Genomic DNA, 72,089 nt, shown 5'->3' with positions numbered 1-72,089 from the left:
CTCTACACAAATCCTCACCTTACCAAACCTTAAACAACCATTTGAGGTTGAGACAGATGCCTCTGATTATGCCATTGGTGTAGTCCTCACTCAATAATAGAATCTAGTGGCATATCATGGTGAGATACGCTTTTATACTATTTGAAGGTACCCCACCTATGATAAGGAAATCTATTCCATCATGTAGGCCAAACGGTAATGGAAACATAATATTTTGTGGAAGGATATTTTCATCCATGCGGATCACCAACCCCTTCAATTTATGCAGACACAGGGGAAGTTGCAGAATGATCACCACCAGAAATCGTCCACATACTTGCAATAATTCCATTTGAAAATTAAATATAAGAAGGGTAGCACTAATCACATCGTAGACTACCTCAGGAATGAGACCTCTGGATGGTCATAGCTATATGAAAATGACTGAAAATTTGATGCCACCTATTGAAAATGAAACAAGAAAATCCTAATTTAATTTTGTTCTTGAATTAAATTAGGAATAAAATTGTAATTCCACATCACAAGATTGTACGAGTTAAATAAGTCAAATTGACTTATTTGGGTCAGTTAATTTGAATTGAGGGTCTAACTTGAATCATGTAGAGTGTATCCTACTTTATAGGACACCTGGTTGAGTTTATTTTGAGTTTTAATTAATTAATTCAGTTTAACTGAGTTAAAATCAGTTGAAATAGTGCCAATTGATTTAGGAACTAGTAGGAGGTCAGACAAATGGGTAATAAGGAATGGGGAAAATTTTGAGGAAAATAAATGATATTAGAAGAAGGAGAAAATTTGTGATATTTGTGACCATGCTGATTTAGACAACATCCCTTTGATTGTAAACACATGTTCAGGTGAACTCTCTAACAAACCCTCAATTTGACACAAACCTTGACTCAAAAAATTATGATGACGTCTCTCAAAAACACGAACACCTCATCCCATTATCGATCAAAACTTTGATGGCCAAGTGATAACCAAGTTCACGATGACTTTCCAGGCAATGATTGGTCAAACTCATGATAGAGAAAAAGTTTGTGAGTTTGACCTATTCCATGAAAACAAAATTATGGATTCGAAGACATTCGACTACTAATAAACTAACTCACTCTAACATGGGCAACCGAAGTTCGCAATGATTGTAGATTATTGGGACGAGGATACAGTTGATAAAGTTACAGAGTTGCTACATGAATACCAGGAGTTATTCCCTAAAAAAATTTCAGAAATGAAGGTCATATTAGGGGATCTAGGAGTCATGAGGATTCCCCTTAAACCTTATGCAAAACATGTCAAGCAAAGACCTTGCAGATTGAACCGAAAACAACATAACAACATAAATGATAACATCATGGATCATTGAACCTGTGGAGGAATCAGAGTGGGTAACTCCTATGGTGGTCCAGGAAAAGAAGACTAAAGGAGAAATCAAGATTTGTGTGGATCTAAGGAAATTAAACAATGCATACGTGCATGATCCCTTCCCTACACCCTTTACAGATGAGGTGTTGGATAATGTAGGAGGACAAGAGGCCTACTCATTCACAAATGGATTTTTTGGCTATCATCATATCAGGATTGCAATAAAGGATAGGCATAAGACCACATTTGCAACAGAGTGGGGCTCATATCAGTATACAGTGATGCCTTTTGGGTTGAAGAATGACCCTGCTATATTTTCAAGAATTGTGGTTGCAACATTCAAGGAGTACATACAGAAATTCATGGAGGTATACTTCGATCATTGGACAGTCTTTGGACTGTTGAAAAAATATGTTGCGAGCTTAAGGCTTATGTTGGACATGTAGGCAGTACCAAATCTTATTGAACCTAAATAAATGTATATTTTGTGTGCCTTTTGGAATAATATTGGGACATGTTGTGTGAAAGAAGGGTTTGATGGTGGATCCCGCGAAGATAGTTGCCATTGTGAACTTACCTCCACCAAAAACAGTGATACAATTGCACTCTACTGTTGGCATTATGATACAGTTGTTGTCCTTGATGGCAACTCACTCAGATGATAGAACATAGTATAGCTAGAATGATCAAAGAGGCATAGGCAGGTTCGCTGTGACAAGAATGCATATACACACAGGTTCACCATATACCAAGTCACATATACGTACACGCGCATGTTTACAGAAGGAAAGGTGCGTACATGTTGGGAATCTAAGTTTTGGTCTGTGGTATTTGGTCTATGGTATTTGGTCCATGGTATTTGGGTATTGGTCCATGGTATTTGGTCTGAAGTGTTGACCTCAGGTATTGGGTCCAAGGTATTGGTTCTACGTGGTTTTGGACCATGGTATTGAGAGAGGCCTAATCCTATATAAGGAGAAGATCATTAGGCCAAGAGGAGAAGTGCAAGTGATGAATAATCTAATGAAGTGTGAGATCTATTATGTTGGTTATGGGTTTGTGATGCTTTGCTTGATCTGAACCTAGGAGGCACCTATGTGGTTGATAAAGGTTGATGGACCGGGATCATGAAGAATAGAATGCATTATCATTATGTGGTATGATCATGAATATATATGAATACTGACACATTTTTTATCCTTTATATCTTATTTTCTGGGTATATCTGAAGTTGAAAATTGCAGCGAAGGTATAAGTAATTATTTTCAGATCTGTACGTGGGTTCTCTCTGGTGAAAGGGCATATACACGCTAGTTCGACACAGTCAAGTAGCGTATACATTATGAGATTTGATGTTTGAGGTTGTTGTTGGTTCTAGTGGTTGTTGCAGAGTTCTGGGCTCTGCTCCGTGTTTTGGTGACTGTGTTTTGATGATAGGGTTTCAGTGATTTAGTTGTTGGGTGATTCAGAGTTAATGATTGTATTGCAGTGTTGATTGTTTTGTATTTATGGATCCAGTATGAAAATTTATGAAATGTGGTCCCTGGAAGAAAAGAGAAGGTTGCAACCTTTTGTAGGTTAGCACCTACGTACTAGTACATATGCTAGTACAAGAGCTGGGGGGTTGTAGCTCCTTTCCAGGAGAAGCTGGAGAACGAGAAAAGGTTGTAGCCTTCTGCAGGTATAAGCCTGTGTACTGGTATAAGACTGCACCAGTATAGAAATAGTGTAAAAAGAAGTTTCTTATTAAAAGAAGAAAGAGATGAATTGCAACAGGTGGTTTTCACCCACATTAAGTTTCCACCTTATGTCATGGTGTTCATGTGTGATGATCTGTTCTATTTTATTGCACCTGTTTACTGTTCATATGGTTAATAATGTTTTAATGCACTCATTGAAGATCGACTAACTGAATCATAAGTTTACTAGATATACGCTAGTTGCATTAAACACAGTTGCGTATACATGCGGGTATCCTTAACTGAAGTAGTGTATATGAATCTGATAATGGAAATGAAAAGATTATTAATTTTCTAATACTGATTCACCCCCCCCCCCCCCCCCCCCCCCCTTCTCAGTATTATTTCCAACAACTACATTGGGACACACTAGATATAACATAAATTTCATTAAGGGGTATGCACAAATAACTGCACCAATGGAGAAACTATTGAAGAAAGATGTGACTTTTCAATGGAATGAAGAATGCTAGAAAAGTATCGATATATTGAAAGAAAAGATGGTAACTACACCTATCTTGGTTTTCCCGTACTGGAATAAGGAGTTTCATGTTCATGTAGATGCATCTTGCATAGCTTTGGGAGTAGTATTGGCACAACCTAGTGTAGGAGAAATCAATCACCCTATAGCTTTTGCAAGCATGAAGTTGTCTAAAGAAGAGAAGAACTACACTACCACAGAAAGAGAAGGCTTGGCTATGGTATATGCATTGTAGAAATTCAGACATTATTTGCTGGGATCACATTTTAATATGTTCACAGATCATTCTGCATTGAAATATTTGTTGAATAAGCTTGTCCTAGGAGGGAAGATTTGTAGATGGTTGTTGTTATTTTAGGAGTATGATTTTGAATTTGTTGTTAAACCAGGAAGGTTGAATGTTGAGCTTGATCGTCTATCAAGTTTGGAAACAAGGGAGAACCAACGAACATTGAAAATAATATTCCCGACGCACAATTGTTTGCAATCAGGATTACAAATGATCACTTCGTAGACATTATTTACTTTTTGGCTATAGGAATGATCCCTGCAGAATACACTACGCATCAGAAGAAAGAGTTGGTGGTAAAAGCAGCTAATTTTTCGTTGATAGCAGGACATTTTTATAAGATTGAACTACATAAAATCTACGCATGTATGTCCCCAAACATGAAAGACAGACTATTTTGGTAAAATCTCATGGAGGCGTAGCTGGTGGACATTGTGCAGGGAAGGCTATTGTGGAGAAGGTTTTAAGAGTAGGATTATGGTGGCCCACACTACACAAGGATGCAAAGGAGTATTTTCAATCATGTGATGTATGTTAGAGAACTGGGAAGCCATCAAGGAGGGATGAAATGCCATTGGTGCCACAAGTGACATTGCAGGCCTTCGACAAATGGGCCATTGATTTCATTGGACCTATCAACCCACCTAGGAAGAAGACTGGTGTGAGGTATATAATCACAACAACTGATTATTTGACAAGGTGGGATGAGGCTCAAGTAGTAAGGGATTGTAGCACATAAATTACTGCAAAGTTAATTTTTGAGTATATTTTGTTGAGATTTGGGTGTCTAAAGGTCTTGATGAGTGATCAAAGATCACATTTCCTAAATAAGACCATTGAGGCATTTACTAAATAATTCCATGTGTATCATCAAAACAACACCCCATATAACCCTCAGGCAAATGGAAAAAGAAAGGATTTTAACAAGATTTTGGAAAATGCACTGACCAAAGTGTGCAATGTGAATAAAGATGACTGGGATATGAGAATTCTAGTGATGCTATGGGCTTATAGAAATACATGCAAGAAGCTGAAAAAACAGCCACCTTTTAGGTTGGTTCATGGGAAAGAAGTTGTGATGCCCATGGAGCATATTGTGCCAAGCTTAAGGATTGCAGCCTTTACAAACATGGTCAACCCTGACACAATGGAGGAAATAATGGCACAGTTGCTTGCATTAGAGGAAGACATATTTGTAGTAGGATTTCATCAACAGGTGTAGAAAGCAAGAGAAAAATCTTGGCACAATCGGCATATCAAGCATAATACATTCTAGGAATGATATCGTGTCCTTCTATATGACAATAAATCCACGAAGTTCCCAGGAAATTTTAATATGCATTAGTTGTACCCCTATATCATCAAGTATATCATGAATGGAAGTGTAGTTCAGTTGGAAAAGTTGAATGGAGAATTGATACCAGGGAGGGTGAATGGCAGCAGGTTGAAACTATATAGGGACAACCCTACCATGGTAGCTTCGCTCTAAAAAGAAAGAAGGAAAGTCTTAGTGCCACCTGCAGTTGAAAGTGGGCATTGGACTATAAAATACGTTGTAGAAAAGAGCTTCGACATAGGAAGGTTACTTCGCGACAGTCAGGAGTATGTCACAATTCGTAAGAACCGTGACACAAGAAGGATTGTTCACTACATTAAAGGTGCATTGAAGTTCGCTGAAAATATGACCATTAAAAAGAATTTGGCCGTTCGAGGAGCGAAAAATTGCATTTATGGAGACAAAATGGCAAGGATATACGGATAAATATGTAGTTAATAAACAAAATCCGAGAAATATATAAGATAAAGAGGGGGTTAGAATATCAGAAGCACTATAAAAGGCTACATCCTACCAAGATTTTGGCACATTCTATCTGAGAGCTCAAAAATTGCTAATTATTCAGAAATCATAGAAGTCGCACTACTGCATGAACACTGAAGAATTCATCTGCATATTCGAAGAAAGAGGTATAGAGGGAATTATGGAAGATACAACACCATCTGGTATACCCACAAGATTTCCCCTCACACAGTAAAGATTGCGAAGGAATAAAGTGACTTTGGAGCAGAGAACAAAGAAGAAGCAAGATAAGAAGCCTACAAAGCTTGTTGAACCATAGCTAGAAGCCCAACCTATAAAAGACAACAAGGAAGAAGCATAACAACAGTAGATGGAGAGAGAGAGTGCGACAATTATTTCCCTGATGCCACAATATTTACCACCTAGGAAACCCAACTCCAAACTAGTCCAAGACTCCAAGGATGCAGAGTATGGCACATTTACACCATTACTACCAGAGAAAATACCATTTGAAGGAGAATTTCTTGGAACAATACCATAGTTGAAGTTTGATGATAATGACTTCAATGACCATAACAAATACCATCATTTTTCACCAAGTAGGTATCTGAAGCAGGTCAATTACCCAGAGAGCGGAGGAACAAGATTGGAACCACATCAGTGGGCGCAAGGGTTGGAGTGATCAGGCTTACTGAACATGTTGAACGTGCCACACTTCATTAGAACTACACCTAACACAGCTTGCGTAAGACAATTCCTCGTGCTAGTGCACAATAGATGCCTATGGATGGGAAAGAAGATCCCCGTTGACGAGATGATAATACAGTGGATTACCAGGTTGCCATACCAAGGAAGGGACCCCGTCGAAGAGTCCATGGGTAATGATCAGGATAGAGCGATAGTGCAGAACATGAAGAAGAAGTTTGTCTTGGTAAAGGAAATGTGATGTTACAACATAAATTTCACCAGTGACCAAGGAGTATGCTTCGCCACACATATCTTAGCCAAGAAGATTATGCGAACATGTCTAGCCAATTAATTCCCCCCAACAGTTGTTTCCTTAGATGCGCAGTGCAACAACAGGGTCCAATACAACACGACCAACTATCTATGTAGAGAATTCCTCGAAGATTTCTAGGAAGTTTAGGAGGAATTTAAGAACTTTCATTACACATGGTTGCTTTTGATCATAGCATTGTTCAAATAGAAGGAGCCATAGGATTCACAATTTCCTCCAGTAGAAGAAGATGTGTGTGAAGTCACACGGTATGCCTCATTCTGGTATACCAAGGAGCCATGGCGAGCACAGGAGAACAAAATATTCTTTGTCTTGTATCACATGTATTTACACATGGTGGTAAATCAGCACCCTAGACTATCAAAAATCTTATACCGGCAATATAAGTTTGTTTCAAAGTTCAAAACAAACTTCCATAGGATCTATATACAAGCTCGAAAGGATACAATGAATACATGGCATCCTCTACCATACTTAGTCACCAAAGATGATCTAGTGACATTAATACAGTAGTGGCCCATAGAATGGATGACTGTGACGGAGAAAGATGTAGAAGATAGTGAAACAGAGGAAGAAACTTCATAGCAAGGGAACCAAGTGGAAAGGATAAAGACAAGGATGAATCAGAGCAAGAACGGGAACATGAGCACAACGAAGAGTGGACTGGGGAGCAAACAGAAACTAAAGGGTGAAAATAGACAAAATCAACCATTTGGGAATGGGAGAGGATGAATATATAGGCAGGGAAAGGGAGTCAGGATCTTTCCAAAGATAGGATAAGGCCCTCATCTCAAGGAGGTATCTCAAAAGGATAAAACCAAAAGGCCAAGTTGGGATAAATCGACCTCATTTACACTGAACAACCTCCAGGTCGTCACTACAGAAGGTTCTAGATCACGAAGATTCTCATCTTCTTTTGGAAAATTTCCTTTTAGGGATAATCGTGGGGATACAAGAAAATAGAGCGATGGAATCACAGGTCTATTATAGTGCAACAAGTGACCATCGCATTTTTCAGTATCATAAGAGTGATTATTCTCAAATTAGAGTTTTAGAGTTATTTCCTTTAGGGGAAGCTCAAGGAATTTTCCAATCAGTGTTTTAGGGAGGATCTGAGATGCACATCTAAACGAGTACACTGCATGATGGTGATTTTTCGGGAACTTCGGGTTATATCATAGGGAAGTGTGGGAGGTGTGACAAAATACTATGTAACAGATGCCCCCTAAATAATGAAGGCATAATGGGGAGCGATGGCTAAGATGTTTTACGAGATTTTGCAAGGACGAGAACAAATATTGTCAAGAGACCTGCAAATCAAGGACACATATACATATACATATCTGATATCAAAAAATGAATCCATGGTATGGACGCAACCATCTGGATAATAAGGACTATGTGAAAAGATCCATAGTATGGGCGCAACCATCTAGATGATAAGGATCATATGTAAAACTAATATCCAAGGTATGTATGTAGCCACCTAATATAGAAGGATCATCATAAATGTAAAGTCCCATGGTATGGTCACAACCATCCATATAGTAGAAACATGTGTACAATCATGAATAATACATAACTCCTACGTAGCCTAAGTCATATCAGACAATACTCAGGGTCTTGCGCTCCATCCCAACCTGATCAAAGTACGAATTCTAACATGCGATTTCGAAGTCAAACATGCTAGAAAACCACTTGATTACTGGCCAATGTTGTGGACCATTAACAGGCATGAGAGAAACCACTAATAATGATAATGGCTCTTAAGGTACTACAGTACAATCCTTGAATGTGAAAAAGAAGCTGAAGTCAAACACTCGTGGAATCACCTGATCGAAGGCCAGTGGTGAAAGCATGTCATCGGATGCAAAGAACTTTCCATTAAGGCATGCAAGCTCTAAGGTAATGAAGGGATTTTCTAAATCATATTCCTAGATAATGAGTTGAATTCGACAGGAAGTGACACATTGAAGGAGGGCCATGATGAGTCCCTATTAGGTCCCTATACTACTAGTGTAACACCTTATTGTTATTAGTACAACCCCATTATTATCTTTTTTGTGCCCATGTAGTCCCCATATTGTTATTATTGTACCCCATAGAAGCCCACTATTGTTATTATTGTGCCCTTACATTATTATTGTTATGTCGGCTCTGAATATATTATGACCCTTTAGACTCCTATATATAGAAAATAGGTCTTGTCATTTGTATCATCCAAGAATTTTTCATTTGTGTAATGTAAAGGAGGTTTCCCCCTCGAAGAGGCTTAATTATAAGGCGTTGATCTATCTTTTCTATCTTTTTGTGAACTGGTTTCATAACATTTGGTATCAGAGGTTTGGATTCTAGGGTTTCGCTGCTCCAAACAGGTCATCGTGGCATTTTTGCTATAAATTTTTTTCTATGACGTTTCAGACACTAAAACAAAAACCCATTTGGGTTGAAATCGTTCTGTACCTTGGGTCTGAATTTTAGACTTTTAGTGCTATGTTTGTGGAGATATGATCTGAGGAAGTTGGCCTTTTTGCAGACTCCTGAATTATATTCCAAACAGGTGACCTAGGGACAATAGTCATAACGTTTTTTTTTAGCATCAGATTGAAATTTCATAAGAAGTTACACATGGCACTTCATACAAGTTCGCTCTTCTGAAAAGGTATATAATCAGGTCATCTTGGGAGATTGTGCATAACACTTTCTTGGAGAATCTAAAGTCGATCAGACTGGTGGCATTGGAAAGAGGACGTAGAGGGCTACTGCAGATCGCAATTTCAGAACTTAAAGATCTGAAAGTACAGAGTTACAGTTGTTTCAAAATTGAGCTCCTAAAATCAAGAAAAAGCGATATGAGGAAGTTTGATGGCGAGGATCTGGTAAATTGGATACTACAGATGGAGAAATATTTTGATCTACATGGTATACCACTATTACAAAAGGTATGTATTGCATCTTCATATTTAGAACCTGACAATTTTTATGGTATAAAGGGCTTTGTTCTTGTAAACAACTTGTTACGTGGTCAATTTTCACAAAGGAAATGATAGCACATTATGAGGAAACAAAGAGAAACACCTTCTTTAGAGCAACACCACAACAATTGGAAGAAAAAATAGAAAAAGGGCTTTGTTACAAAGTGGAAAGAAAAATTATGGAAACAAGTAGGTCTACCCTTCACAACTATAAAGATGGAAGTGTTGTTTCTCCTAGCCTTCCACAACGTATAAGTGTTACACCACAACAATTGGAAGAAAAAAGAGAAAAAGGGCTTTGTTACTATTGTGATAAAAAATACATTAAAGGTCATAAGTGTGCTGAGAAGAAATTATTTTACATTGATTGTGGAGAGGAGGAAAAAAAGGATCAAGAAAAGTCAAAAGAAGAGTGTATACACTAGGAATCAACCCTAGAGAAAGAAGAAATGAATCCGACCATATATTGTAAACCATTGGAAAGAATTACCACTCCTAAAACTCTCAAGATAGAAGGACATATCAAGAAGAAAAAGGTTCAAGTGAAAGATCACATCGAGAAAGAAGAAATGAATCTGACAATATCTTGTAATGCATTGGACAGAATTACCACTCCTCAAACTATCAATATAGAAGGACATATCAAGAAGAAAAATGTTCAAGAATTGAAAGATCACATTGAGTCTCAAGAAGTCAATCCGACCATATATTGTAATGCATTGGAAGAAATTACCACACCTCAAACTATCAAGATATAAGGACATATCAAGAAGAAAAAGGTAAGAGTGTTGATTGATTCAGGTAGTACCCATAATTTTATTGATTGTAAGATAGCCAAGGAATTGAATTGCTTCCTATATCCAGCACCGGAGTGTCAAGTGATGGTTACAAGTGGAGGAACCATAAATTGCTCTAGAAAGTGCCATAATATCAAGCTATCCATGGGAGAATATGTATTGAATAGCCCAATGATTTCCATTCCAATGGGTGGTGTTGATGTTTTACTAGGAGTCCAATGGCTACAATCTTTGGGTACGATAACTTTTAATTTTCAAGAACTTTTCTTGAAATTTTTTTGGGAAGGGAAGGAAGTTGAATGGAGGGGTATCGAAGGAAAACCTGGAAAGATAATCAACTCTAATAGCATGACAAAGCTTATAAATAAAGAACAATGGGCTGTAATTGCATAATTATGTTCACTAGAGGATCCTAGATCGAAATCATGTATTTCTCCAGATCTCCAAAACGTTTTGGACAATCATTCCAAGGTATTTGAGACTCCCAAAGGCCCACTTATTCATGATCATGATCATGATATTCATTTGATTCCACTAAGTGTTCCTCCAAACATCAGGCCTTACATATATCCATATGCCCAAAGGAGTGGGAAGTCATTCAAAAGTTGCAGAAGATCCCAATTCAAACAGTATTGCGAGAAATTGACAAGGAAGGAAAAATCATATTGGAACCTGAAGCAGTCACAGAACCGAGAAATCAAAAGCTACGAAATATATCAATTTCAGATTATCTCATCAAGTGGAAGAACTTACCTGCTGAAGATTCCACATGGGAGGACAAGAATTTATACAGAAGCATCAAGAACTACTCAAGCATTGAGGACAACACCTTTTGAAGGAGAGGGGCATGTTAAGTCCCTATACTACTAGTGTAACCCCTTATTGTTATTAGCACAACCCCCTTATTATATTGTTGTGCCCATCTAGTCCCCATATTATTTTTATTGTTCCCCATAGAAGCCCACTATTGTTATTATTGTGCCCTTACATTATTATTGTTATGTCGACTCTGATTATATTATGACCCCTTATACTCCTATATATAGAAAGGAGGTCTTTTCATTTGTATCATCCAAGAATTGTTAATTTGTGTAATTTAAAGGAGGTTGCCCCCTCGAAGAGGCTAAATTATAAGGTGTTGATCTATCTTTTCTATCTTTTGTGAGCTGGTTTCATAACAGTCCCCCATCATCGACACAAAACAAGGAATAAAGTGGAATGAAATGAATAAGATCCAAGACTGTAACAATGGGTCAAACAATGCATAGGTAATAGACTGAAGATAGGACTTCTCTTGAACACTGGTGACACAACTCTGGAGTGTGGTAGCATGTGACTCAACATAGGACTAAAGTTCATGATGACGAAACGAAATAGTCAAATGAGAGGTAAAAATGGATCACCCAAACCCAGGAGGATAAGTGACTGAGTAAGGATATCCCAAACCCGACATGAGAAGCAAAAGAGTGTCATGTTCAAGACCGACATGCTACCTATACAAAGGATGTTTCATTTTCTTTTTTTCCCTGCTATTTCTAGTGAGTACCCCAATTATTTGTATCACAATCTTGAAGGGAATAACATATGATTTTGATGTAAGTTCATTCTTCGAATGAATCCACCCTAGTAAGTTTTACGAGCCCTAGGAAAGAGAAACTCAGTCTCATCATGGTTACGAGTCTTTCATTGTAAAATTTTTAACGAGTCCGACGTAATAATAACTCGGTATCTTTTTCATATTTAGAGAGTTTGAAAAAGAGACGAAAAATAAAACTCCAACATGTCCCTTTTCGTAATTTGTCCCTCGAACCCAAAAAGGTAGAATACAATACTTGAGAGAACCTCTTGACCATGTCAACCAAGGTGTACCTTTTTTGTAAATAGTCAATCTCAGCCCGAAAAAGGGGTAAACTTATACTGAGACGACGTCAACTTATTTAATTTAACGAGTTCAAAAATACAAGTACTCGGCGACCTTTTCATGTTTCGAGAGTCAGAAAGGAGCTTAAAGATGACTCCAAGGGGTTCCTTTTTCGTTTGTTTTTAACGAGTCTGGAAAAGAAATAAAACAAAAACTCGTTGAATCAATCAATAATAATCACTTTATCCACCAAAAAGTACTTGTAACTACACAAAGATAACCACTAATCACTGATATCAAGAAAAATAATAAAATATTAATAAAATAATGGCAAAAAATGAATTTAAAACTTATAAATAGACTACAAGTCAAAATATTTTTACCGTTTCACTAGAGTAAGTTTGAGAGTGCATTTTTACCCCTTTTTCTTTGATTTCCAATAAAACATGCGAGAGATCCAGGGCATCATTTCTCGAACCGTCAACAATAGGTAGGAGCACTTCCTTTGCTCTTGCATTTTATTGCATTTTGATGCATTTTCATTGGATTTTTGCTTGCCAGAAGGAGGAATTTAATTTTTTAACCACGTGGGCGATCATCACGAGTTTTCTCATCAAACCCATGATGGTCATCCCTAAGCCAAAAGGCCCTCATGATGGCATCATGTGTTTAATAAAAATAGACACGATGGTTCTGGGGTGGAATTTCTTAAGGAAAACTTCCTTTTAAAGAAAAATGTTTGAAGTTAACTCCATGGAAAAGCATCTAACTGTTGTGTAATGATGTTTTGCAAGAGATTTTAGCCAATTGTGGTCCTAGAATGGAAGGAAAGAGGCCATGAGGTAGAATACCACCAGGCAGCCCAAGACCCAAAATGTATCAATGCTTTGAGGAACTGTGGGTTGTTGAAGTTCTTCAAGACTACAAGGCTAAGAGCTCAAAATGAATTGTTACACGACTTGATCAGTCTATGGGATATTAATCAAGAAATCTTCATCATTGGGGACCAAGAGTTAGAGTTAGATAAAATAGATATTTATTTCATCATTGCATTGTTGAGAAGAGGAGAAAGGGTTAAACTCTTCGGTTCTCGTCCTGGAGGTGAGAGCACCAGTACTCTAGTCGCAAGGCATTTCCCGGGTGCCGAGATGACAATGGGAGGAAAGGTGAAGATAGCAACATTTAGAAATCTTCCCATGAGGATGATCCTATTCACCATAGCTCGCGTAGCTGGGATGCAAGATTTACACAAGACTTCAAAATCCCAATTTCAATATGCAGTAGAATCCCTCACTCCAACAGTATTCAACTAGGTGTTCGGGGTTACTAGCTAATATGAAGAGGCAACTGACAAAGGGTAAGCGTGGAAACTTGAAATAGTTTGGATTTGGTTTGATTTTGGCTACTTTCTTTCTAGAGTGTCTACCCCTGTTTTGGTATCATTGGACAGAGGTATCATATCCTAATCCACAAGATCTGAGACTATTCAGATGGACTAAACTCATGTCTCGAGGAGGAGGGGGTCAAAAGATGCATTTCTCGCCGCAGTTTTTCATTTGGTTGCATCACCAATTGATCGTTGTGGATGACTATGCCTATGTAAGAACAGATTTTAGATGGGACCTGGGTCTACCCCCGCCATTGGGTGAACAATGGACTGATGCATGTAAAACTTTTTTTAGGTTTTTTCAAGTTTTTATGATTTTTTTGCGAAAGTGTAACTGAGATTGAACTTGTGATAAATGTGCAGATGTTGGATCGGAAATGCCACCTGGCATGTTTCCAACAACACAACGAGTAGCCCAGTAGGTAGCATATGATCCCTATGAGGAAGGAACGGACCCCATAAGAGATATGGAATATTTGGATTTGATCACTCGATGGATTCCAGAGTATGCAACTATAGATGATGTTCCATTTGCGATACTAAAGGCACACAGTAGGGGTATCTGCGAGACTTCGTCAGCTGTTAGGCTGAGTGATTAGGGAAATCTTGTGTTATCGCGAGCACCATGCAGGTGCTTATCTTTTCTAGTTGTTTTTGCACATGTTGTAGGCTTTGAAAGCCAAAAGTCTTGGAACACTCTATTTTTTGAGATTTTGAAGTTTAAACACTCTTACGGACGTGATATATATACATATGCATGTTTTATTTTCTACTTTTGTGTCTGTGTATCATGATGATGTGACTAATTTTATAAATTACGCAAATGTCTATCAAGAACATAATTTTATAATGCATCTATTAATGTATTCAAATTGCGTGGAATATGTTGATATGTGATAAAATCAAAATTTCTTTCCAGTAATCGAACACGTAGATACATACGAAAAATCAATGGATTTATTACTGAGTAATGATTATTCAATTGTAACACAATGAGTTGTGAATATAACTTAACAACTAAATCTCTAATGCCAAGAACAACTGCTTCTGAAAACAATTCAATAATTGCACTGTATTCAGCAATATAGTTACTTATTTGTCCTAGGAAAATACCTTGCAAATCAACCAACTCGCCATCAGGGGCGAAGAATGCCCAAGTTGCAGAAGACAAATTTCGTGTGCTACAAAAATCACCATCAGCAAAACCAACATAATTATTTGACGACATCTGCAAACCGAATGGAACACAAGGTAATAAGAAAACACATGTCTGCAAAGCAAAAAAGCACACCAAAAATCAAAAAACACACACCAATGAAATCGCACACTAATGTACAAAAATTAATTACATGAATTTCATGCATAATACTTTTTCAAATACAACCCATTATGGGGCTGTGACAATGCATTTCCTTTGTAATCAAATAGCTCATAGGCGCCTTTTTGAAAGACACGTTTTACGATATATGGCCCATGCCACATATGTTCGAACTTTCCAGCTCCCAACTTATCGTTAGCCTGATCATAAAGGAGGACCAGGTCACCTTCAGAAAAAGTGCGTGGAGAAATGGTTTGATCAAAATGAGCTTTGACACGTTTCTTTTGAGCTTCGATTACCATCCTAGCAATGTGACGGGTCTCATCAAGCCTCTCAAGGTAGAGTAACCGCTCCTCTTCAGGCGAGGTATTAGGAAGAAGTTCGATACCTACTTTCAATGAGGGGATTTTGAATTCAATTGGGAGTGTTGCCTCTAAACCATAAACCGCTAGAATGGAGTAAATCTAGTGGTTGTCTTGGACAAAGTCTGGTAAACCCAAAGAGCTGAGAATAGCATCAAATTCCAAATCTTTTTGTGCTTCCCAATGGTTCGTTGAAGCATAGTAATTAGAAGTTTATTAATTGCTTCGAATTGGCCATTGGCCTATGGATAGTAAGGAGTTGAGCTATCATGACGAAGACCCAACTGATCAGTCAGCTTGGCCATCATGTATTGATGAAAGTGTTATCCATGGTTAGTTATAATGGCTTGAGGGACACCAAAACGGGCTATAACATGGTTGAAAAGGAACTGAGCAGCAATGATACCATCAGCATTATATGTGGGCATCGCCTCGACCCATTTAGTTAAGTAGTCAATGATGACGATAATATAGCCATGCCCCCTGTGGAGTAGGAGTATCCTCTCTGCAGACAGAGATGATCCCTCTAGCCCAAGAGAGTGGGTCTATCCGCAAACAAGACAATCTAATGTAAATTTCCTTATATTAGAATCAAATAAGAGGGCCTACCTCTTATAACGGTAATCCACTTGATGGTGATCTTACTTCCTTGCTCCAGCTTCCTTTTGTCCCTTTCATTCAAATACCTGAAAAAAACATGCAAGAAACAACAACAAACATGATAGCATAAAATTGAATTCAATCTACTTAAAAGGTCAAGGAGTTTTAAGCTACCAAATGCAATATTACACACAATATAGGAAATAAACCATTAGTTGTATTAATTTAAACTTCAAAAAGAAATACAACCGGAGCCTTGACGTTGTAGGATCCCTGTGGCATGTCCATGTTCCAGCATCACTATAAGCATCTCATGATTCACCCTAAAAACAATGGAAGTTCAAGGCCTCTTTCCATTTGCTCCAAACCAAACACTATAAGCTTATTCTCCCTTCACACACAAGCTAGAAGGCTAAGGTTGATCCAGGTGGATATTGGTGGCCACCTTCCAAGTCCACCTGGACCCCCACCATTGTCTTTCTCAGCATTTTCAGTTTCCTTAATTGTAGCACAACTTACTATTTTTAGCAGTTTTTCAGGTCCTGAACTTCCGGAGCCATTTTGAGGCCCTAAACGACGTTTTTTTGGGGAATCCGGGGGCAAAATAATGGACCAATGTTGCCCATTCCAACAATGATAGTGCTCGGATAGATCTTTCTAATGAGCTATTGTACGCGTCAAACGGAGATCATATGCCAAAGTTACAACCCCGGGAAGTTGATGTACCAACTTACCCCCAAACGGGGCCCACAGTTTGGTGTTTCATCTCCTAGGGTTAGGTTTTGGAATGTTAAGGGTTTTCCATTGTTTCTCAACAATAAATAGGCCTTCGAGCCTCATTGTAACACAGTTCAGAGGCATGTAGCCATCACATCTCTTCTCATAGATAAGCTACCATCGCCCTAGCTGGTTTATTTCCTTTTCTGGTTGTAAGCATATTTCAGTATTTTCCATTAATGAAATGAAGTATTATTTCCGCTGCATCTTTGTGTATATGTTTATCTCTGTAATTTTTTGCGTTCCTGTTTAAGTCCGGATCAGTGGTATCAGAGCGGTCTGCTTTTTCTCTGTTTTCTTTGCATGTCCCCAACAAGACCAGCCTCGCAAATCCCGACGGCCTCCCATGGCGGACGAGAAGAAAGACGAGGGGGCAGGAGATCCCATCAAAATCTTGCTCGAAGAAGCCCTCGAGCGACAATGGAACGCAATGATGGACAGCTTTGCCCAGATCCTTCAGCGGCTACCCAGAAGCAACACATCGGCTTCCAGCAGCTACTCTGGAAACGCCACACCCTTTAAGGTACAAGTTATTTTGAAATCCCCATATTCAAGGGTCAGATAGACGCAGATGCCGTAGATAAATGGTTAAATCTGCTAGAGGGTTATTTTTCTGCTCATGAATTTTCGAGTCGGGAAAAGATTGTTTTTGCTCTCCTCAAAGCAGCCCCCCACGTCAAGGACTGGTGGGAAACCTACTGCGAGCAGAAGGACGAAAGTACTGGCTCACTATTTTCAGCCGCACCCACCTGGGATTTGTTCCGGGATGCCATCAAGGAGCAGTACTACCCTGTCGGGAGCTATGAGGATGAATACATAAAGTGGACCACGCTGCGGCAGGGAAGGGACCAAGACGTGCCGAAGTTCACCAATCTTTTCCATACCCTTCGCACAAAGTTGGGTATCAAGGATTCGGAGCAACATTTGATACTCAAAAACCGTGGCTACCTGCACAAGTACATCCAGGAAGAAATACAATTCCTAAACATCCCCTCGCTCGGTGCAGCATACCGGTATGCCGTCAAGGTCAAGCAGAAGTTTAAACAAAAGAAGCGAGACTTTGGATCTGCGAATCCAAAGCAGGGGAAAGGTGCCCCTAAACCACAGAACAAAGGACAAAGCCAAGGCGAGACAGCCCAAGACAACCAGCCGAAGCTGCAAGCAAAGAACAGTGTCGCGAAGCCAAGAAAGGACACTGGAAAATGGTGCGAGTTCCATAAGAGCTCCACTCACAACACAAGTGAGTGTCGGGCCAAGCAGTCACTGGTGGCTGAGCTAAAGGTTTCAGAATCAGATGCATGTTCCGACTCTGAGTCAGAACCCGATAATGGGTATGAAAAAGGGAAGCAGATCATTGATGCGGACCCCAGCACCACTGTTGCTACCGCAAAGATCCAGAAAAATGAACCCGAAGATCCAGAGGAGGAGGAGCGTCTCTTCCACTCCCAGATGTGGGTAAAGGGCTCCCTGATACAGTTCATTGTTGATAGCGGGAGTCAAAAGAACCTCATTTCGGCAGAGGTCATGAAGCGGTTGGGCTTACCGACCACAGCACATCCACAACCATACACCATTGGTGGCTTCACCAAGGACGAGATCTTCGCGTGAGCCAGCAGTGTCGCCTTCCATACAACATCAAGCCCTTCACGGATGAGGTATTGTGTGACATTGCTCCCCTTGAAGTTTTTGATGTATTACTAGGACAACCATACTTGTGGAAGCGACATGCTGTGTATGAATCAAGGCCCCGTGCTGTTATTATTACATTGGGAAATAAGTTGTTCAGGATACCAGAGGTAGCACCACCTGCCACCCTCTCTTTGATTACTGCAAAACAATGCAGTAAGATCATTTCCAAAACCAGGAAATTTTTTTTCCTGATGATACGCCCTCAAGGAAAGAAGAAGACAGTGGCCGCGGCCTCCAAACGGGGCCCCTCTGCACAACAACTACAGATGGACAAGATTGTGGAGGAGTACGAGGACATCTTCACCTCCCCGGCAGGGGTTCCTCTGCACTGTCAAGTCAAGCACTCCATCGATCTGACCCCAGGTGCGCCGCTACCCAATGGACCAATTTATCGGCGCTCCGTTCTGGAGAATGATGAAATCAAGAGGCAGGTTTAGGAGCTCCTGCAGAAAGGTCACATCCGTCCGAGTTCATCGCCCTGTGGGAGCCCGATCGTGTTGGTACAGAAGAAGGATGGGACGTGGAGACTCTGTATTGACTATCAGGCGCTGAACAAGATCACTGTCCGTAATAGGTACCCGATCCCGCGAATTGATGACCTCCTAGACCAACTAAAGGGGGCGAAATATTTCAGCAAGATCGACCTGAAGTCGGGATATCACTAGGTACCAATCGAACCCTCCGATGTGTGGAAGACTGCCTTCAAATCCAAGGAGGGCCTCTTCGAATGGTTGGTCATGCCTTTCGGATTGACGAATGCTCCTGCAACCTTTATGAGGCTAATGGATGACATCTTGCGGCCATTCACCAACTCCTTTGTAGTAGTATACTTGGATGACATTCTGATCTTCAGCCAGAGTTAGGAAGAGCACCTCCACCACATCCGACAGGTTCTCCAAGCACTGCGGCAACACAAGCTATGTGCCAATTTGGAGAAATGCACTTTTGGCATGACCCAGGTTCAGTATCTGGGGTACATCATTGATGAACAGGGGGTGCATGTCGATCCAGCCAAGATCCAAGTCATTTGGGATTAGCCCTCTCCAACCACTCTAATAGAGCTCCGCAGCTTTCTAGGTCTTGCCAACTTCTACCGCAGGTTTGTGTTGGGGTTTTCTCATATTTCTTGGCCCTTGAGTCAAGTCACCAAGGGTGGGGCGAAAGCAAAATTCTTTTGGTCTGAATCCCAACAGAAGGCATTCAGGGAGTTGAAGGATCGCCTCTGCATGGCACTAGTGCTCGTGTTACCAGATTTACAACAACCATTTGAGGTCGAGACAGATGCCTCTGACTATGCTATTGGGGCAGTCCTTACTCAACATGGACATCCAGTGGCATATCACAGTGAAACATTTTCAGACACAGTCCGGAAGTACCCCACTTATGATAAAGAGATGTATTCCATTGTACAGGCCTGCCGACAATGGAAGCATTACATATTGGGGAAGGAAACGGTCATCCACACAGACCACCGACCTCTGCAGTTCATACAGACCCAAGGGAAATTGCAGAATGATCGCCATCAGAAGTGGTCTACATACCTGCAACAGTTTCACTTGAATATCAAGTATAAAAAGGGCAGCACCAATAATGTTGCAGATTGCCTCAGTCGACCACCGATCATGGCGCTAACCACCGTGCTCAACTCTTGTGGGCACGAGACTTCTGATTGGCCACTTCTCTACAAAAGCGACCCAGAATTCGGCCACACATACCAGACACTCTTGGAGGGTCGGCAGGTTGCAGATTTTCACCTCCAGGATGCCCTATTATGCCACCTCGGTCACCTTTGTGTTCCTTCAAGCAAGCGTGCCAAGATGATTTGGGAAGCACACTACAGTCGGGCTGCTGGGCATTTCAGGGTCGAGAAAACAGTGGCAGTACTGCAAAATTATTTCTATTGGCTGAATCTTCGACATGATGTTGGGAAGTACATCCGATCATGTACTGCCTGTGCCATTGCCAAACCGGCCATTAAGAAGCACGGCCTCTATACCCCGTTGCCTACCCCTAGTCGACCTTGGGAATCCATCTCCATGGATTACATGTCAGGCCTTCCTTCCACTAAGCATGGAAATGACTGTGTTTTTGTGGTCGTCGACAGGTTCTCGAAGATGGCCATTATGGTGGCCTGCAAGAAGAATATCACAGCAGAAGCCACTACTAAACTCTTCTTTGAACGAGTGTGGGTGCACTTTGGGATCCCACAGTCTATCATCTCAGATCGGGACAGTCGGTTTCTCAGCACATTTTGGTCCAGTCTCTGGTCAATGCTGGACACCAAACTCACAAAGTCCACAGCCTTCCATCCTCAAACTGATGGCCAGACAAAGGTTGTCAATAGGATGATTGTGCACATTCTGCGCATGTATAACTCAAAGCATCCACGCACATGGGACGAGAGCCTCCCCTATGTTCAGCACAGCTACAACCGAGCTCTTCACAGCTCCACTGGCCATAGCCCTTTTCAGGTGGGTTTGGGATTCCAGCCACTATGCCCCATTGATGTGGCCATGCCACTTGCAGCTACTCACATGAATTCAGCTCATGTCCAGTCCGAAACAGATAAGGCCACCAGCTTCATTGAGCGCATCCAACATATTCGCCAGCAGGTCCATGACATTCTTGAGAAATCAAATGCCAAGTACAAGCAGCGACATGATCAACATCGGGTGCCACACAAGTTTCAGGTGGGCGACAAAGTCTGGTTGCATTTGCAAAAGGAACGCCTTACTGGAGCCTATCGGAAATTGAGACCACTCCGATATGGTCCTTACACCATTACTAAGGCTATGGGAGACAATGCATTTGAGCTCAGCATTCCCCCATTCCTTGGCCTGCACCCAGTGTTCAATGTGGACCGCCTTCGGCCATACTTTCCACCATTGCTAGACACATCCGACATTGCAGAACAGCTCAAACCCATAGAATTAAATCCAGATTGCATGGAACAAGCTGCAACTGATCGGATAATGGACACACAAATCAAGAACACTCGCCAACAGAATATCCAACTGTATCGAGTTGTCAAAGCAGGCCAACTCCTTCAGCAGGGCAAGTGGCTCACCAGGGAACAAGTTCAGCAGAAGTTTCCTCATCTCATGCAGGAGCTCAACGCAATGGGGACCATTGCTTCCTAAGGGGGGAGGAATGATCCAGGTGGATATTGGTGGCCACCTGCCAAGTCCACGTGGACCCCCACCATTGTCTTTCTCAGCATTTTCAGTTTCCTTAATTGTAGCACAACTTACTATTTTTAGCAGTTTTTCAGGTCCTGAACTTCCGGAGCCGTTTTGAGGCCCTAAACGACGTTTTTTGGGGAATCCGGGGGCAACATGGGTCCATGGAATGGACCGATGTTGCCCGTTCCAACAATGATAGTGCTCGGATAGATCTTTCTAATGAGCTATTGTACGCGTCAAACGGAGATCATATGCCAAAGTTACGACCCCGGGAAGTTGATGTACCAACTTACCCCCAAACGGGGCCCACAGTTTGGCGTTTCATCTCCTAGGGTTAGGTTTTGGAATGTTAAGGGTTTTCCATTGTTTCTCAACAATAAATAGGCCTTTGAGCCTCATTGTAACACAGTTCAGAGGCATGTAGCCATCACATCTCTTCTCAGAGATAAGCTACCATCGCCCTAGCTGGTTTATTTCCATTTCTGGTTGTAAGCATATTTCAGTATTTTCCATTAATTAAATGAAGTATTATTTCCGTTGCATCTTTGTGTATATGTTTATCTCTGTAATTTGTTGCGTTCCTATTTAAGTCTGGATCAAAGGTTCTCAATATGGCTCTCAAGATTTGTAGATTATTTCAGCCCTTTCATTATTTAGATGAGGTTGTAAAATGAGGATTTTATATAGATTTGATAGAGGGGAAATGGATCCTCTTATGGTGGGAGAGGCCTTATCCCTTTTGGTTTGTTCCATTTTAATAGGGGAAAGGAGCCCAAACAGTCTCTCTCAGCTCTATCTTGCTCAACCATTTACCAAATTTATGCTGATAAAGCTTCTAGGCCTAGAAGCTTCACCTCCATTTTTAAAAGCTTGCCAAAAGAAGGTCGATTCGATGTAGGTAATCAATGGCTTAACGACATAGTTCGGTGTTAGGCCCAGTGTTAGACTCTACAAATCGGCCCAGGGAAGAAACTGAGTCCTAGCATTAGTCTTGAAAACTGATTTTGAAGGAATATTCTTGGGAAATGGTGTAAGAGGGAAATGTCCTGCAAATGAAGAGGGATGTAGGGACATGTTCTTCATGGAAGGGAAACATATGAGGGTCACTATAGAGGTCCTCCAGAATCGAGGAACTGGGAGTATAGGGATAGTTACAAAATGTTGTGTAACACCCCTCAATTGAGCGAGGGATACATGTCATGAAGTCTATGCCCCATTTAGAAAATGGGCCAACAGTAACAATTGGGTGTAAGGGTGTTTGCTAGGCGCATTGCTTGCGGTTAAAAATATGACATTCATGGCATTTCTGAAGAACCAGAATAGAGTCCTTGAAAATGAAAGGCCAGAAATAATCGGCACAAAGGATTTTCTGAGTAGTTACGTACCCTGACATGTGACCACCACATGCCCCAGAGTGGAAGTCATTCAAGACTCGTTCAGCCTCTTCAAGCATTAGACATCTGCGAAGAATAGAGTCAACACCGACTCGGCATAATGTATCACCAAGAATCCAATATGGTTGGGACTGATGCCAGATGCAGCATCCGTTGGATCAAGACAACTCAGATCGGAAGGTTTGGGTCTAAAGATAAAAAATAATATCTCCATACCACGGGTCAAGAGTGTTAATGAGAAACAAAGTTTAATCATGAATATGCTCAGTAAATCGATAGAAGTGCTTTCAAAAGGAAGGACGCAAATTAATTCAGAAAAAACAAATGATTTCTTTGATTTGGTGGCAGTAAACTCCAAATCAAACTCCTACAGGATGACAATACATTTAGATTATTTTCCCCCAAGTGATTGACGACTCAAAATATAGGTCAAGGGGATACAATCAGAAATCATTGTGGTCTTCCATAGAAGAATATAATGAAGAAATATTTGAACAACATGGACTGCTGCCAAGGCAAGTTTCTCGACATGAGCATATCGAGTTTCAGTGTCAAGGAGATTTCAGCTTAAATAATAAACCACATGTTCATTACCATCATCATCATCCTGAACCAACACAATAGAAATGGTACTATCAGTTGCGGCCAAGTAGAGGAAATAATCTCGTCAATAATCAAGGGGATGCAATAAAGGAGCACTGATGAGCGTGTTCTTCAAGGCATCAAAGGATTGTTGGGAAATTTCATCCCAAATGAATGGGATCCCCTTTTTAAGCAAGCGAGTAAAACCCTTGCCAAGTTCAGTGTAGTTCGGAACGACACGACGAAGAAAATTAGCCTTTCCTTGCAAACTTTGCGATTGAAGCAGCGAAGTAGGAGGGGTAAGTTTACAATAGCCTCAACTTTTAGAGGATCTATTAAGATACCTTCACGGAACAGAACAAAACCCAAGAGCTGACCATATTCTACTAAAAAAACACACTTGTGTGGATTAAGACGGATTTTATAGTGTCGAAATCGCAGAAAGATGGATCTTAAGTGCTCAGGATGGTCATGACACTTAGCAGAATGGGTTGGTAAGTCGTTGAGATAAGGTTGAATAATGTGTCAAATATCATGAAACACATAGGAAATTTCTCTCTGAAAGGTAGCACCAGCTTTTTTCAAATGGAAAGGAAGCTTTTTTATAGGAAAATTTTCCCCATTGATAGATAAAGGTTGTCTTGTGTTGATCAGCGGGTGATATGTTAATCTGCTTGTAACCAGAATAACCATCCTTAAAAGAGAAAATATCACCCCCAGCACACTCATTGATGATCTGATCGATAAATGGAGTGGGATAATTATCTTTCGGCATTGCACGATTGTTGTCGTGGTAATCAACACAAACTCGGATCGTGCCTTGCTTAGTAGCAAGGACAATGTTAGACACCCAATTTGTCAATGGGATTGGATAGATGAAACCAACTTTTAAAATCTTTTCAACTTCTGCCTTAATAGCAGCAGCCTTCCTGGGATGTACTGGACAAAGTCGTTGATGAACAGGCTTCGCGCCAGGATATGTGGGTATTTACTAAGTTACAATTGAAATGAGAGAAGAAGAAGATGGCCTACCTCATTCTGATGCTATCATGTTCTCCTTTGTTGAAGACCTTGAATCACTTGCATGACGGGCTTGTTCCTGCTGCTCACAGCGTTTAAACACCTGCACAAGGGATCAAGACACAACAAGGCATGCAAATACAAATAGCATATTCAAAAATAACCTACTTAACAAATCAAGGAGCATTAAGATAAATGATACATAAACATATATACTTATGGAAAATGAACCAGTAGTTGTATATTAATAGAATAAAGGAGGAATCATACAACCAAGCCTTGATGTCAATAGGCTCTCCTTCAATGAATGTCCAATTCTAAGCTAGGTTGTTTAAGCACTCCTCCTCCAAGCCAAATGAATAGCATATAGGCACAATCATAGCATAAGGGTGAAAATAGACAAAGACTAACCATTTGGAATGGGAGAGGATGAATAGATAGGAAGGGAAAGGGAGTTAGGATCTCTCCAAAGATAGGAGAAGGCCCTCAGCTCAAAGAGGTAGCTCATGGTGTTGAAAATATCAATAAGAAATGATAAAAATATAATCTAGAAATTCTATTTTTAATTTGTCCTTGAATTAAAATTGTGAATTAAAATCGAATTTAGTCTCACCAGCTGCTTGGAAATAATTGATTAATTTAGTTTGAATTAATTAGTTGAAGAAATTCAAGTTAGAAGTCTTTCTGAAGTCATGCAAGAGTTATCCCTTAAATTAAGGATATTATCCCTTAATTAAGGAGATAAGATTGAGTTATATTTGAGTTGTAATTAGTTAACTCAGTTTACTGAGTTAAGTCCAGTTAAATTAGTTCTAAACTGTTTGAGGAACTAATTATGAGTTATCAGTCAGTTGATGCATGCATGCACTCAACTAGTGTACTCCAGATAATTGAAGATTCCCTCATCAGTAACTCATGCATGTCTATTCTGAGAACGACCCAGTTGAGCAAAATGTCAAGGACAGTGTACTATTAGTTGCATGTGTTTTCCTATAAAGGAAACTCATGCATGCAATCAAGGAAATGTTCCTTGAGGATTGCGCAATTTTGACAGTGTGTTAGAGTAGTGTTCCACTTGGTGAGGTGAGAATTATCCACTAGGAACAGTGCAAGGAAATAGGAGCTTGGAGGGAAGAGGAGAAGGCTTGTGAGAAGCCAGGATTGCCTGTGAGCATCTGTGAGGATTATACTGAGAGATGGCTAGCTATAAGAGCTAAGGCTTTGTATAATCTCTATGTATTTCCACCTTGTATGATAATACAAATAGTGGGGTTTTTAGCTAAGGCTTTCCCCAAAGTATTTTCATGTGTTTTGTGCATGGATTCTTCTTCTTCTGGTTATATGTTTTCAGCTCTGATTCAACTCGATCTTTAAGCTTTTGCAAATTGATAGTAGAAGTAGATTATAGTATTTTGATTTGGTTATATTGCATTATCGGGTTAATCTACAGTCAGATTTTCTACATGGTCTTAGAGATAGATTTGTAGAGAATTTGCAAAATTTCTACATGGTATCGGAGCCAAGTTTATTGGAGCTGTGAATAGTATACGGAGAAGAGAATTTGATGTTTGAAATTTGGGGTTGCAGGTGCAAATCGAATTCATATCATACTTCAATTGAGATGGGACATTATGTGACTAATTTCCCATCGAAGAAGGTGAGGCATTAGCCTCTCAGTTAGAAATGGACTTTACAATCATCGCATGCATGGTGTCATCGATGATGGGTTTTGTTTGGTATCTTGACAGTGGAGCCTCATTCCACATGATCAACAATAAAAGTTTATTCAGTGCCTTGGAGGAGAAAGACCTCAAGTTTCGCATAGAGATGGGTGACGATGAAAGATATAGTGTTTCAGGAGTGGGCATAGTTGCTTTTCAAAGGGAGCATGGAGCTCCTATCACCTTGACAGATGTGAAGTATGTGCCTGGACTGAAGCGGAACTTGGTATTGGTCATGATGTTGGAGGACAAAGGCTATGATGTGTTTTTAGTAAGGGAAAGGTTTTCCTTAAACACATCACCACGAGACAGGTGAAACAAATCGATTCACGAGTTAAGAACCTGTATGCTCTTGAGGTTCAAGATGCATGCAAAGCCTTGAGGAGCAAGTAAAATGTTAGAGAGTTGGTGGTTGAGAGGGGGAGTAAATTACCTCTCAACATGCAGCCCCAGAAGAATTCTCATACAATTGTCGAGGAGCCACAATTGGAGAAGTAGAGAGGAGACTAAGAGAAGAGATCCACTCATGGAGATACCTCCATTAAGGGGGAATTTCAATCCAAGTGGGCAGAGGGATCACATGCAGCCATACCTCCAAGTGTGAGGTGGGACGATGTGAAGTGATAGTTTCAAGAAGGTTGAAATTGGGCAGGGTCCCTTGAGAGGTTTTATCTCATGGATCGTACCTTGCTACAGGAGCCCAAAGTACATAGTAGCAGGAGGAATCAGTGGGATTGATGCAGTCAGAGATCAAAGTGATAGAGGCTAGAGAAGTTAAATATTGAAGAGCACTGAGAAGGATTGACAACAGTGCAGAAATGCTGAGTTAGCAGAAGCGCAAATTTTTCTGTTGACAGAGGCAATAGTAGTCAGAGACTTTGATGACAGATGCATCATACTGATTCAGGTTGGATGTTTTTTTGTTTTTGGAGTTGCTAGAGAAACAACACTAGAGAGAAGTGTTGCATGCATAACATTCCAAAGGTTCATGATTAGGATCGAGTTGAATTCCTTTCTTGTTGAGAGGGAGTGTTGAAAATAACAACAAGAAATTATAAAAATAGAATCCAGAAATTCCAATTTTAATTTGTCCTTGAATTAAAATTGTGAATTAAAATCGAATTTAGTCTCACCAGCTGCTTGGAAATAATTGATTAATTCAATTTGAATTAATTAGATGGAGAAATTTTATCGGGAAATCTAGTGTCTATGCAGAGCTGCTAGTCCCACTAAGATTGGTAGCTATCTTAGAAACAAACAAACTAAAACTACTTTCGTTTTCCTTTATGAGAAGTAGATAAGAGGGGAACAAAGGAGACCAACCTCTATCTTGCGCTTGGTTCCTTGTTTGATTCCTCTCCCTTCTGATAGATCTTTGCCACTCGCTTCCTCATCTACCCAGCTTCCAAGAGCACCTGTGGAATCAAAGAAGCATAACACTATCCAAGAACAGAGATCTACTATCATAAACAATATAGGACCAGATATATATTGACCACACAAATGCATATATCATCAATCATACAAGAATGTGGAGGAAAACTTGAATAGCTTTATTAATATCAAGAATAGAAAAGAGGTTACAATCAATTGTTCTGACCTAGCATCATCCTCTCAGCAAGAAAGCCCTTCTTCACCTCATGAAAAGCTTAGATCACCCAACACTATGATGTTACACCAAGAAACTAGTAGCACTTCCTTACAAGATACAAAATTCCAGCCCCTGGATCTCTGGGATGAGGGATCCATATATAGATTTTTGCAAGGGGGTTGAGTCAGCTTTTGAGGTTTGATTAGTGTCCTCTCTCTGATAGTTCTTGATTCCACTTGGAGATTTATGATCTCTTACTCAACCCTGGGCGAATGTAGAGAGGCAAGTGTCACAGGAGAAGTTTCTGGAAGATTCCATGATCCTCCACCTCGCAAATTGACTCTGCCATTTATCCACTCTCGCCCATCGCACCCCATAGAAGGGATTTTCAGTATGTATTGCACCTCCCGTGTGCATTTAGATGGGATGCAGCGCACTTTGACCATGGAACAGGTGAGATGGTCTAGTTTTGACCAGTTCTGAGTATTTTTTCATGGAGAACTTCTGGGAGATGATGTAATCAGTTGACCTTGTTCTTTTAGGGGTTGAAACAATACTTTTAGGGACTTAGGAGCCCTTGGTTTATGGACATTTATGATTGGGTTTGCAGTGCCCAAAAATGTCTATAACAGTTGCCCCCTAAAGCATGAGGTCGTTAATATTTTTGATGTCAGGTGAAATGCTTTATCATGAGGATCCGAAGTTTTTTCGAGCTGGAAGGCGACCTGTAATAAGATACAATACAATACATTATCTTCATAATATTTTCATGATCTAGCTGAGGCGGGCATTCCCATGCTCAGTTTTATAAATTCATTTTCATGTACATAAGACAGGCAATCGTCTGTGTGCAGACCGATGATTCTGGTAGAGCCATCATCCCTTAGATTGGATGATTATCTATGCAGCAATGATGTACATTCGATGCCTTTATTTTCCTGAATATATATCACAGCCCGGATGGATGAAACTAGATCTGGGGTCTTCAATCTCGTTCGCTTCACTCAAAGTACAAGTCGATCCATGTGAGAGATGTTCTGGAGTCGAACATGGAAAGACATCGCCTGATTACCAACCAATGATGTAAGTTGTTAACAGGCGCGAGAGGAATCACCGATAATGATGATGACCCTCAAGGTACTACAGTACAATTCACGTGGTGTGAATAAGGGACCTGGCGTCGAACACCACACAAAATCTTTCGGTCGAAGGCCATTGATGTAAACCTGTCGCCGGAAGTGAGAAACTTGCCAATGAGGCATGCAAGCTTCAAAGTACTGAAAGGGTTGTTCCTAGATTGACTTCCTGGATAATGAGCTGATGTCGACAAGAATCGATCCGTCATAGGAGGGCCTTAGGGAATCCCACATCTATGACACGGAACGGAGCAAATGATTTTGGAGGTGAAAACGGTCTGATGATATAGGGTTCAGGGTGGCGGTCATGAAAGAATGGAGCATGAATGTATTGCAGTGGATGAGACACAGGTGAATTCTCTGAGCGACTTCTCTTGAACATATCAGCGACACTGACATGATGGATTGGTAGCGTTAACCCCAAATGTGGATGGTGTGATGGACCAATGGTGATATGACTGGTGAACAGAACAACCCAATCCGACTCGGATGCGGAGCGAAAGTGTCATGTTCAAGAGCGACTTGCTACCAATAAAGTGTCTTCAAGTTTTCTTCCCAATTTTTCCCCAGCCATTGCTGACCAGTACCTCTTTATTTTTTTCAAGCTTGAGGAGGATAACATATGCTTGTTCTATAATTTTCCCTTCGGGCAAACCCATCGCTATGTTTTAATGAGCCTAGCGATAGTGAAACTCGTTCTTGTCTGTATGGACAAGTTTGTCGCTATTCAGTTTTAACGAGTTTAACGACAAAGATAACTCGATCCTTTTCAATTTTAGAGAGTTTGAAAGGGACGTAAAGAAAACTCCAACAATCATTTTTCGTCATATAATCCCTTAAGTCTGAAAAAGTATAAAATAATACAAAAGGGATGAATTTTCGGTAATTTAACGAGCCGAGCAAAACAAGCGCTCGATCTTTTTGTGTAATAATCCCTCAGGTCCAAAAAGATTAAAATCTAGAGGATGGATAGCACTTCCGGTCACTTTAATGAGCTGGAGAGGCCAATTACTCAGCAGTCTTTTCATATTTTACGAGTCAGATGAAAAGAGCTTAAAGGAGACTCGTTTTTCGAGGAACGAGTGATAAATTCGGGTAGCAACTAATTCCAGGTAAGGTTTGGAATTTTCCAATCACGGCAATGTCACAAGGATGGCTAACAGGATCACTCTTCGCAGATGTTCCTCAAAAAGGGTAAACAATCAAATGGAGGTGAATGATTGGCCAATACAGAGTGGAGGTGATGATGAGAACACGACCAAGGCTTCAAAGGCTGATGATAATGCATTCGCGATGGTTATTTACTAGAAATTGGTTCATTTTTTAATGAATGAGCTTAAACTCTGGGGGAAACATTTGCTCACTGCTTATGTTTAATTTTTAACGAGCTTGAACTCCACATAAAAACTCCTCGATCCAGTCGTATAATAAGGATGTCTCATCTAAGACGGCATTTTTCAAAGCTTTGCCCCGCATCCTTTCTTTATGCAAGTTAGGAAACGACCAATCCTACGAGTTTAAAGGGTTAGAGGACCTACAAATTTAAAAAATAAATGGTCGCTCTTTGCTTGCACACCAAAAGGTTTGCATGCCCCTAGGTATAACGAAAAATTTCCAGGTTACCAAAGATTGTTCTATCCGCATTGCAGACAAAACACTTCCTCGGTGATGTCTACCGAAATAAACAAAGGTGAGCGGCACAACTGGCTCAACTCACATAACTTTAACGAAGGAATCTTATTCCAGTCTAATCTCATAAACTAGTCATATATCCTTCGCGGAAACCTACCCTATACCTAAGGTTTTCCTGTCGAAACAGGCCAGGGTGCATGCCCCCTGGGTTTCAGTCATGTCCTCCGAATCACTCGTGCTCATCAGGTGGACGGACTAGGGATTGATGAGACATTCCTTGCATGAAAAGACCATTCAGGGATGGTATTTGACTATTTGTTATGTGTGAACCAGGGAATGAAAGCTGGTCTACGAGCTTGACCACTCTTCCTTCATGCGGAAAACACATTACTCTAAAGAGTGAGGAGATAATGGCTCCCATGCAATAAATATAGTCGCGTCCAAGGAGTAGATTATAATCCAAGGGTCCTTGGATGACCATTACGTTCATGTGAATGGTTTTCCTTCTCTATTTTATCGACACATTGGGAAGGATCCCTAACGGTCGACTGGTTCCTTTGTCAAAGCCTGTTAGATTTCTCATTTCAGGCAAAAGCGATGGTGAACCAAGTGCTTTCCAAGCAGTTGAAGAAAGGATACTCACAGAAGCCCCTTCATCTATGATGGTACCGGCCATGACCATTCTATATATTTGAGCAATGATTCGAAATGGTACACTAGCCGGTAAACGGGGTCTGCCTAGTAGATTCCAATCGAAGGAAACAACTAGGTTACTTAGAGGTGGACCGAATAGGCGGCCGGATACGACTTTGACGAACTTCCTTCCTGAGGTAAAGGAATGGGTAGACTGCCCCCATGTTCATCGGAGTCTGTGTTTACGAAGAGAATTTGAACGGTGTCGTTCTTGTCCTCTCCGAAGACTGTATCATCTGAAGATGGACCTTCTGAAGGCAAGACCGGGTCAACTGCCGCCTAGACCTTTTGACTTTCTTCTGGCGTGGATTCAGATGGTTTATCTTCAATGATAGACGCTTCGACCGACCACAATGGCGTGTCAGTCGGATTTTCAACTAGTGATGGACTTGGCAAGAGTTTCTTATATCGAGGAGGAAGCCATAACGGTGAAACCGGATGGTCGTCCAAAACTCTTTTAGCTTCGTCTAGGAAGGGACAATGGTGGATGGCGTGATCGCCTTCACACAGTTTACAAGGGAATTTACTTTTCCTTTTCTGTCCCGACGTTTCGCTTTCACTAGTTGATGGTGTACTTTCAACATGATTGTCAGAGGTTGTTGACACCGAATTGTGCAAACGAGGAGACCAATCCCTTAAGATCTGAGGGATGCAAGGACAATCTCGGTGATAGTGATCTCCTTTGCAAATGACACATGGAGATTTAGGCTTTGACAGTGCAGTGTGTGGATTTTCACTAGATGATGCCTGGTTTCCCCCTGCCATCTTTGACTCCTTCTTCTCCTTCTTCTTCTTAGTTACTTGACTTTTGGCTTTACCAGCCCCATCCAACGAAGAGGAAGGAGGAGAGAGAGAATAGGACGAAATGGAAGGTTGGGGGGTAGCTTTGGTATCATCTAGTTGCTTACTTGATTGCTCAGGAATCACGGTGTTCTGAACGACAGAGGTCGAGAAGAGCCATATGGGCAGGCTGATTGTCAATCCTAGAAGCGACAATGTGGCCATATGGGGTGCACCAACATCTCCCCAAGAGGAGAAAGGACTAGGATTTCCTCCAAGGGGAAATCCTTGGTTGGTGGACTCCATTTTTCTTAACCTAAGATCAACGTAGGAAAGGTGATGTTTATTCCGATTAAAATAAATTTTAGACGCTTTTACAAAACTTGTTTTTTCAATTTTTAAGAGTTGAGAAAAAACAAAAGATGACTCTAGTCGCCTTCGATTTTTAATGAGCTTGAAGTGACAAGTGCTCAGATGGACCTTTTCCTTTAAGGAGTCTAAAAAGGAATGAAAGAGACTACTCTGGAAATCTAGACAGAGGGATTACCAAACCAATCGAAAAATTGCAGAATACTTTTTACGGTACGGCAGTCAATCTTCCCGAATGCTGTGTTCAGTGCATTACGATCAATAGGGTGGCAGACACAGCTTCCTATGGATAAAGGCTATAGCCTATTGTGGTCTCCCAATATATACTCGATAGTACGTGGGAGCACAAGTCTGTATTGGCACTTATCGTCTCAAAGTGGAGGAATCACCCAACCAGCAATGAAAACAACAGTTACCAAGATTTACGACGCCGGAATACGTCTCTAGCCTAGACTTCTAAATGTTGTGCGTTAGGTTCCAAAGCATTTTTAGATTCATTAAATTTATTTTACAGTTGATCTTGTTTAAGAAATTTTCCTTTCAGGTTCACCGCGTGATGTAGATATACAATTCCTAAAATGCAATCTAAGATGATAAACAATCGTTTAATCTTCTTTTTGCAATGAAAATCCTAGCTACTAAAGAAAGAGAGATGATATTCTTTCAACATAGAGTAGAGAGCACACACTATATGCACTGTCCTAAATCAAACCAACAAACAGTCTAAATGCAAATGCACATGCATATATTTTTTTTCAGCCTTCTTAATGTGTGAATGATAAAAAGAAAGCTAAGCGCAAATCTGAATTATTTTTCAAAGTGACATTACTAACAAGCTTCTTCTCAAGACAATGATGACACTTTGTGATTTGGAATTGAAAACTTGCTTTCGACACTTGAAAAACTACTAATTCAAATTAAATACAAGAGTAACAGTGTAATCGACTATCAAGAACAATCAGATTCTCTTCTATGACTGAAAACGACACTTGCGACACTTCCAAATCAAGAAACAACAGTTCAATTACGCTACTTCTTTGTAAAAAAGAATTGAAAATGGCTCACAATACATAAAAACATTTACAGTTCTTTGCACAATGGAGGTGGAATAATGGCAAGGAAGGGGGTTTCCAATAGAGGTATACTGACTACAGACAACAAAACTCCTGAATAGAGCTGAAAAAAGTGAAGAAAAACAGAAGTCTGGAGGCAAAATTAGCCTTTTCTGATCAGCGCACCCGTTACACAGGGATTCCAGTATGCATCCCACCTACAGCACACGGGAAGTGTGATGCATACTGATATCCTTGAAGAGAGGGTGCGATGGTACAGTGCAAGACTTTTGATCCAGTTCTTGATCATAGTTTGCAGCACAGTTCAGGGATTTAGGCCGAGCAAGTGGTAATCGTAAATAAATCACAGGGATAGATCTAAGGAGGTTACTAGATCCACCACAAGGGAAATTAGAGAGTTTGTAAATCGATTGTTCACTTCATAAACAAAACCTGGAGATAGACTGAAGCAGCATTGATCTACTTTGCACTTGCATAGCAAATGCAATTCGAAGGCTAGCTGGCTTGACTTCAGGCTCCGTCTGTAAGTTTATAAAGCAAACAAATATAGACAAACAAACAATCTATTCATTCCCCAGTGGAGTCGCCATTTTTTTATCGGGAAATCTAGTGTCTATGCAGAGCTGTTAGTCCCACTAAGACTAATAGTTATCTTAGAAACAAACAAACTAAAACTACTTTCGTTTTCCTTTATGAGAAGTAGATAAGAGGGGAACAAAGGAGACCAACCTCTATCTTGCGCTTGGTTCCTTGTTTGATTCCTCTACCTTCTGATAGATCTTTTCCACTCGCTTCCTCATCTACCCATCTTCCAAGAGCAGTTGTGGAATCAAAGCAGCATAACACTATCCAAGAACAGAGATCTAATATCATAAACAATATAGGACCAGATATATATTGACCACACAAATGCATATATCATCAATCATACAAGAATGTGGAGGAAAACTTGAATAGCTTTATTAATATCAAGAATAGCAAAGAGGATTACAACCAATTGTTCTGACCCAGCATCATCCTCTCAACAAGAAAGCCCTTCTTCACCTCATGAAAAGCTTAGATCACCCAACACTATGATGTTACACCAAGAAACCAGCAACACTTCCTTACAAGATACAAAATTCCAGCCCCTGGATCTCTGGGATGAGGGATCCATATATAGATGTTTGCAAGGGGGTTGAGTCAGCTTCTAAGATTTGATTAGTGTCATCTCTCTGATAGTTCTTGATTCCACTTGGAGATTTATGATCTCTTACTCAACCCTGGGCGAATGTAGAGAGGCAAGTGTCACAGGAGAAGTTTCTGGAAGATTCCATGATCCTCCACCTCGCAAATTGACTCTGCCATTTATCCACTCTCACCCATCGCACCCCATAGAAGGGCTTTTCAGTATGCATCGCACCTCCCGTGTGCATTTAGGTGGGATGCAACGCACTTTGACCATGGAACCGGTGAGATGGTCCAGTTTTGACCAGTTCTGAGTAGTTTTTCATGGAGAACTTCTGGGACATGATGTAATCAGTTGACCTTGTTCTTTTAGGGGTTGGAACAATACTTTTAGGGACTTAGGAGCCCTTGGTTTATGGACATTTATGATTGGGGTTGCAGTGCCCAAAAATGTCTATAATAAGAAGTCCAAGTTAGAAGTCTTTCTAAATTCATGCAAGAGTTATCCCTTAAATTAAGGAGATTATCCCTTAATTAAGGAGACAATATTGAGTTATATTTGAGTTGTAATTAGTTAACTCAGTTTACTGAGTTAAGTCCAGTTAAATTAGTTCCAAACTGTTTGAGGAACTAATTGTGAGTTATCAGTCAGTTGATGCATGCGTGCACTCAACCACTGTACTCCAGATAACTGAAGATTCCCTCATCAGTAACTCATGCATGTCTATTCTGAGAATGACTCAGTTGAGAAAAATGTCAAGGATAGTGTACTGTCTATTGCATGTGTTTTCCTATAAAGGAAACTCGTGCATGCAGTCAAGGAAAGGTTCCTTGAGGATTGCATAGTTCTGACAGTGTGTTAGAGAAGTGTTCCACTTGGTGAGGTGAGAATCATCCACTAGGAACAATGCAAGGAAATAGGAGCTTGGAGGGTAGAGGAGAAGGCTTGTGAGAAGCCAGGATTTCCTGTGAGCATCTGTGAGGATTATACTGAGAGCTGGCTAGCTGTGAGAGCTAAGGCTTTGTATAATCTCTATGTATTTCCACCTTGTATGATAATACAGATAGTGGGGTTTTTGGCTGAGGCTTTCCCCAAAGTATTTTCATGTGTTTTGTGCATTAATTCTTCTTCTTCCAGTTACATGTGTTCAGCTCTGATTCAGCTCAATCTTTACGCTTCCGCAAATTGATACTAGAAGTAGATTATAGTATTTTTCTTTGGTTGTAATCCATTATCGGGTTAATCTACAGTCAAATTTACTACATGGTATTAGAGCTATATTTGTAGAGAATTTGCAGAATTTCCACACATAGCGATAAGACCAAGAGGCCAAGTTGGGAGAACTCAACCTCATCTACGCTGAAAAACCTCCAGCTCGTCACTCTGGAAGCTTCTAGATCACGAAGATTCTCATCCTCTTTTGGAGAATTTCCTTTTAGGGATAATCGTGGGGATACAAGCAAACAGAGAGATGGCATCACAGGTCTAGTATAGTGCAACAAGTGACCATCGCAATTTTCAATATCATAAGAGCGATTATTCTCAAATTATATTTTTAGAGCTATTTCCTTCACGGGAAGCTCAAGCAATTTTCCAATCAATGTTTTAGGGAGGATTTGAGATGCATATCTAAATGAGTACACTAAATGATGGTCATGTTTTGGGCACTTGGCGGTATATCACAGGGAAGTGTGGGAGGTGTGACAAAATATTATGTAACACTTACTGATGGGGACCTAGATAAAATTAGGGAGAAAGTTCAAGAAGTCACAGCAGAGTCATGGAGAAGAATAAAGGATTACTATGGCACATTCCTGACAGGTGTTGAGCAGAGTATTTCAGAATTGAAAATATTGCCGCAAACATTTAGACAACCAGCGCAGATAGGCCAAGGACTCCATTCACAAAGACTTACAGAGACGAAATTTGGGATGAGGATAATGCAAATACCTGTCGGAGCTCTACAGTTTGACTCTTTCGAAGTCAAGTAGCAGGAAAAAGGTTGGGATCATGTTAATATGAACATGATATAACTTACCATTCCAGTATTACATGACCTGCACCAAGGCATCACAAATGAGCTAAAGGAGTGCGACTAGTGCACCTCACAATTAAATATTCACATAGTACAAGAGCGCGTTGTGCTGAGGAAACAACTCAACCAGGTCATTAAGGATAAGGATCACGAAGAGCTACAGCAACAGAGATTGAAAGAGGTGGTCGACGCCACTTGTAGGGAAGTTCCAGACATGGATATCTGTGAGGAAGAATCAGTATAAGATAAGGTCGCAAAGTTCAACCTTGTATTCAAGGAATCAAAGAAGAAGATAGCAAATGTGCAGTTTGAATATGAAATAAAGATTAGTGAGTTGTAAATGAAATTACAGCCATCCACGCCACCAGAAGTACATGAACAGAGAGAGATTGACCTAAATATTGCAATGATAGGCATCTCCGAGACAGTGGTAGAGTGTGGAAAATTATTGGATGAGACCGTGCAGATTTGGACTTCGCTACAAGAATATTCGAACATACAAAAGATAGAAGATGAAATTTAGCAGAAACAACTAGGAGATATTTAGGCAACCTCAAAGACCTTTCCAATCTTACAGAAGCTCACCAAATCGGTGAAAGAAATTTCAGAAACAGATAGAAGAACTCAAAAGGGAAGAGCAAATTTTGACAGAGAGAACTCAACCATGGTAGGATGAGGCTCTCCAGATATCGCAGGAAGTGGATGGGAAGCTCTAGGAGCTTTGAAAAAAGGAAGAAGAAGTGTTGCAGAAGACTATAGGACTAGTGATAGAGGCACTACTAGAAGAAGTGTGTAGGGAAGAGAAGAAGGCACCAAAAATACTATAGCAGTACAACGTCGCCTACAACAACATCGCAGCAAAGATTCAAGGCAAACCAGATGAGTGACTAAGGACAAGTCACATGTGAGTGTTAGGAGCTTGCTGGGTGCAGCCCAACTTGGCCTAAGTTTCAGTCAAAACTCCACATTTTAGGGAGTGGAGTGCGCAGAAGTCACACTACTGCATGAACACTGAAGAGCTTGTCCACATATTCGAAGAAAAAGGTATACAGGGAATTATGGAAGCTACAACACCATCTGGTACACCCACAGGATCTCCCATCACATAGTGAAGATTGCCAAGGAATAAACTAACTTTGGAGCAGAGAACAAAGAAGAAGCAAGATAAGAAGCCTACAAAGCTTGTTGAACCATAGCCAGAATCCCAACCTATAAGAGACAACAAGGAAGAAGTAGAACAACTACAAATCAAGATAGAGAGTGAAACAATTATGTCCCTGATGCCACCATATTTACCACCTAGGAAAGCCGACTCCAAACTAGTAAAAGACTCCAAGGCTACGGAGTATGGCACATTTACACCATTACTACTAGATAAAATACCATTTGAAAGAGAATTTCTTGGAATAATAGCACAGTTGAAGTTTTAGGATAACAACTTCAATGACCATAACAAATACCATCATTTTGCACCAAGTAGGTACCTAAAGTGGGTCAATTACCCAGAGATCGGAGGAACAAGATTGGAACCACATCAGTGGACGCAAGGGTTGGATAGATCAGGCTTATTGAACATGTTGAACGTGCCACACTTTGGTAGAAGTACACCTAACACAACTTGCGTAAGATAATTCCTCGTGCTAGTGCACAATAGATGCCTATGGATGGGAAAGAAGATCCCCATTGACGAGATAATAATATGGTGGATTACCAAATTACCATACCAAGGAAGGGACCCCGCTGAAGAGTTCATTGATAAGGGTCAGGATAGAGTGATAATGCAGAACATGGAGGAGAAGTTTGGAATGGTAAAGGAAATGCAATGTTATGACATAAATTTGACTAGTGACCAAGAAGTACACTTCACCACACATATCTTAGTCAGGAAGATTATGCGAAAATGTCAAGCCATTTAAGTCCCCGCAGTAGTTGTTTCCTTAGATGTGCAGTGCAACAACAGGGTCCAATACAACTAGGCCAGATATCTATGTAATGAATTCCTTGCAGATTTTTAGGAAGTTTAGGAGGAAGGTAAGAACTTTCATTACACATGGTTGCTTTTGATACTAACATTGTTTGAATAGAAGGAGTTGTAGGATTCACAATTTCCTTCGATAGAAGAAGATGTGTGTGAAGTCGCACGGCATGCCTCATTCTAGTATACCAAGGAGCCATTGCGAGCACAAGAGAACAAAATATTATTTGTCTTGTATCACATGTGTTTACACATGGTGGTAAATCGGCACCCTAGACTATCAACAATCTTATACCAGCAATATAAGTCTGTTGTGAAGTTCAAAACAAACTTTCATAGGATCTATATACAGGCTTGAAAGGATACAATGAAAACATGGCATACAATGAAGATGATCTTGTGACATTAATACAGCAATGGCCCACAGAATGGATGATTGTGATGGAGAAATATGGAAGAGATAGTGAAACAGAGGAAGAAACTTCGTAGCATGGGGAAGCAAGTGGAAAGGATAAAGACAAGGATGAACAGGAGAAAGAACAGGAATAGGAGCACAATGAAGAGTGGACTGGGGAGAAAACAGAAACAAAAAAAGGAAAGAGGAAGATGCAGAGCATAACTTCACCAAGGAGAAGAAAGAAGAAGAAAGTAGATAAATCCAAAGGCGCAATGCCACTAGTCCTTATTGTTTTCTAGGAAATCCTCTCTATGGACATAGATGATCCCTCTAGCCTAATGAGTGGGAATAGAAGCCTATGTGACAATCTATTGGACACTTTCGTAAGTTACAATTGAAATGAGAGACAAAGAAGATGTCCTACCTCATTTTGATGCTATCATGTTCTCCTTTGTTGAAGACCTTGAATCACTTGTGTCACGGGCTCATTCTTGCTTCTCATAGCATTGAAACACCTGCACAAGGGATCAAGACACAACAAGGCATGCAAATAAAAATAGCATATTCAAAATTAACCTACTTAACAAATCAAGGAGCATTAAGATAAATTATACATAAACATATACACTTATGTAAAATGAACCAATAGTTGTATATTAATAGAATAAAGGAGGAAGCATACAACCAAGCCTTGATGTCAATAGGCTCTCCTTGAATGAATGTCCAAGTCCAAGCTAGGCTCCTTAAGCACTCCTTCTCCAAGCCAAATGAGTAGCATATAGGCACAATCTTAGCATAAGGGTGCAAATAGACAAAGACCAACCATTTGGGAATGGTAGAGGATGAATATATAGGCAGGGAAAGGGAGTTAGGATCTTTCCAAAGATAGCATAAGGCCCTCATCTCAAGGAGGTAGCTCATAAGGATAATATCAAGAGGCCAAGTTGGGATAACTCGACCTCATCTACGTTGAACAACCTCCAGCTCGTCACTTTGGAAGCTTCTAGATCATGAAGCTTCTCATCCTCTTTTCAAAAATTTCCTTTTAGGGATCATCATGGGGATAAAAGAAAATAGAGCGATGGCATCACGAGTCTACTATAATGCAACAAGAGACCATCGTGGTTTTTAGTATCATAAGAGCGATGATTCTCAAATTAATGTTTTAGAGCTATTTCCTTCAGGGGAAGCTCAAGGCATTTTCCAATCAGTGTTTTAGGGAGGATCTGAGCTGCATATCTGAATGAATACACTGCATGATGGTCATGTTTTGGGCACTTCGGGTTATATCACAGGGAAGTGTAGGAGGTGTGACAAAATATTGTGTAACAGATGCCCCCTAAAGCATGAAGGTAGAATGGGGAGCGATGGTAGAGATGTTTTACAAGATTTTGCAAGGACGAGAACAAACATTATCAAGAAACTTGCAAATCAAGGACGCATATACATATACGTATCTAATATCAAAACATGAATCCATGGTATGGACGTAGCCATCTGGATAATAAGGACTATGTGAAAAGATCCATGGTATGGGTGCAACGATCCAGATGAGAAGGATAATATGCAAATCGAAGATCCAAGGTATGGACACAGCCACCCAATATAGAAGGATCATCATAAATGTAAAGTCCCATGGTATGGTCACAGCCATCTGTATAGCAGAAACATGTGTACAATCATTAATAACACATAACTCTTATGCAGCCTGAGTCATATTAGACAAGACTCAAATTCTTACACTCCATCCCAACTCGATCAAAGTACGAATTCTAACGTGCAAATGAATATGTCAAAGTCGAACATGCTAGAAAACCACCTGATTACCAGCCAATGATGTGGATCGTTAACAGGCATGAGAGAAACCACTAATAATGACAATGGATCTCAAGGTACGACAATACAATCCTTGAATGTGAAAAAGAAGCTTAAGTCGAACACTCGTGGAATCACCCGATCAAAGGCCAGCTGTGAAAACATGTCGTCGGATATGAAGAACTTTCCATTAAGGCATGCAAGCTCCAAGGTAATGAGAGGGAGTTTCTAAGTCATCTTCCTAGATAATGAGCTAAAGTCGATAGGAAGTGACCCATCGAAGGAGGGCCATGATGAGTCCTCCATCATTGACATGAAACAAGGAATAAACTGGAAAGAAATGAATAAGATCCAAGACTATAACAATGGGTTAGACAATGTATAGGTAATAGACTATAGATAGGACTTCTCTTGAACATTGGCAACACAACTCTAGAGTGTGGTAGCATTTGACTCAACATAGGACTAAAGTTCATGATGATGAAACAAAATAGTCAAATGACAGGTAAAAATGGATCACCCAAACCCGAGAGGACAAGTAACTGACTGAGGATATCCAAAACTCGACATGAGAAGTAGAAGAGTGTCATGTTCAAGAGTGACATGCTGCCTATACAAAGGATGTTTCATTTTCATTTTTTCCCTGCTATTTCTAGTGAGTACCCCAATTATTTTTATCACAAACTTCAAGGGAATAACATATGATTTTGATGTAACTTCATTCTTTGAATGAATCCACCCTAGTAATTTTTACGAGCCCTAGGAAGGAGAAAATCGGTCTCATCATGGTGACAAGTCTTTCGTCGTAAAAATTTTAACGAGTTTGACATAATAATAACTCGGTATCTTTTTCATATGTAAAGAGTTCAAAAAAGAGACGAAAAATAAAATTCCATCATGTCCCTTTTCGTAATTTGTCCCTTGAACCCCAAAAGGTAGAAAACAATATTGCGAGAGAACCACTTGACCATGTCGACCAAGGGGTACCTTTTTTGTAAATAGTCAATCTCAACCCGAAAAAGGGGTAAATGTACACTAAGACGTCGTCAATTTATTTAATTAACGAGTTCGAAAAGACAAGTACTCAGCGGCCTTTTCATGTTTCGAGAGTCAAAAAAGAGCTTAAAGATGACTCCAGGGGGTTCCTTTTTTGTTTGTTTTTAACGAGTCCGAGAAAGAAATAAAACAAAAACTCATTGAATCAATCAATAATAATCATTGTATCCACTAGAAAGTACCTGTAATTGCACAAAGATAACCGTCGATCACTGATATCGAGAAAAATAATAAAATATTAATAAAATAATGGAAAAAAATGAATTTAAAACTTATAAATAGACTACAACTCAAAATATTTTTACCATTTCATTGGAGTAAGTTTCAAAGTGCATTTTTACCCCTTTTTCTTCGATTTCAAGGCAAATGGTGCAAGAGATCCAGGGCATCATTTCTCGAATCGTCAGAAACAGGTAAGAGCTCTTCCTTTTCTCTTACATTTTATTACATTTTGATGCATTTTCAGTGGATTTTTTCTTGCCAGAAGCAAGAATTTCATTTTTTAACCGTGTGGGAAATCATCACGGGTTTGCTCATCAAACCCGCGATGGTCGGCCCTAAGCCAAAAGGCCCTCGTGATGGCATCATATGTTTAATAAAAATAGACATGATGGTTCCTGGGCGGAATTTTTTAAGGAAAAACTTCCTTTTAAAGAAAAATGTTTGAAGTTAACTCCATGGAAAAACATCTAACTATTATGTAATGATGTTTGGCAAGAGATTTTAGCCAATCATGGTCCTAGAATGGAAGGAAAGAGGCCATGAGGCAGAATACCACCAGGCAACCCAAGATCCAAAATGTATCGATGCTTTGACGAACTGTGGGTTGTTGAAGTTATTCAGGACTACAGGGCTAAGAGCTCAAAATGAATTGTTGCACTACTTGATCAGCCTATGGGATATTAATCGAGAAATATTCATCATTGAGGAATAGGAGTTAGAGTTAGTTGAAATAGATATTTATTTCATCATTGGATTGTCGAGAAGAGGAGAAAGAGTTCAACTCTTCGGGTCTCGTCCTAGAGGTGAGATCACTAGTACTCTAGTCGCAAGACATTGCCCGGGTGCCAAGATGACAATGGGAGGAAATTTGAAGATAGTGACATTCAGAAATCTTCCCCTGAGGATGATCCTATTCACCATAGCTCGCGTAGATGGGATGCAAGCTTTACACAAGACTTCAAAATCCCAATTTCAATATGCAGTAAAATCCCTCACTCCAACAGTATTCAACTGGTGTTCGAGGTTACTGGCCAATATGAAGAGGCAGCTGAAAAAGTGTAAGCATGGAAACTTGAAACAGTTTGGCTTTTGTTCAATTTTGGTTACTTTATTGCTAGAGTGTGTGCCCCTATTTTGGTATCAGTGGATAGAGGTACCAGATCCTAATCCACAAGATCTGATACTGGTCATATGGAGTGAACTCATGCCTCGAGGAGGAGGGGGTTAGAAGATGAATTTACCGCCGCAATTTTTCATTTGGCTGCATCGCCAATTGATCGTTGTGGATGACTATGTCTATGCAAATACAAATTTTAGATAGGACCCGGATCTACCTCTGCTACCGAGTGAACAATGGACTGATGCATCTAAAACTTGTTTTTGGATTTTTCAAGTTTTTATGATTTTTTGGTGAAAGTGTAACTGAGACAGAACTTGTGATAAATGTGCAGATGTTGGACTGGAAAGGCCGCCTGGAATGTTGCCAATAGCACAGGAGTATCCCAGCAGGTAATAGATGCTCCCTATGAGGAAGGAGCAGACGCCATAAGAGATATGGAATGTAATCTGGATGTGATGACACGAGGGATTCCATAGTACGCAACTATAGACGATGTGTCATTGCGATACTAGAGGCACACATTAGGGGTATCTACGAGACTTTATCGGCTATTAGGTTGAGTGATTAGGACAATATTGTGTTATCGGGAGCACCATTTTGTAGGCTTTGAAAGCCAAGTGTCTCAGAACTCTCTATTTTTTCATATTTTTAAGTTTAAACACTCTTATAGACCGGATATATATATATATATATATATATATATATATATATATATATATATATATATATATATATATATATATATAGATACACACATATATATATATATATATACATATGCATGTTTTATTTTCTACTTATGTGTCTATGTATCATGATGATGTGATTGGTTTTATAAATTACGCAAATGTCTATCAAGAACATAATTTGCTAATGCATCTGTTAATGTATTCAAATTGCGTGGAATATGTTGATATGTGATAAAATCAAAATTTATTTCTAGTAATCAAACACGTAGATACATACGCAAAATCTGTGGATTTCTTACTGAGTAATGATTATTCAATTGTAACACAACGAGTTGTGAATATAACTTAACAACTAAATCTCTAATGCCAAGAGCAACTGCTTCTGACAATAGTTCAATAACTGCATTGTATTCAGCAATATTGTTAGTTGTTCATCCTAGGAAAATACCTTGCAAATCAACCAACTCGCCATTAGGGGCAAAGAGTGCCCAAGTTACGGAAGACAAATTTTGTGTGCTATGACAAGCACCATTAGAAAAACCAATATAATTATTTGACGACATCTGCAAACTGATTGGAACACAAGGTAAGCAAAAAACACATATCTGCAAAGCAAAAAAGCACGCCAAAGATAAAAAAACGCACACCAATGAAATCACACACTAATGTACCAAAAGTAATTACACAAATTTCACGCATAATAATTTTTCAAATACAACCCATTATGGGGCTATGACAATGCATTTCCTTTGTACTCAACTAGCTCATAGGCGCCTTTTTGCAAGACACATTTTACGATATATGGCCCATGCCACATAGGTTCGAACTTTCCAGCTCCCAACTTATCATTAGCCTAATCATAAAGGAGGACCAGGTCACCTTCAGAAAAAATGCGTGAAGAAATGGTTTGATCAAAATGAGCTTTGACATGTTTCTTTTGAGCTTCGATTACCATCGTAGCAATGCGACGGGTCTAATCAAGCCTCTCAAGGTAGAGTAACCACCCCTCTTCAGGCTAGGTATTAGGAAGAAGTTCAATATCTAATTTCAATGAGGGGATATCACATTCATTTAGGAGTGTTGCCTCTAAACCATAAACCAGCTGGAATGGAGTAAATCTAGTGGTTGTCTTGGCCGAAGTCTGGTAAGCCCAAAGCGCTGAGAATAGCATCAAATGCCAATCCTTTTTATGCTTCCCAATGGTTCATTGAAGCATAGTAATCATAACTTTATTATTTGCTTTGAATTTTCCATTGGCCAGTGGATAGTAAGGAGTTGAAATATCATGACAAAGACCCAACTGAGCAGTTAGCTTGCCCATCATGTACAGGCAAAAATGTTATCAATGGCCAGTTATAATGGCTTGAGGGACACTGAAACGGGATATAACATGATTGAAAAGGAACTGAGAAATAGTGATACTGTCGGCATTATATGTGGGCATCGCCTCAACCCATTTAGTCAAGTAGTCGATGACGATGATAATATAGCCATTCCCCCTATGGATTAGGAGTATCCTCTCTTGGGACAAAGACAATTCCTCTAGCCCAAGAGAGTGGGTCTATCTGCAAACAAGACAATCTAATGTAAATTTCCTTACATTAGAATCGAATAAGAGGGCCTACCTCTCATAACGCTAATCCACTTGATGGTGATCTTTCTTCCTTACTCCAGCTTCCTTTTGTCCCTTTCATTCAAATACCTGAAACAAACATGCAAGAAACAACAACAAACATTATAGCATAAAATTGAATTCAATCTACTTAAAAGGTCAAGGAGTTTTAAGCTACCAAATGCAATATTACACATGATATAGGAAATAAACCATTAGTTGTATTAATATAAACTTCAAAGAGAAATACAAATGGAGCCTTGATGTTGTAGGTTCCCTTTGGCATGTCTAGGTTCCAGCACCACTGTAAGAATATCATGATTCACCCTCAAAACAATGGAATTTCAAGGCCTCTTTCCCTTTTCTCCAAACCAAACACGATAAACTTATTCTCCCTTCACACACAAGCTAGAGGGCTAAGGTTCTAAATATGGCTCTCAAGATTGGCAGATTATTTCAGCCCTTTCATTAGCTAGTTGAGGTTGTAAAATGATGAGTTTATATAGCTTTGATAGAGGGGAAATGGATCCTCTTATGGTGGGAGAGGCCTTATCCCTTTTGGTTTTTTCCATTTTAATAGGGGAAAGGAGCCTAATCAATGTCTCTTGGCTCTATCTTGCTCAACCATTTACCAAACTTCCATTCACGAAGCTTCTAGACCTGGAAGCCTCAACTCCATTTTTAAAAACTTGCCAAAATAAGGTCAGTGCAAGTAATAAACGGCTTACCAATGCCATTCGGTGCTAGGCCCAGTGTTAGACTCTACAAATCGGCACAGGGAAGAAACTAAGTGTTAGAGTCAGTCTTGAAGACTGAGTTTGAAGAAATACTCTTGAGAAATAATGTAAGAGGGAAATGTCCTACAGATGAAGAGGGATGTAGGGACACGTTCTTCATGGCATGGAAACATATGAGGGTCATTGTAGAGGTCCTCCAGGATCGAGGAACAAGGAGTGCAGGGATAGTGACAAAATGTTTTGTCACGCCACCCAAATGAGTGAGGGATACATGTCATGAAGTCTATGTCCCATTTAGAAAATGGGCCAATAGTAACAATTGGGTGTAAGGGCACTAGTGAGCTGCACTACTTGCGATTAAAATCTGACGTTCATGGCATTTCTAAACAGCTAGAATATAGTCCTTGAAAATAGAAGGCCAAAAATAACTGGCGTGGAGGATTTTCTAAGTAGTTATGTAGCCTGACATGTGACCACCACATGCCCCGAAGTGGCAGTCATTCAAGGATCGTTCAGCCTCTTCAATCATTAGACATATGCAAAGAACGGAGTCCATCGACTTGGCATAATGTATCACCAAGAATCTGATAGGGTTGGGACTGATGCCGGATGCGACGTTGGTTGGATCTAAACAACTCGAATCAGAAGGTTTGGGTCTGTAGATAAACAATAATATCTCCATACCATGGGTCAAGAGTGCTGATGAGAAACAAAGTTTCATCAAGAATCTGCTCAGCAAAATCAGTAGAAGTGCTTGCAAAAGGAAGGGTGCAAATTAATTCAGAAAAAACAAGTGATTTCTTTGATTTTGCAACAATAAACTCCCAATCAAACTCCTGCAGGATGACAATACATTTAGATTATTTTCCCCCAAGTAATTGACGACTCAAAATATAGGTCATGGGGCTGTAATCAGAAATCACTATGGTCTTCTGTAGAAGAATATAATGAAGAAATCTTTGAATAGCATGGACTACTGCCATGGCAAGTTTCTCGACATGAGCATATCGAGTGTCAATGTCAAGGAGATTTCAGTTTAAATAATAAACCACATGTTCATTACCATCTTCATCATCTTGAACCAACACCATAGCAATGGTACTACCAGTTGCGACCAAGTAGAGGAAATAATTGCGTCAATAATCAGGGGGATGTAGTAAAGGAGCACTAATGAGCGTGTTTTTTAAGGCATAGAAGGATTTTTTGAAAATTTCATCCCAAATGAATGGGATCCCCTTTTTAAGAAAGTGATTAAAACCCTTGGCGAGTTCAGCATAGTTATGAACGAAACAACAAAGAAAAATAGCCTTTCCTTGCAAACTTTGCAATTGAAGCAGTGAAGTAGGAGGGGGTAAGTTTACAATAGCTTCAAATTTTAGAGGATCTATTCGGATACCTTTGTGGGACACATCAAAACCCAAGTGCTTACCAGTTTCTACTCAAAAAACACACTTATGCAAATTAAGATGGATGTTATAGTGTCGACATCGCAAAAAGATGGATCTTAAGTGGTCTGAATGGTCTTGACACTTAGCTAGAATGGGTTGGTAAGTCATCTATATAAGGTTTAACAATGTGCCTAACATCTTGAAATGTATAGGACATTTCTCTCTGAAAGGTAGCACCAACGTTTTTAAAACCGAAAGGAAGCATTTTATAGGAAAACGTTCCCCATTGATAGATAAAGGTTGTCTTGTGTTGGTCAGCAGGTGAGATGTTGATTTGATTATAACTAGAAAAGCCATCCATAAAAGAGAAAATATCACTCCCAACACACTCGTCGATGATCTGATCGATGAACGGAGTGGGATAATTATCTTTCAGGCATGCGCTATTGTTGTCATGGTAATCAACACAAACTCGGATCGTGCCCTTCTTAGTAGCAAGGACAATGTTAGACACCCAATCTATCAATGGGATTGGATAGATGAAACCAACTTTTAAAATACCAAGGATCTCTCCAAAGATAGGATAAGGCCCTCATCTCAAGGAGGTATCTCATAGCGATAATACCAAGAGGCCAAGCTGGGAAAGCTCGATCTCATCGACACTGAAAAACCTCCATCTCGTCACTCTGGAAGCTTCTAGATCACGAAGATTCTCATCCTATTTTGGAAAATTTCCTTCTAGGGATAATCACGAGGATACAAGCAAATAGAGTGATGGCATCGCAGGTCTAGAATAGTGCAACAAGTGAGGATCGCAGTTTTCAATATCATAAGAGAGGTTATTCTCAAATTAGGGTTTTAGAGCTATTTCCTTCAAGGGAAGCTCAAGGAATTTTCCAATTAGTGTTTTAGGGAGGATCTGAGCTACATATCTGAATGAGTACACTTCATGATGGTCATGTTTCAGGCACTCGAGTTATATCACAAGGAAATGCGGGAGGTGTGACAAAATACTATGTAACACTTACTGATGGGGACCTAGATGAAATTGGGAAGAAAGTTCAAGAAGTCACAGAAAAGTCATGGAGAAGAATAGAGGATTGCTACAACACATTCCTGACAGGTGTTGAGAAGAGTATTGCAGAATTGAAAATATTGTGGCAAACATCTAGACAACCAGTGCAAATAGGCCAAGGACTCCATCCACAAAGACTAACAGAGACGACATTTTGGATGAGGATAATGTAGATACATGTCGAAGCTCTGCAATTCAACTTTGCCGAAGTCAAGCAGCAGGAAAAAGGTTGGGATCATGTCAATATGAACATGGTAGCACTTCCCATTCTAGTATTACATGACCTGCACCAAGGCATCATAAATGAGCTAAAGGAGTGTGACCAACGCACCTCACAATTAAATATTCACATAGAACAAGAGTGTGTTGTGCTGAGGAAACAACTCAACCAGGTCATTAAGGATAAGGATCACGCAGAGCTAAAGCAACAAAGGTTGAGAGATTTTGTCAAAGCCACTTGTAGGGAAGTTCTAGACATGGATATATGTGAGGAGGAATCAGTAGAAGATAAGGTCGCGAAGCTCAGCCTTGCAATCAAGGTATAAAAGAAGGAGATAACAGATGTGCAGTTTTAATATGAAATAAAGATTAGTGAGCTGCAAATGAAGTTTTAGCCATTCACGCTACCAGAAGTAAATGAACAAAGGAAGATTGACCTAAAGACTATAGTGACATGCATCTCCGAGACAGTGGCAGAGTGTGGACAATTATTGGATGAGACCGTGCAGATTTGGACTTCGCTACAAGAATATTCGAACATACAAAAGATAGAAGATGAAATTCAACAGAAGCAGAAGTAGATAGGATATATTTAGGCAACCTCAAATACCTTTCTAGTCTTACAGAAGCTCGCTAGAATCGGTGAAGGAAAGTTCTGAAACAGATAGAAGAACTCAAAAGGAAGAGAAAATTTTGACAGAGAGAACTCAACCATGGTAGGATGAGGCTCTCCAGCTATCACAGGAAGTGGATGGGAAGCTCTAGGAGCTTCAACAAAAGGAAGAAGTAGTGTTGCAGAAGACTACAAGACCAGTGATAGAGGTAATACTAGAAGAAGTGTGCAGGGAAGAGAAGTAGGCAAAATAAATACTACAACAGTACAATGTCTCCTCCAACAACATCGCAGCAAAGATTCAAGGCAAACCAGCTGACTGACTCAAGACAAGTCACATGTGAGTGTTGGAAGCCTATTGGGTGCATCCCAACTTGGCCCAAGTTTTGGTCAAAACTCCAAATTTTAGGGAGTGGAGTGCGCGGTACCATAGGGCGATGTACTGCGTAATGTTTTAGGGGCTTTCGAGTGGGTCGAAGTCCCTTATTTTTGTAATGGGTCTGGGCAATAGTTGATTGTTTTTAGGAGAACCATGGTATTTTGATGTACTCGTTGATGTAATTAGTATATATAGGAGAAAATATGTATGTCAGAGTAAGGAAGATAGTAATGACACGAGCATAAGAGAATATATTTGTAATATGTGTTTGGGTCTTGAAGGAAAGGCTCTGTAGTTGAGTGCGTGGAGACCTAAAGTCTGCAGCTGAGTGCGCAGACACCTGTAGCTAGGTGCGAAGGTTGAGGAATTGTACATTGTTTAAATGAATTAATATAAGAAGTGCAGTTTTGATGGACATAACTTGTGTATGATTATTTTTATATTTTTCTTTTTATTCATTATTTTAGTTATATGTTTCTTCTGCGTAGTATTGTTTATGATTTTTAATGGCATGGTTAAGTAGATAATCCAACCATGTGAAGTAATCTATGCATGTTAAGGATAAAATAACATAAAAATACCATCATAGTCACTTTGGGTGAGATTGCGATCTGCGATCTACTTGTAGGTCATTGCCGAAAGGGATAGTGAGTTAGGGTTTTTTTGGTGCACATTAAAATCTAAACTTGGGTCAACCCAAACTAAGACAATACTTAGAAACATTAGAAAACCAGAGTATGGTTGATATTGCTAAGTAAAGGAAAAAATTCCAACTATGAAATCATTTTTAAAAGGTGCAATTAGGAAAACTTACATTAGAAAACTGAGTTGATTGACTAGAAAAGTTTGGAAAAAAAAAATGTTTTCCTTGATTTCTTTCTATGAAAATATTTTAAGAGATTATGATAAGTTATAATAATGTGAGCTAATCCATAACCCTTAAAATATTAGTGGTTATCCTTTTTACCTCAACACTCACATAATGTGAATTATCCCATATCCCACCTTAACCTATTCCATGGCATCATTGTAATCCACCATTCTCTCGACCATAATTCAACTTTTGACATAACTAATTGATATTTCGAAACCTCTTCTTATTTTGACTCATGATTTTCCTCCCTTTTTTAGACAAGGTAAAATAAAAGGCCCTTATGTAACGTAAGTATAAATTTGCAAACCTACTGGTATAAGACCACCTATATCATTAAAGGAACCTTTTATAAAGTTTAGGGTTGATTCAAATCCTACCATAAAATATCCATTTTGTAGCAATATTTTAATCACATTACAAAGGTTGAAAGTTGAGTTTGGAGCCATGCCTTAAACATATTCCTAAGAAATTTATGTCATAATTAATAAGATACCCCCCTTCTAACCTTATCCTAATGTCAAAGTGTTCATTTTGCAAGATAGAAGGGATAACATTCGGTAGCACAACATAATATCATGACATTATAGTATTACAAAATCATGTGATTATGTCAAGGCTATAGGCCAAATTCCGGTCCATTTCTAGGTAAAAACAAAAGGGAATTTTTCCACCAATAAATAAAGGGCCAAATTAAGGGTTATTGGTTCTACAAAGAGAAGAAGATTGGATATAGTAAATAGAGTGGAACCCAAAAACATTAAGGCAGCCCAAGCCAATTCCGCAGTGCGGCAAATTTGTGTTCAAGTGGGATGGGTGTATTTTCTTGACAAACTTCAGTAATACAATATTGTGATTGCGCTAGTTTTTTCACAAACCTTCAATGGGGCCCAAGCATTGGTCATACAAATCATAGTCATCATAAATGACGACACACTCACATAAATAATGTGGGTTCCCTAGCAGGGCGAAACATGGTCAAAGAAATTTAAAATTATGAATGATAGCTAGTGCCCATTTTTGAAGAAGTCATCTCCACTTCTTGACCTTAGATGTGGAATTAAATAAGAAACTATATTGCCCCTATGAAAATAAGTTTATTTTGTTTTCCATAATTTTGTTATCTATGAGAGATGATTCATTATTGTTTATCATTATTATATCCAATTTTAAATGCACCTAGCATGATGAAAGATAATAAGCATGTCGTTCTATTTTCTTAAGAGTTTATCTAAGATGGAAGTGAATGTGTGGAGAAGGAAAAACCTAGAAACTAGGTCAAACCATCAAGGGCTGATAAGGATTATGATCACCACTGAATTAAATAAGATGCACATTCTCTAGGATAACTTTTCCAAAATAACTTGGGCCAATCCAAGAGCAAGGGCTTTTCTGCCAAGAACACAGGTAATTAATATATGAGGGTCTACTTATACGATAAGACCTAATCATTTTTATCCCACAAGGGCCTCATGGTATCAAATCTTAGGAAAAGGAAAAGAACTAGCTAGCACTAGGACCTCTGATTTTGTGAAATTGTCAATGGGGAATGAAGTGTCGCTGAATGATAAAAGGCATAGTGATAACCTTGAAGCCCTAGAGGGAGAACCTGAGCCAATGATTGAATACTTTTAAGTCTTCTCATATGATGAAATGGATACAGTTGTGCCTCCATTACAATTCGAGGGTTTCATAGTCACATAAACCCTACATTCAAGTTTGTTTGTAGAAATTAGAGAAGCCAAACCAAGCAAATGAAGGAAAAACAAATGTATGCTAGTTTCCCCCCAAATAATTTAGATTATGCATCCCAAGTTATCAAGCCCTTTATAAAAAAAATAAAAATTTGATGTTGCAAAATCAAAAGTTAAAAGCTAAACTTTGTAGCGTCAATCCTAAGCTTACTAATGTGAGCACACTACTTGATGCAATTGATCAAGAAAAGGAGTCTGAATCAAGGGCTCAACAATATTTGAATGGATGCATTGAAGAGGCTCAACACATTATCAATGTCATGTTAGATGACATCATCATAAATACCTATACATTTCTGCAACTTAAGCTTGATTTTCCTCATTGGTAGACCACGGATGCCATGTTTTACTTAGGGATCATTAATAAATAAATCCATAGGAAGGTCATCAAGAAAATGAGACAATAATGTTTTTTAATGTATGTGACCCAACAAGAAAAGCAGAAAACTGAGATGAGGGAATGAAAGGATCAATTCATAAAGGAACAAAATCTCAAACAAGTAGCATGTGAGCTAGTTTTGGAAGTCTCATCTTGTCAAATTCCTTCCTGAGTCTACCCTATTATTTTGCATTTGTGGATGGATTTTAAGGACAGGAAAATATTGGAAAATTATCCCTACGAAATTGAGGAACTATGGTTATGTTCTAATCCAGAGTTAATGGATTGGGGTTTATGGATGCTTCAACATGTATATATATGTATTTTAACATTGAAAGGAACATAATGAAAAATCAATCTGGTAGTCTCAATTTTGGAATCCAGGGGAAAATCTCTGTGTATATATGTTTTATGCTCTCGCCATTGTTTACTTTATGTCTTTTAGAACTCATGTGCAGTTGATTTTTGTACAGGGTTAAAACCTATAGGACCCATTCACTTGAAGTTATTTTGGTCTCCCAAAATATATGGAAAATTCTATTTGTTTATCTACAGGACATACATCTAATGGGTTATCCATATTTTAGCCTTGCTTTTAATAGAGCAATGTTTTGCACAAACTCTTTACTTAAGCATGGTTTGAGATTGTTGGGTTGTGTTATATTCGTTCCACAACTACCCCATGCACGGGGGGGTCACAGGGTGTATGTTGCGTTGGGCGTTATTGGGGGGCCATAGAGGGGGCGGCTTCCCCCCCTGTCTGGGGGCATGCAAGGGGGCAGTATCCCCCCTGCACGGGGTCCGGGGCAGCACCCCAAGAAAAAAAAAATTGGACCTTATATTACGTGAACGGACCTACCTATGATTTTGTGCATGGATTTCACACATAGTTTTGGGCATAATGGTTTTTTTTCCAAGGTGTTTTGTAGATTCGGTCAATGGAACTACAGTTATGTTATAATCCATGGTTAATGGATTGGGGTTTATGGATGCTTCAACATGTATATATATATATATATATATATATATATATATATATATATATATATATATATATATATATATATATATATATATATATATATATATATATGTATTGTAACATTGAAAGGAACATAATGAAAAATCAATCTAGTAATCCTGGTTTTAGGATCCAAGGGAAAATCTCTGTGTATATATGTTTTATGTTTTATGCTCTCACCATTGTTTATTTTCTATTTTTTAGAATTCATATGCTGGTAATTTTTATACAGGGTTAAAACCTGTTAGTGTTAGTCTTTGCATCTTATCACCAGTGATCAAATGGGCTCTTATCATGTCTTGTTAGGGTCCCACAGTCAAATTTTTGTCATTCCATTAGGTCATCATGCAAAAATTTGGTCACTGGATGTAGTCTCAGGTTTGTCTCCAATCCTTTTAAAGAATTTTTATTCCTTGCTGGCTCATATCACCTTTGTGCTGAGTGTACTTCAGTCATGAGTTGTCTTCATCATCATATTCATTTTTATCATGATTTCATTCAGCCAAGGTTCCCATTAGGTTTTAGGGTTTCCAAGGTCTCCATTAGGTTTTAGGGTTCACAAATAATCATTGCAGAAGCTTTCATCATCAACTTTAGGTTTCATTACATCAAATCCAAGTAAGTGGCCTTGTGTTTACCATATTTGTCTCTCAATTTTGCTTGGAAAGCTCATTTCCCTCTCCTAGGGTTTTGAGGGCATTTTTCTTGGTTTCATGACCTCCATGGTAAAAATATCAACAAAACTTGTATCTTGATGCTCATAAACATTCCCCTATCCTTAATATGCCTTCCTAAACACTTATTATCACTTCTATCCCTCGAAATCACCATTTTACCACAAACCCTAGCCTATTGCTACAATTTTACACTTTTCTAGGCTAGCCCTTTGTTTTTCCCTTTTGTACCCCTTCCCCTCACTCAATCCTTGAAATTCCACTTTCCCCTACTTCCTAACATCTCTCCCTATCTCCAAAGATTTTCCTAATAATTTAAAAGCCCCATATCCCCTTTATTTCCTTCATTCTTATAAGTTTCCCAAATCCCTTGTTTTGCCTACACTAAACCCTAATTTTGTCTCCCATTGAGCTAGGGTTTGCTATGGAATCAGATACATCTGAGAAGATGAGGCATAAGTGAGGTCATATCAGAAGGCATGAGGCCATTTCAGCTCATAAACATCATTTCTCCATCATTTTCGAAGAAGTCATTCCAAGGGACAAATCATTTGCCACACATAGGGCCAGTTTTTCTTCAAAGGATGGTTCTGAGAAAATGGAGATGAATTTAACAAAAGTGAAAGAGGTTTTTGTTAATAATGTACCAAGGAAGAAAAAAATCCTTCCATTTTTACACAGGTGTTATGGTTTGGGAGAAATTTCTAAAATACACTTGCTACTTGAGTGTTGCTGCACTTCTAGAGTGACCTTAGGAAAATCATTTTTTCTCCTAGATGAAGTATCCAAATCACTTTCTTGATGGATCCATTGACAACTAGACATCTAAATATTTCCAACAAGCTATCAAGCTCTCAATTTGGAGCTCAGGAAGGCCTCCAAAATTTCTCTAGAACATGGCATTGCGTTTTTCTCTAAAAGTGCTACTCTTTGCCTTTGGACGCTACGCTTTGCCCTGAAAGTGCTATGCTTTGCCTTTGGACATTGCGCTTTGCCTGTATTGCTGCATTTTTCCCTGAGTTGCTATACTTTATATAGAACATAGTCAATTTATCTGCATGTGATCCAAACTTATCTCCAGGTGCCTCCATAGCGTGACAATATAAATTGGCTTCATTTGCAAGGGCATTGAAAAGATGGCTTACATTGTACATAACAAAGAATATGAACAACAGATGAATAGACTTTTCCATCACTCTCTAATAAAGATAATTGTACTACATCACCTCAATCAGTTAAATATTACATGGGAAAGCTTCATTCAGAATGATATCTTCACTACACCACCAACTTTTCCTGTTAGACCTATTCCATCACCATCATGAGTGCCTCAAAGGGAAGTAGGACCATCTAGCAGTACTACAGTGAAGAAAGTTAAGAAGAGAAAAAAGACTAAAAAGTATAAAGAGGTCAAGGGAGGACCTAGGCTAGTGTTTTCATCAAATAGGCAAGTTTTTTCTCCACAAGTTGTGGAAGGGGCCTTCCCTTCTACATCAACAAAATAGGATCAACAACATAAGCGTCAAGCATTTGAAGAACTAGCTCAAGGAAAACCAAACAAGCCAAAAGGACAAGGAGAAGCTTGATTTACTTGTTGAGGCCTCCCTCATAGAATATAATATCATATTATATCTTCACTCAGAAATTTTTAGAAGATTTGAATAATTTTTTTTCATTCTCAAATTTTGATGTTTTTTAACTGTTTTTAAAAACACTGTGTAAGTTATAAACACAACAACCTAGACGCTACACTTAGTGTGGAGACCTCCAAATAGAAAATGTCTTGAATATTTGGATTCAGAATGACCTCTACATGCAATTTTTACTATTTTTACTCCAAAATTTGAGTTTCTGATAGGTAGAAAAGGCAAAAAACCCTCAAGAAATCACCTTTCAACCTCCTTTTTCAGATGGACATTGTGCTTATAGAGTCACCTCGGGAGAATCAATTTTTTAAGGCGTTACCATGGGTAATTTTAAAAAATTCAAGATTTTATGGAAACTAGATAGGAAAGGCTAGTTGAAAATTCTCTCAAATTTCAAATCTAACCTCTAGAAGACACCTAAAAGTGGCCTCAAATCTAGCGCTACGCTTATGACAAATTCTGAGTTTTTATTTAAAAATTTCATTATGTAATTTCTTAGGTTTTTAGTTTGACTTTGTCAAAGTTAAAATCATGATATAAATTTAGTAGTTCCAAGTTTAAATTATGTAATCATGAATAAATATGAATGATAGGTTGTTTTTATGGTTTATTAGGCCTCATAAAGGAAGCAAAACTCAAATCAAAGTCTAAGAGAAGAGTTTGTTTCTTACCTTCTCACTCTCACTTGTTGGTTGAGAGAATCTTGGAAACAGTTCCACCACTTAGGAATTCGACTCCTAGAGGCAGGGAAGTTGTTTGATTGATTCTATATGTATCATTTCTCATTCCAAAAGGGTTGGAATTTTGTGGAGAAACTTGTACCTTATGTTTTCTTACAGCTAATCAAGAAGCAGTTGCAGCTATATTTCAGGAATACTTGTTAAGTGAGTCTATGGTGTTAGTTTCCTTTCAAATTAGTTTATAATTGATGAAATCATCTCCCTTTTCATGCTTTATCTTCTTCTTATTGTTTTCCTTGCAGTCATATTGACATAATTCTTATATTTAAGCTTTGTTTATGTGGAAAATCATGCTTGTGTTTCTTTTCTTCTATGACTAATGAATTCATCCTTATACATGCTCATTATGTTCCCTTAAACTCTCAGACCTATATTACACTGACAAAACCTTAAGCTCACCATAACACACTGATATCTAGCTCCTCTTTATACTTGTCACTACACACTTGTGGCCTTAACCTAGCTACCTACTCTAATCCCTAGTCCAGCAAACTAAAAACCATAAATTCTCAAATACCCAAACAAGACTTGTATATCTAGCCTAAAACCTATTTCTTTTTAGTTATTCATCGAAAAATCCATATAGAGATTCCTCTCTAGTTCAGTAGGGCTAGCTACTGAACTAAAAGTGGTTCGAGGTTACCCTTTTCGATTTCCTCCTCAGCCTAGGAAATTGTTAGGGATAACAAAACCTACATTTGGTATTAGAGTTTTTTTGGCTTCAAGGGGATGTCTTTACTGCCGAGGGGTTTTTTCTCGGGCCTGTGGTAGACCCTGTTCAGTGGGAGAGTTGTGGGATCGATTCTTGTGGTGAAAGAATATGGTGAGCAGTGGAAAGATAGAGATCAAGAAATTTAATGGTCAGAGTTTTGAGTAGTGGAAACTCAAGATGGAGGCTCTGCTAGTGGATAAAGATCAATGGATCACGGTAGATCTGGGTACTAAACCAATAGCAATGTCGGTTGAAGACTGGGAGAAGTTGGATCAAAAGGAAAAGAGCACAATATGATTGTGTGTCTCAAATTTAGTATTGTTGAATGTTCAGGGGAAGCTTCAACGAAGGCTTTGTGTGACAAGTTAGGGAATTTGTACCAATCTAAGTCTCTAGTGAATAAATTATTCCTATGGAAAAAGTTGTATAACCTGAGGATGAAGAATGGACACTCAGTGATGGAGCATCTGAATGCATTTAATATTGTGGTAAGTCAATTATTATCTGTTGATATTAAAATTTCATATGAAGATAAGTGCATCAGTTTGTTGTGTTCTATACCAGATTCGTGGGATACTCTGGTTGTTGCAATAGGCAGCAATGCAACTGCCTTGTAGTTTGATGAAATAATCTCATCCTTGTTGTCGGAGGAGATGAGATGGAAAAATATGGACGGACAGAATGGTGATTCCTTGTTTGTATGAGGACGATCCCTGAACATAAACAAAAATAAGTCCTCGAGTGGGAGATCTAAATCTCCAGAAAAACCTGTAAAGGTGTGCTTGAAATGCAGAAAGGAAGGGCACTTCAAAAGGGACTGTAAATCTAAAGCTCCTAAGAAAGGAAAGGGATCTGATGATGCTCCTTCTACAAAGGCAAAAACTGCCTCAGATGAAGGTGGGGATGTGTACATGGCTTCTTCCTCAAATACACATGTATATCATGAGCCATCGTTGATTGAGTCAGGTGCATCCTTTCAATTCACTCCCCACAGGGGGGTGGTTCTGCGAGTACGAGAAATATGATGGTGTTGATCTCTTCTTAGTGGATGAAAAGAAGGCTAGAATCGTCGGTCGTGGAAAATTCAAGTTGAAGTTGCAAGGTGGAAGGATTAGAACACTTATGGGTGTTCTGCATATCCCTGCATTGGCCAGAAATCTGATTTCTGTAAGAAAGTTGGATGATGTAGGTGTAAAAATAATGTTCAAGAAAGATACTTGAAAGATGGTTTGGGGAGCACTAGTATTGATGCGAGGAGTTTAGATTGGAACTTTGTACAAGCTTCAAGGTAGCATTGTTATTGATGTGTGCCACAGTTCTGTGGTTCCTGAAAGTGGAGCTGAAAATCTAGTGGTCTCTGGAGAAAAGACCATGTTATGGCATTAAAGGCTTGGACATGTTGGAGAGAAGGGCCTTCGAATACTTCATGGTAATGGTATGGTAGAAGGTATGTCTAATATATCTCTAGATTTTTATTTCTGTGAAAATCGTGTATATGGGAAGTAGAATTGGGTGAGTTTCCCCTCTGGTGGTAAGAGGGCAAAACATATATTTGAGCTTATGCATACTGATGTGTTTGGACCTTTGTCGGTTCCATCACTGGGAAATTTTGTGTACTGTGTATCATTTATAGATTATTTCTCAAGGAATACATGGATATATTTCCTCAGGAAGAAATCTTAAGTCTTTGATAGGTTTAAAGAATTTAAGGCTCTGGTGGAAAACTAGGAAGAGGAAGAAAATAAAGGTGTTGAGGAAAAATAACGGCGGAGAGTTTTGCGAGAAGGAATTTTAAGAGTTCTGTAAGAAGTGTGGTATAACACGGCATAAGACTACTCCATACACACCTGAGAAAAATGTAGTTTCCGAAAGAATGAACAAGACGTTGATGGAAAGAGAAAGAAGCATTCTTAGTGATGTCGGGTTAGGACAGGAATTCTGGGTAGAGGTAGTGGAGAATGCATGTTACCTGGTCAACAGATCACCTTCATCAGCATTGGAGGATAAGACTCCATAAGAGGTATGGACTGGTAAGAACCTTCTCTTTCACATCTGAGGGTATTTGGATGTGATGCATATGTACATGTTCCAAAGGAGAAAGGAACAAAGTTTGATAGTAAATATGAAAAGTGCATCTTTCTTGGGTATAAGGATGGTTTAAAAGGTTATAAGCTTTGGAACCCAGAAAAAAGGAAGGTTGTGTACAGCTAAGATGTGGTTTTTTGAGAGGTAAAAGATGTTATTAAACCTGAAGTCCTACCAAAGGAACCTAAGAAGATAGAGTTTGAGCTAAAGGAGTAAGAATCAGACTCTACAGCAGAAGAGGAATCAAAAGATGAAGGGACACAAACTCTGGCTATGAGAAGATCAGTTCGAGAAAGAAGGCAGCCAGAAATTTATAGTCCATCTTCTTTCTGTTCAAATTTTTTTTTATCTATTACTGATGATGATCCCAAAACTGTGATGGAAGCAGTAGATTCAGAGGATGGCAAACTTTGGAAATAGACCATGATTGATGAAATAGCATCTTTGCACAAAAATGAGGCTTGGGATCTAGTGTAGTTGTCGGCTGGAAGGAAACCCATTGGAAGAAAATGGGTGTTTAAGAAGAAGATGAATGCAAAAGGAAAGTTGGAGAAATACAAAGCTCGGTTGGTAGCAAAATTTTATTCCTAGGTGCTGGGAATTGATTTTGGTGATATTTTTCTCCTATTTCCAAGGTAGATTCTATCAGATTACTTTTATTTGTTGCTATTGCTTTTGATTTTGAGGTAGAATAGATGGATGTGAAGACAACATTTCTTCATGGGGATCTCGAAGAAGAGATCTACAAGAAGAAACCTGAAGGCTTTGCAGTGAAGGGTAAGAAAGAACTAGTATGCAAATTAAAAAAGTCTTTGTATGGGTTAAAATAGTCACCAAAGATGTAGTATAAAAAATTTGATACATTTATATGGGGACTTAGCTTCACGAGAAGAAAAGAATATCATTGTGTGTATTTTAAATTAATTGGTGATCGTGTTATTTATCTGGTCTTGTATGTGGATGATATGTTGCTGGTTGGAAATGATAAAGAAATTATCCTGGATTTGAAGACCCAATTGTCCTCCAAATTCGACATGAAATATCTTGGTGCTACAAACTATATTTTGGGCGTCAAAATTAAATGAGATCAGGTAAAGCGGAAGCTATGGTTAAACCAGAGGAAGTACGTTGAGACAATATTGCAGAGGTTTAATATGCAGGATAGTAAACTGGTGAAGGTTCCTATTCCTATAGGTGTAAAGTTATTTGTTGAACAGTGTCCCAAGACACAATAAGAGGAAGAGGACATGTCATGTGTTCCATATGCAAGTGCAGTCGGTACCTTGATGTATGCAATGGTATGTACTATACCAAACATTGCACATGCAATGGGAGTATTGAGAAGGTTTATGTCAAAACTAGGGAAGGAGAATTGGACAGAAGTGAAGAGGGTTTTTACGTATTTGCATGGCACTAGTGATTATGGTTTGTGCTACCAAGGAGGACCACGATTGGATAGAGTTTTGGACATTCATGGCTTTGTTGATGTAGACTGGGCTGGAGATCTGGATTAGAGAAGATCTACTATTGGGTATGTGTTTAACCTATTTGGAGGTGCATTCAGTTGGATGAGTAAGAGACAGTTTGTAGTGGCACTTTCAACTACAGAGGTAGAATACATGGCAGCCACTCATGCAAGAAAGGAAGAAGTTTTGTTGCAGAGATTGTGTTCAAGTATGGGGTTAGTACAATGAACTATAAGGATAGATTGTGACAGCCAAAGCACAATTTTATTAGCAAAGAACCCTAGTTATGATTCGAAGACAAAGCACATTAATGTTTAGTATCACTTTGTGGGGGAATGGTTGAGGACAAAAAGGTGTTGCTAGTAAAGTTGGACACTTTGAAGAATACTATAGATGCATTGACAAAGTCTGTGAGCGCTGAGAAGTTCTCTTGGTGTAGAGAAAAAATGGGTGTTGTAGGGTTGGATCAATGACTAAGCTCTCATGTGGCCCCCCGTGGAAAGAAAACAACAAGTGGGGGAATGTTGGGTTGTGTTATATTCTTTCCACGACTACCCCACGCACGACGGGGTCACAGGGGGGTGGTTGCCCCCCCTATCGGGGGGTAAGCAGAGGAGCAGTAGCTCCCCTGCACACGGTCTGGGACAGTGCCCCTAGAAAAAAAATTGGACCCTATATTAGATGGGCAGACCTACCTATGGTTTTGTGCATTGATTTCGCACATACTTTTGGGCATGATGGTTTTTTGTCCATGGTATTTTGTAGATCTAGTCAAGGAAACTACAATTATGTTCTAATCCATGGTTAATGGATTGGGTTGTGTGGATGATTTGGCATGTATACATATGTATTATAACATTGAAATGAACATAATGAAAAATCAATCTGATAGTCTCGGTTTTGGGATCTAGGGGAAAATATCTATGTATATTTGATTTATGTTTTATGCTTTCACCATTGTTTATTTTCTGTTTTTTAGAATTCGTATGCAAGTAATTTCTCTACAGGGTTAAAACCTACAGCACCCACCCATTCACTTGAAGCTATTTTGGTCTCCCTAAATATATGGAAAATTCTATATGTTTATCTGCAGGACATACATCTAATGGGTTGTCCATATCTTATCCTTGCTTTTAACAGAGCAATGTTTTACACAAACTGTTTACTTAAGCATGGGCTGAGATGGATAGGGTTGTGTTATATTCTCTTCAACCTTAAGATTTTATTGACATTTATTACAAAACTGATTCAATAGAACATAATCTATTATGTGAAATTTAACTATTTAATTTTTTTATGCAAGACAATTCAAGGTGGAATATGAACCATTTTGTTGGGGATGTACAATTGAGAGCTTTCATGTCTTATATTTCTAATTTGATAAAGTGGAAGAGGCCGCATATTTCTATACCCAAATGGAGACAGAAGAAAAATTAATGGTAAGGGATGAGTATCCACTCACGGACCTTGTCATAAATGACTTAGAAAGGCTTAGGGAAGACCCAGGAAACACTTTTACTATTAGACATCATTAATGGTATGCCATCATTGAATGGAATGAAATGGGAAGGACCCATTCACTTGAAGCTATTTTGGTCTCCCAAAATATATGGAAAATGCTATATGTTTATCTGTAGGACATACATCTAATGGGTTATCCATATTTTAGCCTTTCTTTTAATAGAGCAATGTTTTACACAAACTCTTTACTTAAGCGTGGGTTGAGACAGCTAGGACTTCATTTCCATTTCCCTCATGTATGGTGCCCTAACAGATTTTATAGGACTCCTATTCAAATCAATGTAAACTTTGAAAATGGAACTAATATTGTTACCCGTTTTGTAGAGATAGCAAAAAAGTGACCTAATTTTGAAAAGGGGTGATGCAGAACACACATGTTTTTTTTAGAGCATAGTTTTTGGCACTTTAATTTTTTTTATGTACATTACGTTTTAGAATGGTACTGATTTTCATGCTGATTTAAAAAAGTGAGTATTCTGCATCACACCCTTTTTTAAAAGACCTATTTTTTGGCTTTAAATTTTCTAATGTACAAAATGTAAATAATTATTTTGTAAATTTGATAATTTTTGAAGTGGTCGTTTTCTTCATATTTTCTTGTTATTTATTTTATTTTTTATTTTTTTAGTGAGGTTTTTATTGTTTTACATTTTTAAAATAGAAGGTCGATATTTAGAATTTTCGATATTCTACATATTTATACATCCTTAATTATTTTTTCAATCCACATGAAATAATTGTTTCTAAAAAACAATATTTTTAACAATGGACATAAAAATAACCATTTTTAACATAAATATAACTAAAAAAATACGCGTTTTGATAATTTTTTGCTAGAATTGACATGTCAAAATCACAATTTTTATATGCTAATTTTAACTAAAAATGGTTAAATAATTTTTTTTTATGAATTTCATGTCAAAAAAATAATAATAATCATTTTTTTTCAAAAAATTATGATTAACTTAAAAATCAATGCGAAAATCACATATTACAAATATTAAACGTATAACAACCCTAATTCAGTGTTTATTCTTCTCATAAAATGTCAAAGTCAAAACATTGCAAAGCTTGATTTACAAGCATAACTTAAATTTAATCAACAATGTCACGTAATCCAAACTCTTCATCCTCTAGAGTTTCATCATTGTCTTCTTCCACAATATTTTCTGTTTCCTTTTGCTCATTTTCCTCTTCTAATGGATCTTTGATGTCTGCGAATCTCCCAATGTATGCCTTTCCAAACATTCCATGTAATGGTGGTTGGGGTTCCTTTGCCTTTTTTGCCACACGTGATTCACTAAAGTCCCATTTCTTCAACCCAATTTCTTGCATTGCATCTAGAAAAAATTGAAGAGCATTAATTCTTTGCTGAATGAAATTGCATTGTACTGGATCTTTTTCAATTGCAATGCAATTTATTCCTTTTTGAAGGCAACATGCTAGTGTTGTACCTAATTATCAAGCACAAAAGAAATAATGAACTAAATTAGTACAATGACATATTAATTAAAAAATAACATATTGAAATTCAATTCCATATAATAAAACTTACCTGAGCCAGAAAATAAATCCAGAACCCAATCTCCATTTGAACAAATGTCTATAAGATAGTTAATCAATAATTGTGGTTTTTGATAAATGTTAACTATCTCTCCTTTTGCTTCTTTGTCTTCATAGATTAGTTTTCTCACAACAGCCTCATAAGTCAGTATTTGGCTATGACTCTTTCCATCTACCCGATTAAAAATCATAGACATATGGCTATCATCTTTTGCCCAACTATCAATATGAATGAACTCACAATCATTTATAAATTGTTGATATTCATTGTTAAAAAGATTTGACTTTTTCCTGTAACATGAAATAGTAAAAGTTTAATTAACTTGTACATAAATAAATTTTTCAACATTAATCAAATATACATTTTAAACGTCTTACCATGTAAGTTGCATCCTTGAATTTGTTTTCCCCTTGAAGCTTGACAATATCATTGCCAATTGTGTGTCTGAATGAAATGTCACAAATCTCCATAATGGTGATGACGTGACTTCTACAAATCCCGCAACCACTTTACTAAGAGCTTGATAATTATAAAGGTCACTATCATAGTCAATGTTTGGAATATTGAAACCATGGGGAATATCTGCAATGACTAGGGCATAATCCCTTTTAGGTATGAGTTTAGCAATGTCTTCATAGTCGCCTTGTATTACTTGATATTGAATAGTGTCCAGCCCATTCCAAATGAAATGATTAAGAGTTGGATCAATTTGAACATTCTTAATACGTTGCTTCCTCAGCCTTTCAATCTTTATTTTTTCAATAAAGGTTTTGAAACTATCTGGCACTCCATTATCATCCTTCCTCATTTTTTATAAAATAAACGAATATATGTGTAAGTTATAAATTAAAAATAGTACATAGGTGAATAAAAATGAATGTATAAATCAAGATACCTTTTTAAATGCAAGATAAAAAGCTTTTAATGTTGTTGTAGAACTTGAATCTAGATAGTTGTGTACAACATCATCCCAACTATCTTCATTCAACAATCTAACCATTTGTTCTTGAATTTTCATGTAAACTTTGTGACTGCATAGATAAAGTAACAAAAAGTTAATATAATGATATGTATAACAAATACTACCAAGAACAACATGTGTTATTTAAAATATAATTATAATCTAGAAATAAATAAAAATAATTCAACAAACTTACTTTTGAAATTCTTCAGACATATCCTCCAATGATAATTCCCCTGACCTCACACGAGATAATATTGTTTTGACAATTTTTTCATCTTTCACTCCTTGCATCGCCCTCCAAGGTGTGATAGTCATATTGTCTGGAAGCTGCTTCATTTCATGAGCTTATTTACTGTTGCTACATATCAATGGCCTAGACTTTTTGACCCTCTGGTTTTTAATGGCAATGTATTCCCACATGCTAAAAATCTCATCAATCAACTTCCAAACATCTCCAGTTCTAAATGCCAATTGGAAAATGTTATCAACGCCTCCGAATAAATCACTATTTTTGGTGCCTTTTCCACCTTTTGAATTGGTTTTCTCTTCAATTTGATAGCCTATTTCCATACAACATTCCTTTCGGAAATCTGCAGTAACATTTATCCTATCCCCACCACATTTTTCTTCAAATTCACCATGAATAAATCTAACCCTTTGGATGAAAGTCATAGACATCCTATATTCATTATCTGAATTATGATCCCATGCCACTAACTTTGCTTCTGTATCTGATAAACCAGCGTAAATGATACATTTCATTGTTTCAAAACGTGGGTTATTAGGATATTCCTCCATCAATTGTCTTTGAGCTTCTATAGAATGGTTCCCCCCAAGCACATAATAATTGTATTCAAAACATTTTGACTTATCAAATGCTTCTTTGTTGGGAACTTGAAGTGGATCAACAAGAAGCACATAACTAACCACATGAGCATATGGATTGTACCTCATCAATGTCTTCAAGTTGTGAACATGCAGATGATGTGGCTTTCTAACTTGATATTGACATTTTTCTTCACTTGTTTTATAGGTTTGCCTGACATTAAGCTGAAATGTACGACCACCATTAATTAAGTTTCTCTTTGTCAAATTCTCTCGAATGGCATTTTGTTTTGTTTTGATAATGCCATCATCTAAATCAGCTCCTAGTGTAATGATTTCTTTGCTTTCTTTTGAAGTTTCACTAGGTTCTTGACTGTTGGTAATGACTGCTACAGAATCTTCAACTTTACTTTTCTTGGTCATAACATTCCCAACAGAATTATTCTTGGGCATTGTTACTTTTGGTCTTTTACGGCTCTTCTCAGTTCCAATCTCATCTTCAGTAATGGCAACATATGCGTCACTGTCAATTTCAACTTCATCGTCCTCGAAAGTAACTTGTTTACCCTTGCTAGATTTATCCACCAGAGGCCTTTTTTTCTGATTCTTTGGATGTAGTTTTGTAACATCATCAATTACTACATTTTGCTTGTTTTCCATATCTTCTTCTGACACTGAGTAAAAACTGCTGACAACTTTAATGATATCATGCTCTATGAAATGAATGCCTCCCAACTTAATTAAACAACTTTCAACAAAATTCTACCAAACAAAATATCATATGTCAATAAAAAACAAAGTTAAAAAATATAGCGAGACACTTTCAAGATTGCAAAATACAAATACAAATAACAATACTTATGATGTTTTGTGTCATCTCATTTACGATTTGTTTACACAACTTTGTAGATACCTCTCTCGTGTCATACAATGAATATGATAGTCGGTATTTAATCCTTTCATGTGACTTGGGAGCTTTTGTAAGTATGTAAACAACTTCAGTGTCTGGTACCGAACACATATCTATGACTCTTCCCATCACCTCAAAAATTCCATTATCATTCAATATATCAATATATAGATATATATTCACATTTGTGCTTTCTCTTTCTTTCACATACCAGATTCTTGATGGAAATTTCACCTCTTTCAAATTCTTCTAGTCTGAAATCATCTTCTTATCACTTGAGGCACTTGAATGATTTGTAGCCATGAGCTCAGGTGGAGTTCGTTCACCAATGTTTCTTGAAGATGCACCTTTAAGAGTCTTTGGTCCAGAAAGATTCACTAAAATTTTCTTTGATGCCATTTTCCTGAAAAATAGAAACACATATATCAGTAAATAATAAAAACATATTAACTTAAATTAAGAACGAAAATATATCATAATTTTTTTATTTGTATGATCAGAATTGCCCAGCCACCCCTAACGGGCGGGCGGGCGGGTCGGTCGGCAGGCGGGGGGTCGGGTGAGGGACGACGGGGCGGGGTGGGCAGCCGGGCGGGTGAGGGCAGGCGGGGTCGGCGGGCGGGCCGGGTGAGTGTGGGCGAGAGGGGTGCATCCCTCAACCTCCCCTTCCCCCCTCAACCTCCAGCGCTCATCCCTCCCTCTCTCACCTCCCCCTGCCCCACCGGCGCCCCTCCCTCTCCCGCCGCCCTAACCTCATCGCCTTCCCCCCTCCCCCCAACCGGCGCCTCCACCTCCCCTTCCACTCTCCCTCCCCTGGCGCCCTACCCCCCTCACCCCCCACCCCCCTGGGCACCCTTCCCCCTCCTGCGCCCATCCCTCCCTCACCCCCCTCTCTCACCTCCCCCACCCCCGGGTGCCTTCCCCCCCTCCCACGCCCATTCCTCCCCCACCTCCCTCTCTCACCTCCTCCCACCCCACCGGCGCACCCACACCCAACTCCCTCCCCCGGGCACCCCCAATCGACGCCTCCACCTCCCCTTCCACTCTCCCTTCCTCGGCGCCCTTCCCCCTCCTGCGCCCAGCCCTCCTCAACCACCCTCCACCCCACCGCCATCCCCACACCCAACCCCCTTGCCCAGCGCCCCCCTCCCCACCGGCACCTGGGCGCCCTCCCCACACCCAACTCCCTCCCCCTCCCTCCCTCCCCTGGGCACCCTCCCCACACCCAACTCTGTCCCCCTCCCTCCCTCCCTCCCCCGAGCGCCCCCCTCTCCCTCCCCCGGCACCCTCCCCACCCCCAACCCTCCCCTGGGCGCGCGCCCCCTCCCGCGGCGCCTGCCCCCCCATCGGCACTTAGGTACCCTTCCCCAGTGTCCTCCCCATATCCATCCCCCACCTCCCCCCCTGGGCGCCCAACCCCTCCCTCCCCTAGCGCCCGCCCCCCCACCGGCGCCCGGGTGCCTTCCCCACACCCAACCCCCCCTGCCCCAAGCACCCTCCCCACACCCAACCCACCCCCCCCCCCCCCGGCACCCCCCGACGCCCTCCCCACACCCATCCCCTCCCCCGGTGCCCGCGCCCTCCCCCGTCCCTCATCCCCCTCCACCCTCCCTTCTCTCCCTCCCGGCCCTCCCCTCTCCCTCCCGCTGCCCGCCCCCGACCGGCGGCCCGTGCCCCCCCCCGCGACCAGCGACAAGGCGATTCCAAGCTGTCGGTCGAGCAGGGGCACGGGCCGCTGAGGTGGCACAGCCGAGGCCGACGGCTCGCGCCCCCACCCAACTGGCAGCAGGGCGATTCCCGGAATCGCCCTGCCGCGGGAGGGATAAGGGAGGGTGGGGAGGGAGAGGAGGGGCCAGGGAGGAGGGAGGGTGGAGGGGAATGAGAGACGGGGGAGGGCACGGGCCGGGGGAGGGAGGGAAGCAGGAGGGCACCAGGGGAGGGACGGGGCGGGCACCGGGGGAGGGACGGGGCGGGCGCCTGGGGGGGTGTTGGGTGTGGGGAGAGTGTCGGGGGAGGGAGGGGGCGGGCACTGTGGGAAGGGCGCCGAGGGAGGGAGAGGGCGGATGCCCAGGGGGGTTGGGTGTGGGGAGGGCGCCCGAGCGAGGGAGAGGGGGGACGCTCAAGAAGGGGGGTTGGGTGTGGGGCGAGCACTGGGGGAGGGAGGAGGTGGGTGCCGAGGGGGAAGTTGGGTGTGGGGGCACCGGTGGGGTGGGGGGAGGTGAGGGAGGGGGGTGAGGGAGGGATGGGCGCAGGAGTGGGAAGGGCACCTTGGGGGGGTGAGGGTGGTAGGGTGCCGAGGAAGGGAGATTGGAAGGGGAGGTGGAGGCGCTGGTTGGGGGGAGGGGGGAACGGGATGAGGTTAGGGCGGCGGGAGAGGGAGGGGCGACGGTGGGGTGGGGGGAGGTGAGAGAGGGAAGGATGAGCACTAGAGGTTGAGGGGGGGAGGGGAGGTGTTTGGTCAATTTAGTGTGTTCTAAATTGCTGATTAAAATGTCAATCCGGGATTCGTAAACTGATGAAGTGAAGTGTACTATATGTACAAGATAACCATTTTCTTAGTCTTTTGTCATGTTTGAGTTTTTTTAGTTTGTTTTTGGATTTATCTTGTATGGATTCCCTAGTGTGTGATGGCGAAAATGAAAGTTAAGTATGGATGGTAATGGTGATTTCTACAGTGATTTTCCAAACTTAAAAGTGTTCAAAAAGAAAGCTCTAAAATAACTGTAATGAAATCAATTCTTAAGAGGAAGTAAATGTATCAAACAATGAACTAATGACAATGGCCCAGTATCCTTACTGCTGTATGAAAAAGAAAGTAAAAGCTGAACTTAAAGCAACTCAAAGACTGAAAGCAAAGCAACTAATTCACACTACTTCAACTCTTCTGATCCTTCACCCTTCAGCTCAATCTACCTTATGGGAAGCAATCATGAACAAGTTAAGCAATATGATATCTAAATTGCAGGAAATTAAATTACTTAAAGGAAACTTGTAGAAATTTTGAATAATATGACACATTCACAAAGATTATCCTGATCATACAATTATAAGCGAAACATGTATAATACATAATCTCCTCTATGTTGATCATCAATTTACAGAAGCAGAAACATTCACAGGCGCACATAGAAGCATCAATCAAACTCATTAACACAGTATGTATCCCAGGGAAAGCATCTCACTAAAAACCCCACACTATCTGTATATTATATTGATTGAATCATGTAACATAACAAAGTACAATGCTTATCACAAGCAATCTAGTACCAGCTCCACCTGTTACACACAATACAGCTCAGATCTGATCTCCAAATCTCCCCCGCTACTTGCCTGCCTCTCCAGCTCAATACCTGCTCAAGAACTGATGAGAATGGCTTCCCAAACTCATATTTCACCTGCAAAATAGTCACTCACACTTTGTTGGACGTGAGCACAAGCTATAATGTGGGCAAATACGTGAGAAAACTCATTGGCATACTCAATCCCTTTATTGTGCAAGATCTAGTGCACAACTATAGTCACAACTGATAGCAATCTGATTCTCTAACACCTGTCCCTGCTGAACTGAACATGCACTGACATGCAACTGAGTTAACTGATGTATTCATTAGTTGTATTATGAGTTAATAACTTGTGAATTAATTAATAACTAATTCACCCAACTCATCTCTAGTCTATTTGCCAGTTAGACTAAATACAACCAGTTTAACAAAGCTAAATTGAACACAACTCCATCAACTCCACCAAACTCAACTGATTGAGTTCTAACTGAAGTCATGCATGAAATTATTAGTCATCCCATAGGTAACCACGTATTTCCCTCTGGGATCTGCATGTACCACATCCGTAGCTCATCCTGAAGTGCTCCAAGAGAATAAGATTAAGTTTATAGTCCAAATATTATTGTGAGATAATAATATTTGACTTTTCTATTTTTGACTTTGATCACTCACACTGTGATCACTCACACTTTCATCAAAAATAGAAGTCCATCTATTTTTTTCCCAACTTGATCAATCATCCGTAAACAGCAACCTACAATCCATAGACATGATCCATATGTCTAAAAATAGACATAGTCTAAAAATAGACTTGCGCCAAAAATAGCCTGCGGGCCCACTTAGTGAAGGCGACTCTTTTCACTAAGCTCCATCATCTTGTTGCAATCTCAACAAGCATTTCTTGTTGCACACTTTTCAACAAAACTAATCACACTACTTCAACTCTTCTGATCCTTTACCCTTCAACTCAATCTACCTTATGGGAAGCAATCATGAACAAGTTAAGCAATATGATATCTAAATTGCAAGAAAGCAAACTAAATCACACTACAATAAGTAATATTCTGATTCCTTACTAATAAAGTCACTTGACTATAGAAAGAAACCATAAACAATTGAGTAGTATGATGTCTAAGTAGCAGAAAAATAAATAAGCAAAACACAATTTGAAAAATGACAGGCTGGAATTAAACTTCAGAAAATGAAAATTGGCAGGAAGGACAAGATGATCTCATATGTCAGTAGTTGTCAAAAAGATGAAAATTTGCCCGGGCTGCCTAAGAAAACCTGTAGAAAAGCACTGATCAACTGACAGCTATAAGAAAACATAAATGAAAATGTAAACAACAGTGAATTAAAAACATCAAAACATCATGTTATATACAAGCTAATAATTATGAAAGAAGAAACATAATAAAATCAAATGATAACTATACAAAGCTTTAGTGCGCAGGGGCCCTCTGCCACCTCAGCCAGTCAACAAACAGTCATAAAAACGAGCTCAGGAAAGTAGTCTTCTCATGTATTAAAGCAACAGCAAAACACGT

This window comes from Pinus tabuliformis, chromosome 6 (assembly GCF_031772625.1).
Source record: "Pinus tabuliformis cultivar Carrire ecotype Pingquan chromosome 6, CPIR1, whole genome shotgun sequence".
Classification (NCBI taxonomy): Eukaryota; Viridiplantae; Streptophyta; class Pinopsida; order Pinales; family Pinaceae; genus Pinus; species Pinus tabuliformis.
The sequence above is the reverse complement of the archived record's forward strand: the minus strand, read 5'-3'. Positions refer to the sequence as shown.